General features: G+C 41.7%; 5 protein-coding genes and 1 pseudogene across 10 annotated transcripts in view; 4 read left to right on the top strand and 2 right to left on the bottom strand.

Moving 5' to 3' along the window:
* LOC143890684 (protein DETOXIFICATION 49-like) overlaps positions 1-2,710 on the top strand; it is a 2,968-nt gene extending 258 nt beyond the window's left edge. The window contains exons 1-3 of the mRNA XM_077395366.1: positions 1-328; positions 523-1,516; positions 1,889-2,710. The exon at positions 1-328 is cut by the window's left edge and continues 258 nt beyond it. Coding sequence (XP_077251481.1) covers positions 200-328; positions 523-1,516; positions 1,889-2,064 — 1,299 coding nt within the window. The 5' untranslated portion in view covers positions 1-199 and the 3' untranslated portion in view covers positions 2,065-2,710. The remainder of the gene's footprint in view (positions 329-522; positions 1,517-1,888) is intronic.
* Positions 2,711-6,531: 3,821 nt separating this feature from the next.
* LOC143889493 (initiation factor 4A-like protein) lies at positions 6,532-14,103 on the bottom strand. Of its 4 annotated transcripts, none has more exons than XM_077393728.1 (8): positions 13,758-14,101; positions 13,626-13,674; positions 13,386-13,523; positions 12,268-12,501; positions 7,356-7,395; positions 7,179-7,276; positions 7,051-7,107; positions 6,532-6,963 (listed from the first exon to the last, which is right to left on the bottom strand). In XM_077393728.1, exons 1-7 carry the CDS (start codon positions 13,802-13,804, stop codon positions 7,090-7,092), a joined length of 624 nt encoding a protein of 207 aa, XP_077249843.1. In that variant the 5' UTR covers positions 13,805-14,101; the 3' UTR covers positions 6,532-6,963; positions 7,051-7,089. The 4 variants fall into 4 exon arrangements, with proteins under 4 accessions (XP_077249843.1, XP_077249842.1, XP_077249844.1 ...); XM_077393727.1 differs by having other exon boundaries at positions 7,061-7,107; positions 13,758-14,100; XM_077393729.1 differs by having other exon boundaries at positions 6,532-7,107; positions 13,626-13,641; positions 13,758-14,103.
* Positions 14,104-18,753: 4,650 nt separating this feature from the next.
* On the top strand, positions 18,754-21,073 carry LOC143890683 (pentatricopeptide repeat-containing protein At5g66520 pseudogene; annotated as a pseudogene).
* A 2,374-nt stretch (positions 21,074-23,447) lies between these two features.
* Positions 23,448-33,114, top strand: LOC143889491 (protein NEN1-like). Of its 2 annotated transcripts, none has more exons than XM_077393724.1 (6): positions 23,448-23,944; positions 25,034-25,191; positions 25,293-25,339; positions 30,392-30,455; positions 31,487-32,271; positions 32,735-33,114. In XM_077393724.1, exons 1-6 carry the CDS (start codon positions 23,677-23,679, stop codon positions 32,967-32,969), a joined length of 1,557 nt encoding a protein of 518 aa, XP_077249839.1. In that variant the 5' UTR covers positions 23,448-23,676; the 3' UTR covers positions 32,970-33,114. The 2 variants fall into 2 exon arrangements, with proteins under 2 accessions (XP_077249839.1, XP_077249838.1); XM_077393723.1 differs by having other exon boundaries at positions 30,392-30,467.
* Positions 33,115-34,512: 1,398 nt separating this feature from the next.
* NDHT (Chaperone DnaJ-domain superfamily protein) lies at positions 34,513-45,765 on the top strand. The gene is made up of 2 exons (XM_077393725.1): positions 34,513-34,935; positions 45,317-45,765. Exons 1-2 carry the CDS (start codon positions 34,556-34,558, stop codon positions 45,735-45,737), a joined length of 801 nt encoding a protein of 266 aa, XP_077249840.1. The 5' UTR covers positions 34,513-34,555; the 3' UTR covers positions 45,738-45,765.
* Positions 45,766-48,406: 2,641 nt separating this feature from the next.
* Positions 48,407-65,929, bottom strand: LOC143889489 (beta-cubebene synthase-like). Of its 2 annotated transcripts, none has more exons than XM_077393719.1 (7): positions 65,636-65,929; positions 62,864-63,134; positions 62,355-62,727; positions 50,217-50,435; positions 49,523-49,658; positions 48,970-49,218; positions 48,407-48,885 (listed from the first exon to the last, which is right to left on the bottom strand). In XM_077393719.1, exons 1-7 carry the CDS (start codon positions 65,774-65,776, stop codon positions 48,592-48,594), a joined length of 1,683 nt encoding a protein of 560 aa, XP_077249834.1. In that variant the 5' UTR covers positions 65,777-65,929; the 3' UTR covers positions 48,407-48,591. The 2 variants fall into 2 exon arrangements, with proteins under 2 accessions (XP_077249834.1, XP_077249835.1); XM_077393720.1 differs by lacking the exon at positions 65,636-65,929 and adding an exon at positions 65,147-65,459.
* Between the last annotated feature and the right edge of the window lie 4,594 nt (positions 65,930-70,523).

Here is a 70,523-nt window from a genome sequence, read left to right as displayed (position 1 = left end):
TGTGGTGGGGACAAACACAACAACCCACACACACACACAAACTAAAAAAAACCCTATACGTCTTTTGTGGCCTCTCGCACCCGTGAAACTTATAAAAGGTCTGTGTGATTTGATGTGAGTCATATCAAGAAACAGAGTGAGAGAAAGAGGGAAAAAACCCCACATACCATATCATTGCTCAAAAGAGAAGTGAGAAAAGATGGAAGACTCTTCTCCCCAACCAGCTTCTTCTGCCCCTCTGATGATCTTTGCCATCTTGCCCATCTCAGACCAAGATCATCACAATCATCATCACCCCAAAAGGTGTCCTTGGCCTACTCTATCAGAGGTCAGTCTTATTTTCTCTGTTTATGCATTTTTTTAAAGTTTCTCTAGGATTGAACCTGAACTCGAGGTTCAAGAAAAAAGCCTTAGACCAGCTAGAGGCTAAATCCTAAGCGTACCTCACAATAGTAATTCAACATAGGACACATTCTTTCTTTTCTTATAAGTTATAACAAACATCATCTTTTTTTTTTCCAGGTGGTAGAAGAAATCCAACAACTCTACAATATTGCCTTTCCTATGATCATCACAGGCCTGTTATTATATGGAAAATCTATGGTCTCAATGCTCTTCATGGGTCGATTAGGGAAACAAGTTCTCGCGGGCGGGTCTCTCGCCGTCGGCTTCGCAAACATAACCGGATATTCGGTCCTCTCTGGTCTCGCCATGGGAATGGAACCCATTTCTTCGCAGGCCTATGGCGCGAAACAATGGGACCTGATTGGAAAATCTCTCCGACGAACCATCGGAATTCTCTTAATCTCCTCCATCCCCATCTCCCTCTTATGGCTCGCCGTCGAACCCATCCTCCTCCACTGCCGCCAAGATCCTTCAATCTCAGCTGTCGCTTCGACCTACCTCGCCTTCTCCCTCCCAGACCTAATTTTCCAATCCCTTCTCAATCCTCTCAAAATCTATCTAAGAACCCAAAACATAACAATGCCTATCACCATAAGTTCAGCTCTAGCTCTCTTCTTCCATGCCCCAATCAACTACTTTCTAGTCCATGTCCTCTCTCTAGGCGTTCGCGGAGTAGCCCTATCCGCCGTGATCGCTGATTTCAATCTTCTCGTCGGAATTTTAATCTACTTAAGCTTTTGTGAATCTCATAAGAAATCATGGCAAGGGTTTTCGTGGTCTGAGTTTTTCAGTGACTGGAAGCCACTGCTGAAATTAGCGATTCCGAGTTGCGTTTCTGTGTGCTTAGAGTGGTGGTGGTATGAGCTGATGATCATATTTTCTGGCCTACTTGTTAATGCCACCGATGCCGTGGCCGCCATGGGAATTCTCATCCAAACAACCTCTTTAGTCTATATCTTCCCGTCGGCATTGAGTCTCGCAGTGTCCACGAGGGTTGGAAACGAGCTCGGAGCTAATCGGCCAGAGAAAGCGAAGCTCTCAACCCAAGTTGCTATCTCTGTGGCCATCTTTACAGGTTTCACAGCCATGGTGTTCACAACCACGATGAGAGGTATGGTTGGAAATTTAAGCATAACGTAGAAAGACTTACATTTTCCACACATAATAACTATCCTAGAATACCACAATGCCTTTTTCGTAAAACAATAAATATCGATTTTGATCGCAAATCTAACCAAAACATACCATGACTCTTACATTTTCAACACATAATAACTATCCTATAATATCATCTTTTCGCAAAACAACAAACATTGATTTTGATTGGAAATCTAACCAAAACATATAGGGGGCTCTTACATTTTCAACACATAATAACTATCCTAGAATACCACACTGCCTTTTCAGAGAACAATAAACATTGATTTTGATTTACTAATTTCCGCGCAATAAGCATTGATTTTGATTTAAAATTTCCCGACAGGTCTATGGGGTCGTGCATTTACGAATGACGGAGCGATTATATCATTGACTGCGATGGCGATGCCGATCATGGGGCTCTGCGAGATTGGAAATTGCCCACAAACTACAGGTTGCGGGGTTTTGAGAGGGAGCGCTCGGCCGTCGTTGGGTGCCAATATCAATTTGGGGTCCTTTTAAGGCGTCGGAATGCCTATAGCTATGGTGATGGGTTTTGTTTTTAATTTAGGGATGATGGGTCTTTGGTTTGGGCTTCTTGCAGCACAAGGGACATGTGCTTTGGTTATGATCTTTCTGTTGGTTAGAACTGATTGGGTTTTACAGGCAAAGAGAGCAAGAGAGTTGACGGGTGTTGGAGAGAGAGGATATGAAGGGAATAATATAGAAGAAGATGGTGCCAATATCAATTCTCTCTCTTATACATTAGTAGAAAGCCATGAAGTTGAAGGGCTTATATCAATCAAGGTGGTGGAGCAGAACTGCTGAAACAAAACCTCTCTCTGATTTGTTTTAGTTATTACAAAAGGTCATTCTTTTAATCTGTACAGGGAGGGATGTGGGGCCCACTTGAAAGATGATCTTTTCCCAATTAGGGCAAACACGTATGCACAGTTCCCATTTATGGTAAGTATCTTCGTCTCTTTGTTCATGCAGTGGGATGTGCTGTAACTGCTGTTTAAAAAACTTCTGAAATACCAGCAAGATTGATTCAATATTGAGTAAAGCTTGTCACTGTCTGATAGAGATTGTATGTTGATGGAAAGTGGGCCTATTTGCATGTGGGGCTCATCATACGTATTATCTAAGTTATGTATGATTATTATTATTTTGAATGATGGTCACATCACATAAGAACTCACAATTTGTGACGACGTGTTTCATTTATGCCTTGGAAGTTGAAATGGGTGTTCTTGTGTAAAGAATTGAGTAAATTTTCCAAACCAGGTGATGCCATCAATCTCTCACCAAAATACCTATGATGATGATGGATTGTTTATGACCAATAAAAAGACCAAAATGTCCTTAAATGTAAAAGACCAAAATACCCATGATGCATAATATGTTCTGATAGGGTGGGGGTCACACCAAATCAACTCAAACCTAGACTTGGCAAGTGGGCCGGCTGGCCGGTTTTGACCCGGCCCGTATGGGTCCGGGTCAAAATGACCCGGAAAATTTTACAGGTCACTAAGCTTGGACCCGGACCAGGGCCGGGTCGAACCGTGGGTCACCCGGATACTTGACATATTTTTTAAGATTTTTTTTTATGGGCAGTGATAAATCGACTCCCCATGTGTCTATCTCTCTCCTCTTTCTCTCTCTAACCTAGAGGAGAGAGAAAGACACATGGGGAGTCGATTTATCACTCCCCTTTTTTTATTTGTAGAGGGATTTGCTAGCCACCTTCGCCAACCATTTATGTTGACTGTTTGAGAGATTTGTCTTATTGTCGCGTGGTTCAAACTGCAAAGATTTGGCAGAAGTACGATTTGTGAAAAGGTGGATAGCAATAAATAATAATCATGGGTACTGAGTTTTAAATGAGAAATTACCGAAAAATGGAACCAAAGTAGAAAAATTAAGGGAAAAAAACCAAAAAGATGTTCTAAAATATGACAATTACGGAAAAAATTACATAGAAAAACGAAAAGTTATGACAATGATGGAAAAAATACATAGAAAAAGCAAAAGTTATGACAATTACGGAAAAAAAAGTTCCAAAATAAAACCTTTTGCACTTCTCTAAGGGCGCCCGCAGGTCCACCTGGCCCGGCCCAGTTTTGACGGGCCGGGTGGACCCTCGGGTCCGGGTCACTTTTTGCCAGGTCTACTCAAACACATACATCGAGTGGGGCCCACCATTTTGCCTCATGTTTTGATGGTATAGGCACCACGATATAGGGTGGGGTCCACCATTTTACACCTCATGTCTTGATGGGGTGGGCCCATTTTTATTTTACACCCATACATAGCATGGACCAAGAAAGCTAGTATATTTATAAAAATGTTATTCCCACACCCTTCGAACTCTCAGGCGAGGCTATCTGTTTTAGATTTTAAGGATCTATTTTATGCCCAGAATCAATTCTTGAAAAAAAAATAAAAAATCGCTCAAGAATTGTGTTCACAGTCCAAGAATCAATTCTGGAATCTAAGTCGATTCTCCAACTCAAAAAAATACACAGTCGACTGTGATTCCGGATGGTTGAAACTGATTCTAGAATCAATCTTTCCTTGTTAGCTTCTATTTCCAAATCCCACCCTTCCCTTTTTACCTATGCTAGTTTCTTTGGATCCAGTGGCTATCAAAATCTAATTTTGTATTCTAGTTATTTCAGTGGTTGAATAATCAGTTAGGAATAAATCAAATGTTAGATTGTATATAGATTATGTTGAGAGAGTGTGAGAGAAAAAATGAATAAGTTGAAGAGATCTTCCCCTTACTCATATTTATATTAGACCATAAATATGTACAAAGTCCGTTATGCCCTTAGATTTATTACATATTCCAACACTCCCCCCTCAAGCCGGAATGTAGATATCATACATTCCCAGCTTGTTACATATATCACTCAATTTGGCCCTGTGAAAGGACTTTGTAAACATATCGGCTGCTAACTGGTCCACTGACCGAGTAAACATGGTGCAAATCTCTCCCTTCTTGATTCTCTGATGAAAAAAATGGCAATCCACTTTAATGTGCTTGGTGCGCTCATGGAAGACTGGATTGATAGCAATGCATATTGCAGCTTTATTATCACAGTACAGCTGCGATAGAGAGGATGAACCAAAACCATCTCAGATAGAAGTGAGCGCAGCCAAATGAGCTCGGTGCTTGTTTGTACCATTGCCCTGTATTCTGCCTCTGCACCGGACTTAGCTATAACATCTTGCTTCTTGCTTCTCCATGAGACTAGATTACCTCCTACAAATGTACAGTACCCTGTGGTGGATCGCCTATCTGTTGGGGATCCAACCCAATCTGCATCAGAGAAGCCTTCAATTTTCATATGGCTATGTCTTTTGAACAACAATCCCTTTCCTGGAGCTCCCTTCAAATATTTAAGAATTTGGACTCCTGCGGTCCAGTGAGAAGTACGTGGAGAGCTTATATACTGACTGACTACTCCCATGACATATGAAATATCTAGTCGAGTAACTGTGAGATATATCAGTTTACCAACTAACCTTCGCTATCTGCCAGGATCTCCTAACAAATCACCTTCTTCTGGAACTAGCTTCACATTAGGGTCCATGGGTGCAGATGCCGGTTTGACCCCAAGAATGCCTGTCTCTTCTAACAAATCCAAAACAAATTTTCTCTACGACAAAGACAAGCCTCTGGAAGAACGAGCTACCTCTATCCCTAGAAAGTACCTGAAATGACCCAAATCTTTGGTGTAGAATTCTTTTTTCAGGAAAATTTTTAACTGATGTATGCCTCGTGAATACCTGTGATGATGGGGACATCAACATATACTATCAACAGAATGCACCCAGATGAAGAGTGATGACTGAAGGAGTGATCCACTCCACATTGTTTCATTCCAAAGCGCATGACTGCCTCACTAAACCTTCCAAAACACGCTCGTGAAGATTGCTTGAGACTATAAAGTGACTTGCACAGGGGACACACATAGGACATATAGCCCAAGCGAGAGGGGGGGAAGGGGATGGGGGCGTCGAGAGGTCCAAAAGAGGGGGAAAGGGGAGCAGTTCACACGGGTGGAGGAGGAGGGGGGTTTGCAGATGGGTTAAGGTTAGGGTTAGATTAGGGAGAAAAGGAGAAAAGAAAAAAAGAAAAAAAAAAGGAGAAAAGATTAGGAAGAAATTAGGGCATGGAGATGAATGACGGCGGCACGGAGAAGAAGAAGACAAAGGGTCTTCAATGGAGGTCCCTAAGGCACGCGAACCCTAGGGCTCTGATACCATGTTGAGAGAAAGAGTGTGAGAGAAAAAATGAATAAGTTGGAGAGATCTCCCCCTTACTCATATATTTATATTAGACCATAAATATGTACAAAGTACGTTATGCCCTTAGGTTTATTACATATTCCAACAGATTAAATATAGATCTAATATTAGATTATTAGATAAATTAATTAACTTAGATTGCTAGATAGAACAAATCGATGAACAAGGAAAAATTGAAATGAATTCTTACATTGACCATGCTATGCAAGGTGAACAGGCCAATTGATCTAATGGATCACCATCCAACTAATTATCATTGGTCTTATCATGATTAGATGATCCTAGTCATTCGATCAAGGGTGATAACAATTGATTGTTTGGAGTCCTGGGTCTTAGAAACGAGATCTCCCCTACTTCCTATTTGTCAAAAATGCTCTTTTGCCAAAAGTTCATCTATTTCTTCTCTAAATCTCTAAAGTAATTTTCTTCAAAGGCCAAGGATAAATTTCAAAAGTCATGATTACCCCCCAAGCAACAAATTTTGTCAATGTTCATCTCCTTGATGACGAAATTCCACCAAGCAATAGATTTTCACCAATAAGGATCATGGATTTGAAAGAGCAAATACAGTTAACATTGCTTGGACAGCACAAAGGTTCATCACATTAGTCAGCAGAAAGCAAAAATTGATTTTTTTTGAAACACTGAAAGCAAAAATTGATGTCAGAGACAATAGGATAATGACTGGAGATATTTTTCACTGAAGAAAAAAATTGGCCAACATAGTTTACATGATAGATTGATCATAAAAAGTAGCAAAAACGCAAACAACCAGTAGAAGACAACCAGTAATTCTAGAAAAGAAGTGGGGGAATATTGTGTATGTTCTCTTTTCTTCATTAGTTTACCTTTCATGTTTTGCTGCAAATTGATTTGCATCAGTGGATCAGCTAAATTATGTCTTTGAACAGAACCAGGAACTTAATAAGTGCATAGAATTGTTTGGGAGGATCAAATCAATAAAGGGACCTTCCCAAATCAGTAGGTCCCATGGCCATTCCAGCAAGCAGGTGCATGTTCAATGTGATCCAACGGAAGCCACACAACTTATCTTTACCAGATGTTGACGAAGACCAATTGATATCTTCATAAGATCTCAGAAATCTGCATAACAACCACAGGTCAGCTTCTTCAATGGCCATTCCAGCAAGCAGGTGCATGTTCAATGTGATCCAACGTAAGCCACGCAACTTATCTTTACCAGATGTTGAAGAAGACCAATTGATATCTTCATAAGATCTCAGAAATCTACATTACAACCACAGGTCAGTTTCTTCAACTCCATAGCTGAGCTAGCACGAAGCAACGAATGAACTTACATTTATGGGCATCTCTGCAATAACAAGGCCACTGCTTTCCTCTATGCTTTTTAGGGTTACCACTTCACCTCCAACAACCATGTTGATCACAATCCCATCTGCACATATTTATAAAATTCACCAATATGTTCATGGTCGTTAATATTGAATAAATTGTTAATGTGATTCAGAGGAAACCTGCAGCCAAACAAGTTGAAATGCGCCTCAAATATGTTTCCTGCAAGCACCAGCTGGATTAAAATAAGAAATTTGATGCTTATACCTTCGTTTGGAAAATAAAGATGAAGGTGGAATTGACTGACGATTTGGTCAATTCCACAGTTTTTTTTTTCCCGTTTTGTGGGGATACAGGCCCACTTGGCTTTTGCGGATGTGTCCCAATATGGGATTTCGTTTTTATCTTCCAAACAAAATCCCGTTTTGCTAGCAAACCCTCATTATATATAAAACACATCCTAATCAAAACATAAGCTGCAAACACATTAACCGTCCTAATGGGATCTATGTTACATGGATTCTTTGCCTCCGCATCCCCACCCCCCCATATGCCGAATCCCTGTTGACATGTCACCACATGCGAATCAGACATGGATTCACATGGGACACACCCGGATTCTTGTCGTAGCCGTATCCCGCACGAATCTTGTTTTTTTTCGGGCGAATCTGATTCATCGTTGTCTCTTTTAAAATGCTAATCATGTATTTTTTCCTTTAAACGTGTTTTCTTAACTTTTTCATATGAAAGCACAACTTGTACTCTTTTAATAAAAATCCTAGCACCTCGACCCTAGAACATTGACCCCCTTCCTCGTTCGACTCTCTTAATATAAAACTCGCCTCAACACTCCACGCTCAAAATTTTCATGAATATATACATATGCATATACATACATACATACACACGTACACATTTATATACATATTTAAATTTTTAATTTTGAAAATTTTATTTTATTTAAAAATTACCGAATCCTACTTTTGGGGGTTTGCCGAATCTATGTCGGATCCCGACACGCGAATCCAAATCCATGCAACACAGTTTGGGATCAAGCGTTCTGGGCATAAGTTACTCTAGATCTTGTTCCACCATTTTTCAGTGGACAGCTTATGGTACAGATCTGATTTGAACTTAAGTGATGTGATTGATATTTTGTCCACCTTCTGAAAATGGAGTGATTTTTTATTTCAAGAACAAGATTACTTTGGCCATTATGAGAGGGAGGAAAGTCCAGACATTCATTTGGACGCTAAGAACTGCAGGCCAAGGGAACATACAATATATTTATGGAAAATACATGGGGAGATATCATCTGTTTGCTATACATATTGATTATACACAAATAATATACATATAAAATTTAAAAACAAGAAAAATAAAAAGGTTTCTTTAATTCTCATGTCAACAGTCAACACACATCTAACGTTGTCACGATTTAATAGATGAAAAAAAGATTACTTTAATTCTTATATCAACAGTCAACACACATCTAACGTTGTCATGATTTAATATATGAACTTTGATTGCATGTCAGCCAACATTTATGCATGTGTAGTCAAGACAAGATTTTTCTCCTGAAAACTAGACTACAATCTCGAGCCATGGTAACATTTTTGAAAATTTATAAGGTTTTTAATCATTGGAAAGATAAATGGTAAAAGACACCTAATGCCGGAATAATGGGACAATCAACTATAATGTGTGTGATTTTATAGCTATTCAGAATCAAAGCAATTCGAATAGCACTCACTGTACTGATACGGAGAATTGATGATGATAGACATGCTATTGTAGAAAAGAACAACAAAAATAGACCCATTATATTTGCTTTTCCATTATATTAAGACGGCATATTGCTTCTTGTTTTTCCATGTATATATCACCAAGGATCATACAAATAATATATGTTCAGCAACCATTATGGATAGAACCAGCTTGCCAAGCATCTATTGAATATTGAGAAGAAAAACTCATGGGCCAATCTTGATGGAATAAGTTTTGTAGAAATCTTCTACCCACGGTGTCACTCCAGCTGCTGAAAAGAATAGATGATTTGGGTCATAAAAGGAGCTCTAGTTTCTATATTTTATTGCCACTCCCACTCTCAGTCCCACTTCTCTGATTCTAGCAACGCGTAACAAGCCAAGAGGAGAGGAAAATTAGTTATCACAAGTGAAAGGAATGAAGAAAGCATATCAAGAACAAGACCAGATCCAATGGAAGAAGAAACAAATCCAAAACCAACATGGGTGATGAGGAGAAGCCATAAGAACCAAAGTAAGAAAAAGAGAAGAATCCTGAAGCAAAAAAAATATGATGTATATCACCCTTGTCAACTACCCCAGAAGCTTTGGAGTTTGGACAATGTGGAGAGTGAAGATGATATAAGACCGGGAAGAGAAATCCAGTCCTACATCAGTAGATCACCCATCTGCAAACAAAGGTTGATGGAAGCCTAGAACTACAATTATTAATTGGCATTGAAGGCAATGTTAAGACTCGGCTGCGGTATGATTGTGCTTCCCATAAATCTAGCAGCTAATAGTGACCTCCAGCGTGATATGGAGGAAAAATGCCTGGAGCACGAGGATAGAACTGCAGAGCACAATCGTGACGAGCTTGGTTAGAAAGTAAGCCCCTCTGGTGTGAAACCTTCTTAAGATACAATAAAACCACTGAACGGGACACCCCCCCCCCCTTCCTTTTTTTTTGGTTGATAAAAGTGACTTTATTAAATGAAAATTGCTTTACAAAAGGATGAAGAGGGCAAGGTGTTCGCCCATCACTAAAATAATGTGCTATTTAAAATCTGAAATACATACAATAAAATTCTAAAACCCAGACAACAATGCCTGTGCAGCGCTAGACCAAAATTGTTCCATACAATGAGTATACACCCTGGCATTAGAAAGCTGGTCGGCTTTGTATGAATCTTAAAATATGTGAGAAACTCGATCGAATGACCTTGCAACAGTCCCGAATTTCCGAAATGATGGTAGATAGTTTCCAATGACCAGAAGCTTCTCCACTTGCCCAAGCGATGACATCAGAGGAATCTCCCTCCACTATCAAGGGGCTGAATTTAACTCCTAAGGCTCTCAAAGATAACCCGTGAACTTCAGGGTTTGCATCAATTCCATTCTATAGCATTCAAAAAAAGTTTCATGAGGGTATATATATATATAAGAAAGTAAAGAGAACTAGAAAGTTTTAAAACCCTAAACAAAAACCTAATACTTTTGGTTTGGACTAAAATACCCTCTAATGACTTACAAGAAAATAAAGAGAAATAGAAAGTTCTAAAACGGTAAAACCCCAAACAAAAACCTAATACTTGGGACTAAAATACCTTCTAATGACTTAATGACTTAAAATTTTCGTAATACATATGTGGAACCTATTTAGAATGCTCATAACTCAAAGAACATAAGTGATTTTGATGGGAAATAACCGTCATACCTCTCCTATAACTTAAGGAGCATATACAATACCTAAAAGACACTTAAAAATTAGAAGATAAGCCCTAGGATGGTTCCCATCACTTACCCTCCTTGTTGCATGCAAGGAATTAGCACTTTGAAGAAGTTCGGTGAGTTGCTTTTGTCCCCACAATTTGAACTGGATCACTGAATTTCTATCCTATCCATATACCTCTATTGAATTTAGCATCTTATCATCAATAAAATCATCTCTGTTACGGAAGTTGTTATTAAATTCTCTAGCTACATCAGTGTTCTAGCCAATTGTCATACGATTTTTCTCTAATTCCAATGCAAATGTAACGAGGAAGTTCTGGATCCATAGCTGACTGGGAAATAACTCAGATATGAGGAAATTTATAAGCCTGAGCAACCAGATCTGAGGATTCAAGGTTCCAATAAGAATGGAAAAACATCATCCGAGTCATGAGGATCGATTTCACTAGCTAGGATCCGAAGCAGCCTGAACAGATCGAAAGCCTTCCTCTCTACAAAGATCTGGAATTGATGGAAGGGGATTTAACCATAGACTCACAGCCAGTTGACAGAAATAAACATTGAAGGAGGTCTAAGCCATTCCCATCAACATCATAAACAGCTACTTAGAGCTTGTTAAAAGGCCCAACCGAGATGCCTGGGGGACTCAAATGAAGAAAAAGAGAGAGAATACAGTCTTGTTATTGTTTGTAAGAAGGTATGAGTCAATACGTGAAAGCATATTGAAATGGTATCTCTCTTCTTCTTTTTTTGAAATGGTAGGTATCTCATGTTTTGTAAGCACAAGTTGTTATGGCCGAGAGTTTAAATTCTTTAAATTGAGGAAACAAATTACAATTTGGAACCAGTTTGAAGGAAGGCCAAAATTAAAATTCAGTTCCCTAAATCCTTAGCCCAGCACCTTTGCTTCAGCTTGGGTAGTAGAGAATCGTTCAGGGAGCAGACAGAGCTAGGCTCAATAGTGGTCCAGTATGGTGAAGCTGTGAAACAACATTGGTCCTTTGTGAGTGAAATTCAGAACCACCATGTATAGCACTACATCAGAGACTTGCTCAACGTGGTCAGATTAGTGACAAAGGGGGATGCATTTCCTTGGCGATTTGCAGATGCCATCAAGGAGATTAGGGGCACATGCTAATGCATAAATCAGAAAGGTGTGGAGATCGGCAAACTCGGAGGTAGATGTGCTTGCTCAGGAGGGGTCAGCAGAGAGAGATTCCAGTCATTTCAATTCCACCTTGAAGGGTTTTCATGTGAGGTTGTTTTTTTTTTTGAGAGAGAGATGTGGGGTGGGGGTGGGGGGTGGGGGGGTATGAGTTGTATATTTTAGTATAGCATTTTGCATCACTCAGGTTTGATTGTACTTTTTAACTTTTTCCATGACCATCTCAGTCATCAAGCTATTTATTAATATAGTAATCATTAAAAAAAGAAAAAAAAACATCTATACAGGAAGTTTACAAAAGATACAAATTACGTGATACAAAAATGCAATCCACATAAATGTGGCCATACTCATCAGAGAAAATACAAAATAAAAATAACAAGAGCTCCGGATATCATCATGTATTTGAGAAAGGAAGTCACAAATCAGTTTTCCTAAACTTGATGGTACCTTTTTTGTTGGTAGCTCATAATTTATCAAAACACGGCCAGAAATAGGAGTCTCTCCTGATGCAAGAAGGGGCAGGCATGCATCTGTTATAACTATGACATGCGACTTATGTGCTTCATTTCTAATTTCACTGTCATTCCCTAGATCAACACTGATACTTTGATTCCAATTGGTGGTTGCTTGACGGAACTTCTCAATTATCAATGCCCGTTCAACATCCGCCAAGTCACTGTACTGCAACAATGGAAAAATGAATAATACCTTAAATTCTAGAGAACATACAGACGATAGACATTAGATATATATACATGTCAAAAATCAGCATAGAAAGCGTAAATTTTAATGATATCATAATAATTTTTATCTTTTGGATACCGCATACGCGGAATTTTACTTCCGTCAAGACTATTAAAATGGACAAGATACAAATCTAAAAGAAGTATGATCATTCATGGATGCCTCTAGATGTATCTACCTGGATATGACAGAAATTGCATCATGCTTGTTCGGAAAAAAAACATGGCAGTTTTGGTTTAGGTCACCAATGAAATGGAAACAATTCGGTTTCGACACAAAATTTGGCTGAAATCTTCTTTAATTATAAATACATTTGGTATGAAATCACGGCCAAAATCAACATAAGATTCTTCGCCACTGGTTTTTCTTTTTCTTGTTTTTTTTTTTTTAAATATCTTGAAGGAGTCCTGTTGTTCTTATCTTTTTTGTGAGTGGAGTTGGTTTTTGTCAGAGAGTTTCTGTCGAAAACTATGCTTTTTTTAAAATAAAAAGTTAAGTTCCATGTTTTGCATATTTCAACCGAAACATTAACAAAAACCCAAATTTCAGGCGAAACCTTGTAATTTATCGAACCCAAGTAGATTTCATTTCGTTAGTAGCCAAAATTAAAACATTTCAGCTATTTCGGTCGAAATTTAAAACCATGCTTCAGAGTTCATACACACATCCAAACGGCTATTTGGGTCTTTTTCAGATGGTAATTTACTCATAAACAGCTATTTAAGAAGACCCAAATTGTTATTTAGGCGAGCATCCAAAGAAAATCCTAAAACTATACATTGAAATAATGAATAATGAGGGATTCAAATGGTGATAAGTACCAGACAAGCCAAAGAAATGAATGTGAGATTGGAGACCGCGGAACAGACGGTGTCGAGCTCGTCACGAGAGCTGACGCACAGTACGATTGGCAGAGACGGGCGTTGGCCTGCAACGCGTAGAAGATCGATCAACACCTCCTACAAGATATAGAATTTGGAAAACAGAAAAGAAAGAATGAGGGTTTGCACAAAAATCTGAAAATAATGAAATGGGCATCTTATAGAGAAAGAAAGACATACCATTTTGAATTGGAGTCTGTCCACAGCAATGTAATAGTGGCGGGAGGAACTGCAAAAAGTTGAAAATGAACAAAACAAAGAAAAATGGTTTGGAAAAGAAAGATAGAATCTTTGTATAAGAAGAAGAAAAACCTAAACTGAGAAGAAGGAGATGGGGCGTCCACGTCATCAATCACCATCTCTCTCTCTCTCTCTCTCTCTCTCTCTCTCTCTGTAAATCAAGTTAGGGTTCTTGATAGCACACAGGTGTTGTGATGGGAGGGAAGGGGAAAGTCCGCCATCAAGATGTAATACTCGTAGAGCTGTACGATCCGACGATCCTGACCGTCCATATGTGGGGACTTATTTTTGGTTGGACCATGGTGCAAAATTCGAGTTTATTCGATGGATAATGCGCCCCAATTTAACACACCGAGGCAGTCGGCTCTTCGGCATAAAGTCACGGGTATGCTCCCTGTTGACACGAGTGTTCGAATCCCACCTCCGACTTACCTGATACACGTGGTGTGTGTGTCATTGCGTGTATCCGTAGAGACTAGTCCTACTCCCGAAGGGGGTGGGGACATCCTACGTCATCAAAAAAATAAAATAATGCACCCCAATTTAACGTGAATTGTCGGCAGAGTTTAACGCTTTTTGCCCACAATTCACGTTAGAAGCGGGGCGCATTATCCTGGGCTAAAAAATCACGCCCACCCCCGTATTCCTAAGAAGCCATCTCCATATCATAATCCTAACCATCCGACCTATAGGAGCCTAATTTCTAGTCATCCATTTTAAACCTCCGCAAATCATAACTAGAACAATCCCATAACCTTAATCATAACTATAATCCTAATCCTAACTATAACCTATAGAATGAATGGGCTGGATGAGTCAAACAACTATAGGAGAATGAGGTATTTAGAGGGCTGTTTAGGTTGGTACTATTTATTTATTTTTGAATGGTTTGCCGGGAAACATGTCTTACTACATTGATATTTTTTATCAGTCAGTGATGCGGTGTTGTAGCTCATTTTATTTTTAAATTGTTCTCAGCCATGCGATTCTTTTCTCAAGATCATCTTTCTACAACCCATAGTGGCAGGTTAAGAAAAAAGTACTGTTCTTTCTGTTTGTGAAATGTCATTTTTTTCATCTATTTGTAAAATGGGATTTGCTAGGGACCATCGCTGAGGGCATTTTGTGGGCTGGCTGTTGCATCAAAGTGCATGAGGTGGCTGCACTCTCATGCAACAGCCAGACCGTGAAATGCCTTCTGCGATGGCCCCTAGCAAATCCGTTGTAAAATTGTTACTTCTTATACAAAAGCAAAAAAAGAAAGCATTGAAATTGGATAACTGTATTCAGGTTGATATGGTTCAGAGTAGGCCATTCATGTAGAAAGAACCAGGACTTTTATAGTTCTCGGCTCTTAGGTGGTCTGCCTGAGAATTTTTGCTGTTCTGGTTTCTTGTTCCTTCTACCCCTTACTTCTAGTTATCCCCCTGGAAGTCATGATGTGTTTGTCCCCTACTCGTATTCAGGTCTCGCCATAGTTATACTGGCATTGCTATGGAGGACCTTTGATTTGGTTATCTTGTATTATTACGAAGGGGATGAAGGATAAAAACATTTGATAGTTTCTGTGCATATGTTTCTATTTTTCCTCCGTGGTTGTTACTGGATGGGCTTTCTGATGCTCTCATCTGTCAGTTTTCTACCTTGAAGCTACAGGCTGTCTTTTTATCTGTTCTTTTTCCTAATCGTTCGTAGATTGATGATAATCACTTCCATTATGTATTCTAATTTCTGATTTTCCATACAACATATGTTCTATTTTATTTGTTAATTTTATGATTTTTCCCATCTTCCAATTGCAGGCCACTGTCATCGATCATGCTGACATTTACTCACTGAAATCTGCACTTTGATGAGCACAATGTCGTTGAATTTGCTAGTTATTTTCTGGTATTTTCTTTGATATGATTTTCAAGGTGCTCCTGCTAATAGATTGTTTTTCCTGCAGGTATCCCTTTTTTTATGAGTCCCACTAATCCATACCTCCGCTGTGTTGACATTGAGACCTTCGCCACAGGAAGGGAGCACTGGTCTGCGCTGATGGCACTCTTGCTACCACTGCCAACCAGAAGGCCTTAGCTCTTGGTGCAGATATTGTTCTGCATTCTGCGGCCAAATACATCGCAGGCCACAATGATGTAAGTTAAAGCAAGCACGGATGGCTTAATTGTCAAATTAAGAGTAAAATGCTTTCAATATGTGAAACATCAAAATCTAAAATTGCGTTTCTATTCCAGGTTATTGAAGGTTGCACTAGTGGTTCAGAAAAAGTTGTTTCTACAGTGCGTGGTCTGCATCACATTTTGGGTGGGGTTCTTAATCCGGTAAGATTATTATATTTTGAAATCAATTTTACACAGTTTTTTTTTCTTCTATTGTTGAACTTGTCTTCCAATTGTCAGTTTACTAGCTAAAAAGAACTTCTAATTTCTTTTGAGCTTATTCATACATAAACCTGTGATTTAAGCAGTGCAGTGTTTTTTGAATGTTTACTAGCTTCGAAGAGCTTTTATTTTTAATTTTTATTTTATTTTCAGACATTGAATATATGATAGAGTGATGTAGTTTTGTTTAAATCCTAATATCATTTTGAACTTGTTTTCTAATTTGATTTTAAACCATGGTGATGCAGGACAATACCTAATTTAGAGAAAATCCTACACTCCTAATGGGATTAAGGCTTTAGGACAATTTAGGGCTCACGCGGAAAATTAAAAGAACACTTAACAACTTACCTAGGGCCGAATTAACTCCTAATTAATCTATGGGCAGCAGCAATAATGAGACTTAAATAGCATAAATAATTGTAAAGATTGTAATTAAGCATAAACTAAACCTTATACAAATCAATCAAAGAGATAAAGATTCGTTAGATGAATTGATAATAGAAAGATTAGTCTGAAACTAGGCCTACGCATCCAACCAATTAAAAGAATTAAAAAACTAATGCAAGCACTAATGAAATAGATGTCACAAAAGCATGAAAATAATAATATCCAATGAAGAAAAACAAAGAAAATGTCCAGCAGCAGTAAAAAGCTCAAAATTGTCCAATTTTAGGTTGTAGGGGTATTTTGGTAATTTGGCAGATCTAGAATTTTGGTTTAATATTGCTCCAAATCTTAGGTTAAGGTTTAGAAGATAAAAGAAAGGTTAATCTAGGGTTTAGGCTCTGATTTGGTGGTAGGTTAAGCTATGGATTTTTAAAAATGGTTTTTGGACTTGAAAATGGTGCAAAAAGAAAATTTGATTTACTAACCTTCTTTGTGCTGATTTGATTGAAGAAATAGAAGATAATAGAGGAGAGGAGATGTGAGAAGATGGTTCCAAACCACCAAGAGGAGAAGAGAAGAAGAAGTCCAAGCCACAATAGCTCTCACAAAAGAAAATCTCAATTCTATTCAAGTCTCTTACATTGCCTTCATAAGATGTATTTATAAGAAAAAAAAATCCTAGAAGATAACCTAAAGTTAAGAATTAATCTCAACCATTCATCTAATCTAAAGCAAAGCTAAATAAAGATAAAAACTTACAAAAAATAGTAATCCTGTAATTGACCTATACCCCTTCCTAAAAACACTCAAAACACATCCAAATCATGTGATCTTGGGCTCATGAGATAGGTAATTGAAAAACCTTTCTAATAATACAAAAAACACACCAAACGGGTGAGATTTGATGCCTAAAAAGTAGGCTACAAATAAAATGATGAAAATAGAAAGTAAATAATAAAAAACGGTGGCTCATGCTAGAGTCTACGCTATCATTCTCGTCAACGTCTGGGCTTGTAAACTTTGAATCCACGCCCGTTGTTGATGTCCCCATCACATGGGAAGATAAATCTCTGCCCTTTGTGTAGATATTATGTTTCTGTATCTTTTTGGTTTTCTGTTCAATAAAATCTCTGGTATTTCAAATAAGAACATTTCATTGCTCCTGAGAAACTTCAAAAGTTGACAAAAAACTGGTTTGTGATGTTAAAAGGAATTCTACAAGCAGTCCTAAGGTCCATGTGCATATTCAAATGGGCTAAACTCTAACTGGTCATATTTTTTCTAGGTGACATGCCTTTTTGAATATGTGCGGCCTTGCGACTAGGCCTGTAGCATTCTTGCAGGAGACGTGAATTATTTGACTTACAGTTTCATACTTTAGAACTGTTCTTAATTTTTGAAAAAAAAATGAAAATAAATAAAAAAATCATACAGTTTATTATCTAATGCTATCAATTCAATATCTGTTTATGGTTTAACGATTTTTCATGATGATTATGTACTTCAATGTGGTCTATTTACAGCTCTATTTTGGTAGTATTTTAGATCTTTGCAAGCTGATGCCACCGTAGCATCAACCCTAAATTAGAAGTTTATGTCAGTAACACTGATCTTCATGTACTTGCCAACAGGGACCTTATAGTCCATTGGAGAGAGAGAGAGAGAGAGAGAGAGAGAGAGAGAGAGAGAGAGAGAGAGAGAGGTTTGTATCAAGCATAACTTGGTTCGGTTTAGCTTCAGAGTTGAAGACGTGAAATCGGGGGACATTCTTCAAGCTCTGGAGACTATCTAGTGTGTGTGTGTGTGCAGGTGCGTGTGTGTTATCTTATCATGAGATACTTTACCAGTTGTTTTAGGGTCTAAATAATGATATTTCCAAGTAGAGTAAAGGGTTTCTGCGCTCGAGCGCATATAAGTTTATCTGCGCTAGAGTGCAAAAACAGGGGTGGGCCCACATTGTTGGAGGGATCCAAAGTATTCATTTGGAAGGACCTTTCATGGATAGGGTGTCCACCAAAAATCAACTCCATTGGATCATCTCAGGATGTCCATTTGTGAGGTGAAAAAATGGGCAGATAAGTGGACAAACAGAATCTGTCCATTTTCATCCCCACAAATGGACATCCTATGATGATTCAATGAAGCTGATTTGGTACACACCCCATCCATGATGAGGCCTTTCAAATGAATGCTTAGGATCACCCCAACAATGTGGCCCCACCCTTGTTTCCTGCACTCCAGCACATATAAGCGTTGGAACCCTTTTCTCTTCAAGTAATGATTTTATTGCTATATATGTAAAGGAAATTTGTAGATCACTTGGAAAACAAAATATTAAAGGTCTTATAAGTGGATATTTTTCTATTAGCTGTGTTCATGAAATCATTACTATAAGGAGGGTAAGGAATCCTCCTTATAAGAGGGGAATATTTCCATCTGAATCAGAGCAAAATGCTCGTTCAATGATGAGAAGAGAGAAAGAAAGTCAAAAGTCATCTGATCATGTTTTTCACCCAAGAGAGACCGACCCACCAACCCAATTTCAGAGCTCTGCAACAACATATATTTTATCTGTTGCAGAGCTGCAAATCCATGAAGAATTTGGTCCAAATCCATGCACATATGATAATAAATGGACTGTCCCAGAAAAATTTCATCCTCTCTAAGCTCTTATCCTTCTGCATTGCCTCTAGAAACCTTCTCCATGCCCACCAAACTTTCAAACAAATCGAGTCCCCAAACACAGTCATTTTTAACCATATGATCAGAGGATTTGCGCAGAGCACCACACCTGAGAAATCAATTCTGCTTTACAATCAAATGAAAGGAGCAGATATCGAACCCGACAGTTTCACCTACTTATTCCTTCTAACTGCTTGTTCTAAATCATACTTGTCGAGAGAAGGCGAACAATTACATGGGAGAATTACGTCAAACGGGTTCTCCTCAAACATCTTTATTCACACAAATCTCATTAACATGTATTCAGAGCTCGGTGGGGATGACATATTGGTGAAAGCCCGGCAACTGTTTGATGAAATGCCTCAACGAAATGTGGTGACTTGGAATTCAATGCTTTCCTGCTATTTGAGGTTTGGTGATTCAGAAGTTGCACGTAGAATGTTTGACAACATGCCGGAGAGGAACGTAGTCTCGTGGACAACCATGATTGCTGGCTGTGCTCAGACCGGCAAGTGTAAGGAAGCGTTGTCTCTATTTTGGAAAATGCGTTGCGCCCATGTTAATGCAGACCAGGTAGCCATGGTAGCTGCACTATCAGCATGTGCTGAATTGGGAGATTTGGAATTGGGGAGGTGGATCCATGCCTACATCAAAGAGGCATTCCCACTACCACAAGAGAGACTTATATCTCTTAACAATGCTCTTATACATATGTATTCAAAATGTGGAATAGTAAAAGAAGCTTATAGGATCTTTGAAGAGATGCCTAGGCGAAGTGTTGTCTCTTGGACGACAATGATCACTGGTTTTGCACTTAATGGTCTTGGAGAGGAGGCACTCAATGTCTTCCAACGAATGCAGAGTGAGGAAGCAATAAGACCCGACGAGATCACGTTCATAGGGGTGCTTTGTGCTTGTAGCCACAGTGGTATGGTTGATAAGGGTCGCCACTATTTTGAATACATGACTCGAGTTTGGGAGATTACGCCTAGAATTGAGCATTATGGGTGCATGGTTGATCTGTTGAGCCGTGCAGGCCTGCTCGAGGAAGCACAAGAGCTTATCGAGACCATGCCCATGGAACCAAATGATGCTGTTTGGGGTGCCCTCCTTGGTGGTTGTAGGATTCACAAGGATGTAGAGCTTGCAAGCCGGGTTGGGAGGCAGTTGACTGAGCTTGAACCGGACCGAGCTGCGGGATATCTGGTGCTCTTGTCAAATGTTTATGCAAGTGCGAAAAGGTGGGATGATGTGGGGGGAGTGAGAGAGAGGATGGTTGAGATGGGTGTGAGGAAACCGGCGGGAAATAGTAGGATTCAAGTAAATGGTGTGATCCACGACTTTGTGGCTGGGGACCAAACTCACCGGCGTAGTGTTGCCATTCATAAGATGGCCAGCGAGATTGTGAGGCGAGCCAAATCAGAAGGCCATGTGCCCGACGCGTCACAAGTTATGTTGGACGTGGAGGTGGAGGAGAGGGAGGGCTTTCTCAATCTTCACAGTGAGAAATTGGCGATTGCTTTTGGGTTGATCAGCATTTCTGATGCGAGAATGCCAATCCGGATTGTGAAGAACCTTCGAATTTGTTTAGACTGTCATTCCATCTCCAAGTTTGTTTCCAAGAGTTTTGACAGGGAAATCAGCATCAGGGATCGGAATCGTTTTCACCATTTCATGGGCGGAACATGTTCTTGTAAGGAATATTGGTAAAGAGTGACATGGCTAGTTATCCAATTCCCTTCACTTATTGGTGCCACCTCTCAGCATCCTCTCTCATGGCCCTCACAATCCAAAATGCAGCCATCCTGGCTTTCAATTCAAATAGTCTACAATGGAAAGAAAAGAAATGCAGCCATACTAGTAGATCATTGCTTACTATACATGTACGAATTATTATACATCACTGAATATAAATGATGTTTCATTTTCCTTTTTCCAAGTAACAAGCATTGAAATAGAAGAATTCCTTTTCCAAAAAATTTCTCCATTTCATATTTGTTCAACCAAACATTTATAGCATTTTGAAAGGAAAGTAATAGAAAGGAGAAGGCTTTATGAGGAAAGTCCTTCCTGTGTAAAAAGGCCTTTCCTTCAAACCTAATAGGTCTTAAAGGAACATTTGTACCCCTTTATTTAGGCTAGTTTAATTCTAGGCTTTATGAGGAAAGTCCTTCCGGTGTTCTAGGCCTTTCCCACTAGCAGTCTATCTCATCTTTGTATTTTTTTTTTGTTGATCCAACGTATTTAATAGCTAAGGGAAAGTCTACTTTTTCAAGGTTTTAAATGGCATTGGGACTACCCAAGTATTATGGAAGATTTATACAACATTTTTTTGGTAGGTAAGCTCGGATTGAACCATTAGCGTTGAAGAATATTTTCTTTACCAACTGAGCTAGAGTCTCAACCCCAAGAACCTATTCAATAGTATTTAAGTATGAATGATTAAATAACACTAACTCTAACCACTTAAGCTTCTTGATTAATGGGTTATTTTTACTTGGTATTAGAGCTATTGCCTCACAACAGGGTTCTAAATCGAACAACTCCTTATATATTAAAAATCCGAATAACTCAAAAGAGGAGCCACATGTGCTAGTATTAGACCTGGCAAACGGGTGGGCCGGGTCAAAATGACCCCGAAAATTCTACAAGTCACTAAGGTTGGACCTGGACCCGGCCCGCATGTGCTGGTCGATCCCTAGGGTCATCCGGATTTTTGACATGTTTTTTAAGATTTTTTTTATTTGTATAGGGATTTGCTAGCCACCTTCGCCAACCATTTATGTTGACTGTATGGGAGATTTGTCTTATTGTCGCGTGGTGCAAACTGCAAAGATTGGCATAAGTACGAGTTGTGAAAAAGGTGGTTAACAATAAATAATAATCATGGGGTACTAAGTTTTAAATGAGAAATTATGGGAAAATGGAACCAAAGTAGAAAAATTAAGGGAAAAAAACCGGAAGAATGTTAAGGAAAAAAGTACATAGAAAAAGTAAAAGTTATGACAATTATGAAAAAAAGTACATAGAAAAACCAAAAGTTATGACAACGAAAAAGTAAAAGTTATGACAAATACTGAAAAAAAGGTGCCAAAATAAAACCTTCGCATTTCTCTACGGGCGCCCGCAGGTCCACCGGCCCGGCCCAGTTTTGACGGGCCAGGTGGACCCGCGAGTCAATTTCAAATGGGTCACGGATTGGTGACCCGGGCCCGTAATTTACGGGCCGACCCACGGGTCCGGGTCACTTTTTGCCAGGTCTAGCCAGTATACGGCCAAACCCATAAAAAGAGGGGTCGGGGGTAGTGTTGAAAGTACAAATGACTAAATAACACCAACTCTAACCACTTTAGCTTTTGGAATAATTGGTTGATACATAGGAGAAATCAACGTGTAGAAGGTTTTAAATGACCTTGGGGCACCCAAGTCTTCCTATTAAAAGATGTAAGGTATAAAAGGTACGGTGACGATAAATTTGCACCCCTGACGCTGTTTGATTTCAATTCGCGTGAAAGGGTTGCGGATCATCCTACTAGGGGTGCGAATTTATCAACTCTCAAAAGGCATTGATTAATTTATGAGAGTTCTGAGGATGATGAATGGTTAGGAGACGCCCCAAACTCAATTGTCGATGATTGGTCAGAGTTAGATGTTGCAAAAAGTGTCCCGGATCCGCGGGTTCACCCAGCCGGCCCGTAATTTACAGGTCTGGGTCACTAAAATAGCGACCCATTGAAATTGACCCTGCCCGTATGGGTCCCATCAAAACTGCCCGGACTGGGTCAACCCTCGGGTGCCCGTAAAACCCAAATAATCGAGATTTTATATGGTGTAAAGTGTAAACCATTATAGCCCCGTATTTTTCAGAAAGTACTGTACGGACCACATGATAGGATGATCTAAACCGTCCATGTGATGGAACACAACGTAAATAGATTGTGCCCCAAAAAACATTTCCATAGGATGATCCTACCCCTCCGATCTATAGAGGTTTCCATAAATAAAATGCAATTCCTCCTTAGATCAGAGGCTAGGATCATCCTATGGAAATGATTACAATCTATTTACGTTATGGCCCATTACATGGACGGTTTGGATCATCCTATTATATATAGTGTGGGAATTTAAAAAAAAAAAAAAAAACTGGTTGACCTGACCTTAGGGTCCACCCGGCCCATACGGGTGTGGTCTGGGTTCACATAATATTGACCTGGAAAATTACGGGTTGGGTGAAGCCCGGCCCGGCCCGGCCCGCATAGGCAGAGTGAGTTGGGTAAGGCATCACATTGTTAATTTGTTATGGGAGTAGAGAGGGGCAAGGAACAAGTTCCATGAGTGGCGTGTTAGTTCTATCTCAATTTACAATCCAACCTTGCTCTCTCCTCAAGTAAAGTACTTCCCTCTCCCCCTTTACTTCAGTAGATATACATACGCGTATTCTTTCAGGAGGAGCGAGAGAAGAAGAGATAGGTGTTTGTTTCTAAGCATTTTTTCGACTCAAGAAGGAAAAAAAGAAGAAGGGTTTCTTTGCATTGATGGAATCTTCTTCGATCGCATTCTTTGATGTGGAAACAACAGTACCGTCAAGGACCGGGCAAGGGTTTACTATGTTAGAGTTCGGGGCCATATTGGTTTGCCCTCGTAAGCTAGAGGAATTGGAAAGCTATTCCACTCTCATCAAACCACCTCATCTTTTATCTGTTTCCCCTGCTTCCGTTAAATGTAACGGAATCACCAGAGAGGCTGTCTCTGTTGCCCCCACCTTCCAACAAGTAGCTGATAAGATATATGAAATCCTCCATGGTTTGCTTCTTTCTTTACTCATGAATTTCCATTCAACATTCTTTTTTTTTTTTTTTTTTTGAAATTTGATACTGCTATTACATATCATTAGTAAAAATGAGGATTACAAGTGGGTTTTAGAAGGGAATGAGTGAATACCCCTCAAAGAAAGAGTTACTAGAAGCACCCAATTTGGCTAGGCAATGGAATAAGAATAAAAGAGCATATCTTTAATCTCCCTCCCTTTTTATTTTTTGGAATAAAGATGACTATAGTCAAAGAAAATATGAGATTATTGATTCACATTAATGGGGAAAGTACCATTAAAATAATAATAATAATAATAATGGGGAGAGTAAACTTAAGTAAAATGAGTCCCTCAATGCCCCAGATTTAGCTAGATGATCTGCTAGATCATTGGCAATCCTAGGAATATGAACAAAAGAAATGAAACTACTGTTAATCATAGAGCCAGTGTTTAAAAACGCGGATTTGACGCGGAACGCGGCCAGGAAAAATCCTTTGCGACTCAACGCGGACGCGGCCAAGAACGCGGTTGACGCGGTCATAACTTGGGAGAGTCGAAGGAGTTTAATGACTATGTAGGGCAAAACGTGGAATGCGGATGTGGTGCAATGCGGAACGCGGCCAAGGCAAAAAGGAGTCGACTCGGGGGAGTTCCTTGTCGAGTCAAGGAGTTTTTAAACACTGCATAGAGCTAATCTCCATGGACCAATGCTCGTGCCTTGAACCCAAGAAATCACATTTGAAGAATCCCATTCTACTTCAATTGTGGCTTCCATTTGATCTCTAAATAAGATCATGCCGAAGTGAAGGCACCAAACTCCACTTCGGTAGAGTCTTTTATTCCAACCGGCCTAGAAATAACGTAGATGATGGTGCCATTACTATCTCTAAAACCCCCTTCAATTCCTGCTTTGCCAGTGTTGCCAAGGGAGCAACCATTGATGTTGAGCTTGAAAACATTTGGTGGATGGGGTTTCCGAGTTGCTAACATCTTTTCCTTTGGAATAGAACCCATCATGATCGTCTTCCAATTCCTGAAAATGAATAGCTCCTAAATTTACTATTATTATTTTTATTTTATAGGACGAATCTGGGCGGGTCACAACATTGTGAGGTTTGATTGCGCGAGAATCCGCGAGGCATTTGCAGAGATCGGTCGTCCTCCCCCTGAGCCAAAGGGCACCATCGATTCTTTGTCTTTGCTTACTCAGAGATTCGGAAGGAGAGCTGGAGACATGAAGGTCAAACACACGAAAATGGATCATAACCTTCCATTATTCTTTGTAAATTATCTTTTATTCCAGTACTGGCCTAAACATTGATATTCTTCGTCTCCTTTCAGCTGGCCACTCTGGCAACTTATTTCCGTCTTGGACAGCAGAAGCACAGGTATTACATTGCCTTGTTTTATAACTTTTTCCTCTTCCTCATAAACTCTTATTCTTATTTATATATTTGTGACATAATGTTTCCCATCCCTTATTTCTCGTTTTGGAATTTGTGGTTTTCCTGGTTCTCTGTAATATTAAAGTTGTAATCATCCTCCATGCGTACCATTTTCTTAATATCTTATCTGATGACTGTAATGTGATGGAATAATCTACATTCTAACATTTCTTCTTATCAATAAAGCTGCTAGGTGTATGCCAAACATAGTTTCCAAACTCCCCCATGTCATCATGGACTCGCCCGAATCAACTCCTTTTAACCTTGGCCACGTTCTTGGCCGAGTCCACATTTTTCCCTACAAAGCCACATTTTCCCCTTCAACTCCTTTGCCTCTCTGGAGTACTCGACTGCATCAACCAAGTACTCAGCCATATTAACCGATTACTTGGCCATGCCGCACCAAGTCAACTAGGATTTGCTTTGGCCGCTTTTTGACCTGCGTCCACATTTTGAAATGCTGATGCTAAACCCCTGTTTACCTACGAAAAAAGGGAATGGCCACATTCACAATCTTGTGTATTAGAGATCACAAGTCTCTTGCTTGCCAGTTTCCTCAAAAAAGAGTCCCACATGTTCCCGTAAAATCATTAGTGCATAACATGGAATGGCAATCTTCTTGCAGGCAATGACACCGTGTTTCCACCCATATGTCCTTTATCTTTCCACATCGAACAACCCAATGGATTGTATACAATTTTGCAAATGGACCAAAGCCATCATCCTTCGTTCATGTTCCTTCATTGCCGATGTTAGGAATCTCCATAGCACCTTTTTCTCTTGCTCTTTTTTATTACAATGTCTGGTGTGGGGCATGTTTACGCACAAATATATATACTTCTCGATTGATTTTGAAATACCGGACAGAAGAACGCTGTCTACATTTTCAAATACGTGGAATTTATAGCTTCTAGTTTACAGAATCCATAATGTGAGTCATTTTTCTCAAGTGCTTAACAATTAACATGAGCTCTTTGGTCACCCCAACAAATACTGCGCACAAGTCGGGGTTTTATTACACGTCATGGCTAATTCATGCTTCTTTTTTAGGACTCCTTTCATATATATATATATATATATATATATATATATATATATATATATGAGAAAACGGTTTCTACACACAAGTGTAGATAAGTTATCTACACACTAGCTTAAAATACAGTGGAGGCCCACATTGTTTGGGTGATCCAAACCATTCATTTGATTGGCCCTCACATAGATAGGGTGTCCACAAAAAATCAGCTCCATAGGATCATCGTAACCCTTCGAGCCGTGGAGGCAAAAAATTGACAGATTTGTGAAGGTTTATACACTTTCATTTTACCTCCACAAATCATAGGGTTACGATGATCCTATGGAGCTGATTTTTTGTGGACACCCTATCTATGTGAGGGCCAATCAAATGAATGGTTTGGATCACCCAAACATTATGCCCTCCACTGTATTTTAAGCTAGTGTGTAGATAACTTATCTACACTTGTGTGTAGTAACCGTTCTCTCTCTCTCTCTCTCTCTCTCTCTATATATATATATATATATATATATATATATATATATATATATATATATATATATATATATATGATCAAAGGGTGAACTTTTGTTTTCATGGGAAACCTTTTTCGAAGAAAATGACATTATTTACCTCCTTGGGAAAATGCCCATTTTTGAGAATATCCATGGCTTATTTACCTGGTAGTTTGTTGGCATGCTCTATTTGGATTGGGTTTCACAGTCCAGTAGATGTTGGAATGATCCTTGTTTGTTAGGACACAACTGGTTTCTTCATTCTCTGATGCTTTGTTTTAGTAATTTTGGTCAACGTTGGAATGGTGCTTGCAGATTTGCATGTGACACCATTGATCATTTCTAGTTGTTAATTGTTATGCATGTAAAGTCACTGAAGCATAAAGGTAAAGTGTAAAAGGAGGAAGGGATACTTCTGACGAAAACTAAACTAACAAATTTGGTGATTTTACAAGATTTTTATTAAAATTGACAATCAAAACTAACGTGTTTCCATTTCCGTTGCGACCGACATACATACTACATACTCAAGCTGACATTTAAAACCTTGATCCTCGCTCCCTTGTTTTGTTAATGGCGAGTGATATTTCTCAAGAAGCTACCATGGCTAAGCTCGTTCTGCCAAACGCTGACTTGCAACACTCTTTGGTTTGCCCGGTCAACGTTGCAAGCTGTCTCCATCCCACCTTCTGTGCCCATTCTCAAACAAAGATTTGTTCCTCGATTTAATACCCTTAAATCATTTCATAGGTACCCCTTCTCTCCCAAAAAGAGGGGCTGTAGAATGGGTTTTGAACTATGTTGCATAAGGATGGATACGGGTGTCGGAATTCAACACGGGTATCGAGATTCATATTTGGCTAACCTCAAACAAAGAATTCGAGGATTCAACTAATTTTAATTCTTTTACCAGATAATATGGTTAAATTTTGTTAGGTTAGGTTAAGTATAATGAAAAAAAGTTGATACTAGGATAGATAAAACTCAAAACATAGGATAATTGTACATTTTTTTGAATGGTATGATAATTGTACATTTGTTTTAGTATTTGGGAAAATAATAGATTAAAGGGATTTAGTAAAGAGATTTTTTGAATTATATGATAACTGAATAGTGTTTGGACTTCAGATAGCCCACCTCTGGCTCTCGAGGCAATAAAAATAGTCGGAAGTGTGTGTTCATCTTTGGATAGCCCCTCTATTGTTATTGCTTGTGGGGCAATAACAATAGCCCCTGGCTTGCATCAGTATGGCTATGAGTGTCGAAATCCAACGCGGATATCGAGTGCCAGATTTGACAAACCTTAGAAAGAAAGATTTGTGGATTTGCCAACATATATTAATCAATTATTCAATTCTATTTTTTTTACAAATTAATATGGTTATAACAATTATTATATAGAAAATTTAAATAGCTTAAGTAAATATAATGTTTTATTTCCATATAAAAACCCATTATTAGGATAAAAAAACTTAAAATAAGCGGTAATCATGGTTATCAATTTCCCCGAAATTTCCCTGAAACGACTGAAATGTTTCCATTTCCATCCTCACCAAAACAAATCTACACAATTTCCTTTCACGTCATTATTTCCCCAAAATTTTGATCGAAATTCGACCGAAATTCTCAAAATTCGTTAATGTAGAGAATGGTATTTGGTGGGCAACATCATTGTAATACACAATAAAGTAACCGTATCTTATGCATGCGATGTCATATCGACATGGGACCAATAATACCTCGTAACTCCATATGGTATTGAGATAGAGTTGGTATTGACATAGAGCTGGGGTCCTTAGAGGGAAGACTGGTTATTGTACTTTCTTATACTTCATTACATTGTACTTCTTTATTGACTTTACTATTCTAGATATGCGCAACAACGCATGTCACTAGGTGTTTGATGTGATTAAGCCATTATGAATGGTTTTGTTACTCATATGATGGTTTTTATGTATTTATTTGTTCTTATCCTAGCATTTCTCAAAGTTTCATCTTAAAATTTCATCATTTGTATATGTTTTTTAAAAAGATTAAAAAATTCATCATTTAAATATGTTTTCATACGTTTCTGTGATTTTATAAGATTCCCACCAAAACCGAAATGTTTCCATTTCCGTGCATACTGAAACCGAAATTTAAAACCTTGGCCATAATTATAAAGTTATGGTAATAGCATTCAGAAAAAACAGATAAAGGAGATCTAGAAGTTTCATAGGGAATCCTAATGTTTTAGAATCCGGCACTTGGCGTTTGTAAGAGATTAATTGCCTAAATTAATTATTTATTATGGATAAAAGGGAAGTGTGGATAGAAATAATGATTGTCTAAGGGAAGGAAAGTTTAGGAGGTAGAGTTTGGGCGGATTATGTCCCTGATTTAAGAGGTGGTACTCTCTATCTCTCGAAATCTCATGAAAATTATAGGACTCAAAAAGGACACACACCTCTGCAACCGCCGAGTCTATGATACCAGTGGGAGTTGCATAGTCCAACTCTCTCCCTTCATGCCTGTAATGACTCCATCTATACTGAATGTCCTGGATTACCTATTAAGCTGACATTGAAATCAAATGTAAAGCTTCTAGTGGATGTGTTGACATTCTTTGCTGAGGACATCATGCGATTTTTACCACAAATAAAAGCTTGTCATTCTCTTGCAAATTCATCTAAATATAACACCTTCAAACTCTTTGGCCCCTTGAACCCAAAAGATGATGTTCTGATGCAACTTTCCTTTCCATATAGAAAGAAATGTTGGGCAACATCCTGAGATGTGGGGTCCATTAGTTGTTGGTAATTAATAAATATCTTGATACAATATATTTTGGCCAACTGAACTTTTACTGCTTGACCCTCCGTCTCAGCCCCACTACATCATTGTGTAACATACATGTGATGCGGGGGTCGATTTTTTGTTTGTTTTGAAGATGACTTTATTTATAGCTTGGGCTGCACCACTTCCCCAAGCTATAACATTGGAAGAGTCATGAACCACTTAAGACCATGCAATAGGGCTTTTGCTTCTGCCTCATTGGACTCGCTTATCCCAGCTGAAGCTGAATATGAGAATAAGATGTTGCCCTCTGCGTCTCGGATGGTCCCTCCAATACCTGCCGGGCCCGGTTTCCCTTTCACACTTCCATCAAAATTAAGCTTGAGGCTAGGGGGGCGGCTTCCAAGAGGGGAATGGGCAAGGCTTGGATCTCTTCTCCCTAATTATCACCTGCTAGTTTCTCAAAATATCAAGGGGGTCGTTATTTTTTAGCCATTATGCCCTGTATGTAGGCCCTACCATTGTCACATTCCATTTAACGATAGTTCTCAATTATCTACTAGGTTGAGTAGACGAGTTAGCCTATGTGAATATGGTCTGATTGGACTTCTGAGCTAAATATTTACTCATATCTACTTGTGATAAGAGCCTAGCATGTCAGCTTGACTGAATTTCTCTCTTATTATGCAGGAGCTTGGATGATGTGCGGATGAATCTTGAAGTTCTCAAATCCTGTGCAACAGTGTTGTTCTTGGTAAGTATTCTGGTAAGTAAAAGAAACACTAGGTCATATAAAGCTTTGTGTTGCTGTGCTCAGGGAATGAAAGCAGTAAAGAAGCAATATAGTTAGGATTATTCACAATTAATGAACTAAACTTGTGTGACTAGTATGATTTTGCAACAAAATGTTTTCTGAAATTAGATCTCTTCGCTGCATATAATGAATTATTACAATCATAGAAAGTGTCCTAAGCAGCTGGAATTTCCTACTCAGTACCCCACCTGCTCTGAATCTCACTCCTGATTGCTCTTACAAACTTCATCTTGCTCTTATTTTGCTGCTACTGTCATTCTACAAAAAAGAATACCATCTGACGCTGTCCTGATATCTGTTTTATGGCCATTGGGCCAATATTATCTGTTCAAAATGAGCAAAATCCAGCTCATAAGAACCATTCAAAAAAAAAGAAGCCAGCTCATAATTTTCTGCTCATTTTGTATGTGCAGCCATTTCAAGCATTATTGGTTTATACTTTGCACTCAGTAAAAGCCATTTTAATCTATTACTATAGGGCCCACAGATTATAGTTGCATGAATCTTCAATCCCAGATTAAGCTGCAAATTATTTCCCAATTAATTCTTGAAACTTATGAAATGGTCATAAGTTTTAACTTTTTAAAAGTATTTCCCTAAATACTACATCAAGCTTTTTTTTTTATGAAATGTCCTTCAACCGTATCTATTATCATGTTTTTTTCCTACAAAAAATTTATCCCTTGCAATTCTTATATTAAAACCTATTGCAGTTTTACAAGGATACAAAATTAAAAAAAAAAAGAAAGTTTGGACAAAAAGTCATGCTTTTATCGTTACTCGAAAATATTTAGTATCTATTTATGTTAAGTAGCATATAAGGACTTACTGAAAATATTTTTAAAATTAATAACTTTTTGGCTAGATTATGATTTTTGGTGACTAATAGGCATATATTTTGCAGATTAAGGAATGCGTTATTGCATATTGTTAACCGTATATCGCATTTAAACAAAATTCTCAAACTGCAGGAGTCGAGCCTCCCGGATATATTGACAGCAAATAGTTGGATATCTCCAAATGCCACTACAAGAAGTCGCAGTAATGGGAAAACTTCCCTAGAAGGAACAAGCAGAGACCCAAATTCCCCATCTGCTCTCCTCAGGTTTGCGGATCATCAAATGACATCTCTTGCAAATGGTGAAACTGGTGAAGAGGTTCTTACTGCAGCTGAATCTAATTCAACAGTCCCAAATACTGACCCTGTTGACTTGACAAATCTCATTGATCAAATGAAAATAGATCCTGTACAACCAGATGCTATGGGACCGGTCCTACCACTTGGGCATCGGTCTGGGATTGGTCAAAATGAGGTGTCTACAGATGCCACCATGGTTGTAAGTCCTATGCCGGAATTACCCCATATGTCCTCTGGTGGCCCGCTGGCCTCTGAGGCTTGCAGTAGTTATAGTGGGTTCTTAGACCCCGATGAGGTTGTAATGCATTCTATCAGTGCGTCTCTTATCCCAGCTTATCGAGGGGTTTCAAAGATACGCCTATTGCACAAAGACGTTCTCTTGCAGCTTTGCTGTATGAAACTGGAAGTCCGTTTCGGTGTAAGTTCAAAGTTTTCAGACTATGCTGGACGACCACGATTGAGTATTGTAGTGGACTCACCTCCAAGCCTATGTCAGATTCTTGACACATGCGACCATCTTGCTCAAAAGCTGTCATTGGACTCTGGCAGCAGCTCTGAATGGCGGCCTGTTGTGATAAGGAAAAATGGCTTTTCAAACTCTTCTGCCATTCGACTACAGTAAGTTTTGATATTGGATTTTGCACCATCGTTTGCTTGCTTTTTTGGAATGGGGTGTGTTGGATTATGTGAGATCTCACCATTGGATTGTCTTGGTGGTAGATTATGCAAGTAGATTAGAAGAGGTAACCCCTAGAGTGATTAGGAAAGTGGGTTAGATTAGAAAGAATCTATCTTTATTTCTTTCTACAATTTCTCCTATCTTACTATCTTAATCTTTTGAGTGTATTATATAAACACATTAGGTATCGGTTTCATTCAGTTGCAACCTTCAGACAATGACTGGGAAAGCAGTAGTGAAATTAGACTTTTTTTTTACTTGCACCCAACATGCTGACATCTCTATATTATTTGATATTAATGTATGTGGATATAGCAAGATTTTGCCCCAGTAACATTTGATTTAGTATTACATTGGTCTTTGTTAAGTCTCTAATCTATATATATTTTTGTTTTCTTACAGCATACCCACAGTAGGAAATGGCAACATGGCGATCTACTCTACAGAAATATACCAGAAAGAAGCTTCGGGCAACACCCAGAAGCTTGATTTCAGTAGGATTGATGCTGCAGAGCTGAATTCATTATTCATTCCAGGAACCTTTGTTGATGTCTATTTCTCGTTGGACGTATATGATTATCAGCAGAATGCGGGCATCCGATTGGTGGCGAAAAGATTGATTATTCATTCCAAGTAGGAAGAGGACCAAGTTCGCCAATTTGAATGAAAAAAACCTTGTATCAATTTACAGCAAGAAATCATGTTTAAGAGTACCAAGTCCGCCAATTTGAATGAAAAAAACTTGTATCAATTTGCAGCAAGAAATCATGTTTAAGAGTTTAGTAATGGAAGTGGAAATAAATTCATTGGAATAGGAATCCCTGGTGATGGTATTTTGTTCCGTTACGTTCTGATACGTTCTGACAAGTCACACTCCTCTTCCTTTTAACCACATCTTTCGCTCAGTAGTGATAGGTTTTCGTGGATGATATGTAAGTAATCGAAAAATGCTAACCCCCTTTCCTTGAGCTTTGGGCCAAGCAGGTACCCCATTATGAAATCGGCCTTGGTCAGGAACTCTTACACCTTTTGATGGCATGGACGCAAGCAAGCAGTTCGGCATGGCATTCTTGAGGGGCTAAGGCCATAAGGCACAAAAGGACAACATTCCAAACAATAGGACATATATCTTAGGGTTTTCAATGATTAAAACTATTTGGGATGCATGTCTTAGCTCGGATCACGATTTTTGGTCTCCAAGATGGTCTCTTCATTCTCTCCCACACGAAAACGTTCCTCTAGGGCTGGAAACACAATTAGGGTTTGCTTATTCTTCACACGACTCACAAACAAGGTTTTAAATTTCGACCGATATTCTGAAATTTCAGATTTCGGTCGATACCAAAATCAAAATCGATATTACCCGAAACCTTATGGTCCGTTTGGATACCTCATATTTTGTATTTGGATTTGGAATTGAGTTTTGAATACAAAATGAATAGATCCACCGGCTCATGTTGAGGGAGACAAAGAGGAAGGGGTTACTTCCTACTAGAGGGGTGAAGGAAACTGAAACTGTCAGATCCGTGGATTTCCATTTACTTATTTCCATAGCATATTTGGAAATCTGATTTTTTCCACCGTCAGTCGCTGATTTGGAAATCCAAGGATTTGATCCGGATCAAAATTACAATGCAAAAAGGGCTGCAAATGTGAGAAATCCAAATCAAAATCCTCTCGGCATCCAAACGGGTTATATTATTTTGATCGAAATTTCGGTCCGAAATATAAGGGACTTGACCAAAAAATCTGGAATTTATTCATTATTTAATATTTTCCTGAAATTTTGGCTTTGGTAATTTCGGCCGAAATATTGTACGATGTAAAATAATACTTTATTTGATTTCGTTGGATTTCATCCGAAATTTCGGACCGAAATGCCAAATTCGAAAATATGCTCACAAAAGGGGATATTTATACACCTCTCACAAAGAGAGGAGGGGCGAAATATTTTGGGATATTTCATTCTTCCCCCTTATATTTCAGATTGGAATGAGATTAAAACCATACAAGTTACCTTGTGATGATCTCCAAGATCAAAGGTGTTGATTATACCTATATGTCCCTCAGTTTGGACCCATAAACTTATGATCCTTCAACTTACTGCCTCCTAGTAAGACATTTTACATAATCTGACACAAAATGGAAAGTACCCCTGCCCGAAAGCACTTCTAAAAAAGTGGACACAACATCGTAAGGAAGTCGACTCCTATAGAGCCCTCTATGCATGTTTTCAACCACCCATTGTTTCCTTCCAAAAATTATCCTCTACTTCTCTCAACCTCTAATAAACCAAACTTTCCTCATTCGTCTGTCATGGCTTCAACAGCAGCTCCTCCTTTTTCTCTACTCCTCCGGTGTAGGAAACGTGTAAACTCCATTAGTGCCAAGAGAAGGTTTCAATTGTGTGTTCTTGGGTCCGAGGATTCAGGAGGCCAGAAGAAGGGAGTAGATACTAGAATTCACTGGGAAAATCCGGACGAGGGATGGCTCGGAGTGAAATCAAGGCCAAAACCAGAAGAAGAAGCAGATAAGAAGAAGCAAGACAATTTGGGAGAGAAGTTTGCTGATTTGCTTAAAAATTCAACTGATTCTCACTATCAGTAAGTTTTGTTTTACACTCTTCCCACATTTATTTACAATCATAAATCCTTGTTTTTTTGGTGGGTAAGCTGGGGTTAGGCAGGACCCCGACCAGATATATTAATAAACCAGATATGATTATAAGAAGGATATAATCATATATCCTTATTATTACTCGGTAGCAAATGCTAAGACCCTGCTCGTTTAAGATTCTGGCAACCGATTTTGACTCTATTACTGAGGATTGGACTCAAAATTGTTTTTAATTTTGAGTTCAGTAACCCAGAGGCACAATCGGTTGTAAGAATTTTAAACGAATAGAGCCTGAGACTGCCAATGAAAATGATATCTACACTACCTCGTCCTGAAAATGGCACTCCATACTTCAATATACAGTTGTTTTTTGGGAGAAATTATATGGTGCCCGACCGTCAAGGTGGTACCTCAAAAGTACCACCCTTGATATTTGATCCAACAGCAGCCTCTTAAAAAGTGGGCTGCTGTTGGAACAAATATCAAGGGCGGTAGCTTTTTGATGCTACTTGACGGTCAGGCATCATATAAAAACTCATTTTTTGGTTATAGTAAACTGCATTATGAGAAGAGAAAAGTGTTCCTGCGCTGCAGCGGCAGGAACGTTATCTGCGCTTTGTTAAATTTTAAAGTATATTTTTTGGGTAGCTTTATTTTATTTTTATTTTGAGTGTTGTAGTGAGGGCAAATATGTACTTTTGTGTCCATGGGCATGTTGGTCTTTTTGCCTAGCTTGCACATGTGTGAGCCACACATGTTTGCTCCATCTTTTCCCACTACATACCTATTTCAAATTCAAACCTTTACTTGGAACTCCAAACCCACTACTTCCCTAAGCATTTAAGACACCACTTTCACATATCCACTACCACTTACCCAAGCTTTATTCTCTTTACTTTCCTTGACCAAGCCTAATTCTCATTACTTCACTTTTGTAGAAATTCTCCACTACCTAGACCTCCATTGAAGCTTCATTGAAGCTCTCTTGTGTGCAAGCTTTCCTCTTGAAGCTTTTTTTTTATATTATTGTTCTTTATCTTGTAGTGTTGTTCTTTCTATCATATATTGAAGTACATCTTTTTGGGCATTGTTTTTCTTCTACTTTGGTTGTTGATTTCGGGCTAGTGTAAACTAACTTTGGTTTCACTATTTGATGAGAGGATTTTCCGGTGGTGAGAAATCCGTCTTTCTCTATATGGTATTAAAGCCACAAGGGTGGTAGTTGGTGCTTGTCAAGATATCCTTGGTGAAGAAGTTCAATCGGTGATTTGAAGATGGATATGAGTGGAAGGGTTAGTAGACTCGGCATTGAGTTGCTAAATCAATCAAACTACAAGATATGGAGAACATGTATGGAGTCTTATCTTGTGGGAGAAGATTTATGGGAGGTTGTTTCTGGCAATGCCGTTGTAGCTCCGGAAGATACACAAGAAAATGCCGATGTATTGAAGGCGTAGAGGATAAAGAATGCTAAGGCCGAATTTCTTTTGAAGCGGTCTATTTCGCATGACTTGTTTGAGCACATCATTGGGTGTAAATCGGCAAGTGAGATTTGGACTACTTTTGATAGATTGCTCAACAAGAAGAATATGGCTCGTTTGCAAATGTTGGAAAATGAGTTGGCAAATGCTACACAAAGTGGTCTCTCTATTTCTCAATTATTTTTTAAGATCAAGAATCTTTGTTCGGAGATTTCTTTATTGGATTCGGAAGAGCCTATTTCGGAGGTACGAATGAAGCGGCATATTTTTCGTGGGTTGAAAAGAGAGTATATTCTTTATGTTACGTCGATTCAAGGGTGGGATCGACAACCTTCTTTGGTAGAATTTGAAAATCTTCTTGCTTCACAAGAGTCTTTAGCTAGACAAATGGCGGGTTGTTCAATATCCGGGAGTGAAGGAGAAGCATTATTTTCAAGCAACAAGAAGCCTTCCAACAAATATAAAGAGAAGAAAAATATTCCAAGTAAAGGTGGAGAGGAAGGTGGATCATCCGTTATAAGTAATGGAAATCGAAAGGGTATCAAGTGTTACCGATGTGGTAAACTTAGCCATATACAAAAGAATTGCCGTGTGAAATTGAAGGATGATAATGTAGCCGAAGATGTTGATGACTGAAAAAATGAGGAAGATTGGGGTAGATGTTTCGTGGCGGAAATTACTACAGTGGGCGTTTTGGCATCCATCAATTTTAAGGATGATTGGATTGTCGATTCCGGTTGTGGGCATCATCTTACCGGCAACGAATCCAAATTCTCAAAGTTCAGAAAATATGAAGGCAACGATGCTATTATTACGGCGGATAACACTATACATCCGGTAGAGAAAGAATGGGTCATTACCATTGGTGGTGCAAATGAGGATCCTATTACACTTAAGAGTGTGTTTCATGTTCCCGGTATGAAGAAAAATCTTTTCTCGGTCGCAAATGCGGTTGATGCGGGAAATTACGTTTTGTTCGGGCCTAAGGAGGTGAAATTTCTTCGGAATATTTCAAGCTTGAAGGAGGATGTTGTCTACATCGGTAAGAGAGTTAAAGATTTGTTTGTTTTATCGGCTTCAACCTTATATGTTGATAAAATGAGTACAAATGATGGCGCTTCAATTTGGCATGCTAGATTGTGTCATATTAGCATGGATAAATTGAAGGTCATGGTGATTAAGAATCTAGTGAATGGGCTATCAAATTTGAATTCTTTTGGTGGTGGAAAGGTGTGTGAGGGTTGTCAATATGGTAAGGCACATCGTCTTCCATTTGACAAGTCTCTTTCAAGGTGCAAGGTTCCCTTGGAGCTTATCCATAGTGATGTAATGGGACCTTCTAGGACACCTTCACTTTCCGGCTTCCGCTATATGTTGTTATTTGTTGATATTTTACTAGATTCACTTGGGTGTATTTTATAAGGGAGAAATCCGATGCATTATCTAAGTTTGCTGAGTTCAAGAAGACCGTTGAAGGTGTACTTCACAAGAAGATCAAACGGTTGAGAGCCGATAATGGTGGGGAGTTTACTTCCGATGAATTTTTTGCCTTTTGTCGTGAGCATGGTATCCAAAGGGATCTCACTTGTGCCTATACGCCTCAACAAAATGGAGTGGCAGAGAGAAATATTAGGCATCTTGTGGAAACTTGTAAAAGTTGGTTGTACGCAAAGAACTTACCCAAGGCCTTATGGGCTGAAGGTATGGCATGTGCAACTTATGTGATTAATCGGGTGCCTCTTAGTCCGATTAATATGAAGTCTCCTCATGAGTTGATGTTTGGGGTGAAGCCTAGTGTCAAGCATTTCAAGGTTTTTGGTTCAATTTGCTATGTGCATGTGCCGGATGAAAAGAGAACCAAGTTGGATGCTAAGGCGAAGAAGTGTATTTTCATTGGGTATGAAGAAAGGAAGAAAGGTTGGAAGTGCATGGATCCTACAACTCACAAGTCCATTGTTTTAAGAGATGTTGTGTTTGATGAAGTCTCTTCTTATTATGGTTTGGATGGTGGTTCCACTAATGGTGTGGGTGTAGGTGAGCACATCCTTGTTGAGTTTGAGCCTCAAGCAACAATGAACTTGCTGGTGACACCAAATGTTCCAATGGAATTTGGGTCTTCCTCTTCTTTGCCGATGGGGGAGCAAGGTGATAGGGGGAGTGATGTTGCATGTCATGTTCAAGAAGATGAGCAAAATGAAGAAACTAATGAAGATGAGTGTAGTGCATCACATCTTAGAAGATAAAAAAGAAAGATTGTCAAGCCGGCACGGTATCGGGATGAAAACATGGTGAGCACTTATTCTTGTTTTCTTTTCGGTCCATTTGATGATAATGAACCTTCTTGCTTTGATGAAGTAAAAGCGGTGAGAGAATGGAAGGATGCCATGGATGAAGAGATGAAGGCACTTGTGAAAAATGAGACTTGGGATCTTGTTCCTAAGCCTAATGATGTGAACCCGGTTACATGTAAATGGGTGTACAAATTGAAGCGGAAAGCGAATGGGAGTGTGGATAGATTCAAAGCAAGGTTGGTGGCTAGAGGGTTCTCTCAAAAGTATGGAGAGGATTATGAGGAGACCTTTAGTCCCGTTGCTAAGATGACTTCCGTTCGAGTTGTAATTTCATTGGCCACTTGTCATGGTTGGAAATTGTTTCAAATTGATGTGAAAAATGCATTTTTGTATGGTGAGATTGACAAAGATATGTATATGGAGCAACCGCCGGGCTACAATTCAAGTGATCATCCGACTCATGTTTGCAAGCTCAAGAAAGCTCTTTATGGGTTGAAGCAAGCTCCCAGGGCATGGTATGCTAAGATTGCCGAATACTTGTAATTTTGCGGTTATTTTGCTTCTAACTCCGATTCTAGTTTATTTGTGAAGAAAGACAAAGGCTTGCTTGTCATTGTGCTTCTTTACGTCGACGACATGATAGTTACCGGCAACAATGATGTTGAGGTTGCAAAGCTAAGGGAGGAGCTTTCTATTCGTTTTGAGATGAAGGACTTGGGAGAGCTAAGTCACTTTCTTCGCTTGGATGTGAAAATTTTGAAAGATGGAGTGCTAGTTTCTCAAAAAGGCTATGCGGAGAAATTAGTCGGAAGATTTGGGATGAATCAAAGTAAAAGATCCTCTACTCCTCTTGATCCTAACATAAAGATAAGGCGGGGAGAAGGCAAGCTTCTTCCGGATCCACGGCTATATCGTGCTCTTGTGAGTAGTCTCATCTACTTGACTATCACAAGACCTGATATTTCTTTTTCCGTTGGGCTTGTTAGTCGTTATATGCAAGCGCCACGGAAACCACACTTGGAGGCGGCAAAGAGAATTTTGAAGTATGTGAATTCTACCCTTGACTTTGGGTTGCTTTACAAGAAAGGAGTTGATTTTGTGTTGAATGGATTTACTGATGCCGACTATGGAGGGGACTTGGATGATCGGAGATCTACTTCCGGTTATGTGTTTTTGTGTGGATCGGCGGGTGTTTCTTGGTGTAGTAAGAAACAAGACTCGGTGTCTCTTTCAACAACGGAAGCGGAATATAAGGCCGCCGCTCTTGAGTCTCAAGAATGTGTTTGGTTGCGGCGGTTGATTGAAGATGTCCATTTACCTATCCACAAGGCGACGACTATTCTTGGTGACAACCAAAGTGCGCTCAAACTTGCCACAAATCCGGTTTTTCATGCAAGAACAAAGGATATTGAGATCGAGCATCATTTGATTCGTGAAAAGGTGATAAATGGTACAATTGGTGTAGCGGAAGTGAGGAGCAAAGATAACATTGCCGACATCTTTAATAAGTCACTTTCCAGAGGACCATTTGAGCTACTTCGAGATAAGCTTGGAGTAGTTTCCAAAAAATCACTTTAAGGGGGAGTGTTAAATTTTAAAGTGTATTTTTTGGGTAGCGTCCATGGGCATGTTGGTCTTTTTGCCTAGCTTGCACATGTGTGAGCCACACATGTTTGCTCCATCTTTTCCCACTACTTACCTATTTCAAATTCAAACCTTTACTTGGAACTCCGAACCCACTACTTCCCTAAGCATTTAAGACACCAGTTTCCCATACCCACTACCACTTACCTAAGCTATCTTCTCTTTACTTTCCTTGACCAAGCCTAATTCTCATTACTTCACTTTTGTAGAGATTCTCCACTACCTAGACCTCCATTGAAGCTTCATTGAAGCTCTCTTGGGTGCAAGCTTTCCTCTTGAAGCTTTCCTTTTTTTTTATTGTTCTTTATCTTGTAGTGTTGTTCTTTCTATCATATATTGAAGCACATCTTTTTGAGCATTGTTCTACTTTGGTTGTTGATTTTGGGCTAGTGTAAACTAACTTTGGTTTCACTATTTGAGGAGAGGATTTTTCGGTGGTGAGAATTCCGTCTTTCTCTATACGCTTAAGTGGTTTATACCACCTCCCATTGGTTCTTTTAGCGGGTCCACCTTTGCAGGCTCAGAAAAAGCTACCAATGGGAGGCGTTATAAACCGCTACAGCGCAGGTAACGTCCCTGCACTGCAACGCAGAAACACTTTCCTCTTATGAGAATAATAACCAATCTTTTCGGGCCAGCTAATCAGAGAAAGTGTTGATAAACCTCTGTTAAGTAAACCGAGTCAACTCGCCTGTTTGCCAACTTGCTGTCCTAGTCCCAGATTTACGTTTCTTTGTCGAAATTTATTGGTCTAACCAGAGTTAATGAGCAGTCATTGACTCAATCCAGTGTACTCCCACTGTAGCTCTGAGTATTGCTGCTCAAATCCGGCACAAGTCGATCAAAGGGTCCTCTTTGGGTCTAGGGGAAGTATTTGGCAAGGAAGTCAGTACGGATTTTTGTCCAAGTTAAGGGCTCAGTGCTACTCTCACTCATACGTTCCACCCCTTTCCACCAATGAACGACAGTGTTCTTGAGCATGTACGCGGCATACCGTATCTTCTCTCAATTTGAAGTGCAGTCCATGGCTCTGAATGCTTTCTCAAATTCTTCTAACCATGGCTGCATCCTTAGCCCTGCGGGAACCCTTGAAGCCCTATGGTGCAAACTGTTGTGGATTTACGGAATAATACGGCTTATCAGATTCTTGTTGAGGAACAGAAAAAACAAACAAACAGTGTTAGTAAAGCCTTTTCCAATGCGGCGAGATGAGGCACGGACTATGTCGCTCTCTTTAAGGTGAATTTGCGCCTCTGCGGAAACTAATTTCAATGCAGCAGATTACTAGCCGCAATCACCCCAGGATACAACAACCCGACGCACCGTTGATCTCAAAGAACTGCACAATCAAGGAGATTCGAACCACCCAAACACTCCAATAGCCCAATAAAATACGTAAAATAAAAAGAGAAATGATGAAAACTTCGTTTACAGAAAGATAATGAAAAGCAAGAAGAAACAGTAAACTTCTGTAAGGGTTTTTTTACTTTTGTTATGTTTTTTTTTTTTTTTTTGAAGAAAACACAGAGAACTTCCTCTTTTATAAACCAAAACATGTCCGTTCAGCACATCCTTTAATGTAGTAAATACACCCTTTACGAAAAGAGCCGTTCAAAAGACATTACGGATGCTAAAGGTCGCATCTCAACAGCCATAACGTTCAGGAACGATGAAGGTATTCGTGAAATAACGGCGGCGTTATTTACCCAGTTATTCGACGTTCCAGTAAGCCGCCTTACTTAGATACGCTGGCTTACCTAATAATAAAGGCGAAGGTAAAGGGAAGTTAAACGGATAGAAATAAAAATTAAAATACAAGGGAAGGAAAAACCTTGACTCACATGCGCGGTCGGCCGAACGGTGCAGGGCCGGGCGGTGCACGTGGTATAGCCAAAAGCCCACCGGGTCCATTTGGTAGCTCATGCGCGTACGCTCCCTTTCTCCTCTTCTCATTCACAAAGCTAAAGAAGTGAAAAGCTATAAAAAATATGAAGGTTTTATCCACTTTCCAATACGGGATTATTCACTTTTGTGAAGGAAGTGAGGAAACTCATTTTCTAAAACCAAAGTGGTTTTTTTTTGTAAACAAAACAACTTTGTAAAATACCAACAAGGGGCACTTTTGTATTAAAATATTAACACAAACCTCATAAACTCTGCTACGCCAAGACTCTGATGAGGGGGCTCAACCAGCTGAAGACACTGATTTGTGGGCTGCCACAAATCAGGTCTTGCATCTCGATCTGCACGCTCTCCCATGATGTCACCCTTTGGCGCCTCTGGTTGTTGGGTGGTGGGCGGAGCAGAGACTGTCTGAGGGACTGCTGGTGGTAGTGTCTGAGTCTCCTATTGAGTGTTAAGGGCCATATTATATGCCTGGTTTCCTTGACCTTGTGGTTCTCCTTCAATTGGGTCGGTAGGGACTCTGCTCTAATTGTTGTCATGTATTTGGCTGAGAGCTCGAGTGCACGTGACACCATTCTAGCAGTTAATAGGAACATCTAATTTAGGATAATTACATAAATAATATAAGAATCAAACTATTAAAAATCTATTCCCTGGAGCTCATATCTAATCCGATCATTTCTTTTCCCCCATCCCAAACTCTCATGCTTCCCAGGCGTCCTCGGGTGCACACGAAGAATCAAGTTCTATTTTTTGACAAAAAATCCACTTTTACTTTGATGAAGAATCAGGTTCATCAAGGGAAGGCCAAGCACATTGAGATTCCTCGCCATTTCATTAAAGAAATCATGGCCAAATAAGAAGATCTGAAGCATTGCAATGTTGAAGAATAAGAGACGGATATTTTCACAAAAATATTGCGAAGACAAGTTCAAGAAATTTCATTACAAGATGGGAGTAATGCGAGTCTCACAGTTTGAATTAAGGGGCATGTTAGAATTATTAATTCATGCTAGTGGGGCCCACCTAAGTATTGTGAAGATAGAGTTTAATTAGAAGTGTGACAGTAGAAAACGTGTGACTTTTGTGTGGTTGTTAAACGTACAGCAAGTTTATTTAAAGGGCTTGTTTTAGTTATTTTAATGACAGTGAATTGAGAAATAAAATTCAAGAATTTGTGTTCTTCCTCCTATTCCTCTATTTTGATGTTGTTTCAGTCATAATTCTTGAAAATATCAGTTCATCCAGATAAAGTGCTTTTGCATCCTTCTCTTGCTTCTTCAATTCATTCTTTTGTGCCGCAGACAATTTTCTTGTTCTGCATAATCATCATATACATTCTCTACCAATTCCCATAAGACATAAACAAGGTTTTCATCTTGACAGACGCAAACTGATAATTATCTCCTTGAAACAAAAGAACGCTTTGTTGAAAATTCATTTTAGAATTAGTATATGCAAGCTCTACCGAAACCGTGCTTGCTTCCTTCTCTTGAAAACGTACAAGGCTATCTGCTCTGATACCAATTTGTAAATATTTACGAACAAAATACAAAATAGAAGAATACGAGGATGAACACAAATTCTTGAATTTTATTTCTCAATTCATTGTCATCAAAATAACTAAAACAAGTCTTTTAAATAGACTTCTTGTGCATGCTTTCTATTTTCATACTTCTAATTAAAATCTTATATTTCCGTGACTCTGGATAAGAACAATAAATAAAGATAAGAATAAAGATGCGACATGACTCTTTTATGTTTTCTTAGACTTGGCTTAGGTGGGCCTCACTAGTTTGAATTGATAATTCTATCGCTAATCACTGGCTATCTGCCGAGTAGGTGGAACAAAACATGAGTGCGTCATGGATGCCGTTTCACCAACTGGTTAGTCTTAATTCCCTGATCAATGTTCAGATTATTTTCAAGAGAATTTCTTCTTGGCATTGTTTGGTAGAAACCTACTTGTCTGATAAAAAATATTTCCTATGAAGTTTTATGATATTATATGCTTTCAAATCAGCTATAACCATCCTCACAGTTGATTCTCTTTCCTTGACTTAGCTGAAACTGATACAGTTAAATCTTATTAATGGGACGTCATGAGGTATTGAAGGTTCTTCTAAACAATACATCAAAGGTGGTTCAAGTTATTTTTTTCACCGGTGCTTAAACAATTGAAAAACAGGAAGTTTTGGAAAAACTTTTCCTTTAGGTAGAAAATTTCCTTTACAAACTTCTTCAGAAAATTCCCTTTACAAACTTCTTCAGAAAATTCGTGCAAAAATAGTGCTTGTTTGGTAACAATTCTCTAGAGTGATTTTCTGATTCTTTTGTTGGAAATAATGAAAAGCAAAGAAAAATATTGTTTGGTGTAAAAGAATGTGAAATGTGGTTTCGCTCCAAAAGCACATTTTAAGTGGAGCTTTTCAGAGTGCTAAAGATTTGTTTCCATGATTTCAATCGTTTTGAATGATAATTGAGATTTCATGGCCTAGAATCAGAAATCAGGCAAATGCATAGACCCTGTTTGTTTTGGATTTTGAGAATCAATTTTCAGTCTATAACTGATTACTGTATTCAAAATTATGTTTAAAGATCTGGTTGTTCTGTAATTTGCGAACCCATTGTGAATCCATAACTGATTCCAATCCAAAATTGATTCTCAATATCCTAAACAACCATGGCATTACCAAACACGGCCAACTTTTTTGTGAAATATTTTACGCTACGATCCTGGTTGGATTGCAAGAATTTTCTGGAAAAGTTTGGAATGGAAAATATTTCTAAAATTTCCTACTTTTTTACACACAAAAAAGGTAAATTGAACCACCATAGTAAATTTATACTGAGAATGGCCGTCAATTTATGATAAAATCCATCTAAATTAACCACAATCATATAATTTCTCTATACATTGAAGATAGAAAATTTTTTCCCGTAAAAATGTTTTTCTTAGAATCCAAACAGGGCCATGCAGACATCCTCAGTTAGTAAGTTGTATAATATATGATGATGACAATGATGATGATGATGTTGATGATTAGGTTCCTAGGAGTACCCGCAGAAGCGGACTTGGAAGAGATCAAAGCAGCTTATAGAAGGCTATCTAAAGAGTACCATCCGGACACAACATCCCTACCTCTGAAGGTAGCTTCAGATAAGTTCATGCAGCTGAGAGAGATCTATGACATTTTGAGCAACGAAGAAAGACGCCGATTTTATGACTGGACCTTGGCTCAGGAGTCTGTTAGTCGCCAAGCCGAGCGCATGAAGATTAAGTTAGAGGACCCTTATGAACAAGACCTCAAGAACTTCGAGTCGGTACCGGACATGGTCGACCGACTCGGCGGGAAGAACATGGACTTGAGTGATCAAGCAATGACAGCTCTCACCATCGATGCTGTGATTATAGTTTTTGCCATTTGCTGTATCATCTATGTAGTTTTCTTTAAGGAACCATATTGAATGAAATCAATTATGATCACATGAAAGTGTAGGGTTACATGCCTCCTTGTATTCCTGTTATATAAAATGTATAGCCTTTTATTACCAGCTCCTGTGGATGTTATTTTTAACAAACCATATTCATAAAGAATTAACCCTCATTTGATCATTATCTGGAGTCGTTATATGATCAAATGCCAACATATGGCACAGGTCTCGAAGCCGAAATTGACTTAGAGCTTTTGATTTTAGAATTTGACTGGAACTGTAAGCAAAGCTTAGAATCCAAGAGGTTTTAAAAAAAATTCTGCATCAGTTTGCTTCAACCAATAAGAAATCTCTCCTTTTGAATCTCACTGTTTTAGGTGTTTTGTTCTACCTCTTCTTTCAAAATTAAGGAAAACTCCAAAACAAAAGAAAAATATCATGATTTCTGTGCGGATAAAAAAAGAAGAGAAAAAGAAGTTTAAAAAATTAGCATGCAATCAAGAAAGAATAAATCAAAACAAACTTCTTAGTCTGGGTGAAAAAAATAAAATAAACGGAATTGAGAATCAAATTAACAAACGGATATTTCTTTTAGTTGCAGGTGTACATTCCCCGACAACCGTATTCGAAAAGGTGGCCGTGGACTTCGATAAGGATTGTCCCTTGATACCATTTCACATGGTATGTGCGTTTGGGGCTAGCCAATGAAGCTTTCTGTGATGCCCATTTAGTTTGATAAAAAGGAAGAATAATGAAAGATTAGAGAAAGAAGGAATGTTGGAAATTGTAAATCAAAATCAATGTGTATTGTTATGTGGAAAGTCTTTGTAGTCTTCTAGGATATTTATTATGAATGGAAAATGTAAGAGTCTTTTGTGTTTTCTAGAGTTCTTACTGTCTAGCTAGATTATTAAAGACTCAATTGGTGAGTTCCTATGTTGTTTCTTAGGATATGACTCAGTGGAACTACAACTATGTGTTTAATATTTACTATTTTTGGTATGTCTGGAGTCTATAAGTATGAGTCATTGTTGCAGAAATTGTAAGCTTAAAGAACTTAAAAGGGAAAGCTTAGAGAGATGCTTCAAGGGTAAAGGTTCAAGGGAGAACAAGTGGAGAGATTTCTTGTAAGTGTGTTTCGATATATAAAAGTTCTTTATATTTTGGTGTTATACTTGTGTTTTGGTGGAGCTTTACACGGGCCTTTCACCGTGTATCTCCCAAGTAGGGCTGCAAATGAACTGAGCCGGATCACGAACATGTTTGGGTTCGACTCATTAAAAGCTCGGCTCGGGCTCGTTCGTTTACTAAACGAGCCGAACCCGAGCCCAAAAATTAGACTCGTCAAATAAACGAGCCGAACTCGAGCTTTGTATAGTTCGGCTTGGACAAGCTCGTAAACTTTTTAGGCTCGGTTCATAAAGCGAAGCCGAGCATTAAAGCTCGGATTATGTTCGTTATATATATATATATATATATATATATATATATATATTACTTAATGGTATTTATTTAATGTGTTTACTAAACGAGTTGAACCCAAACCCAACCAAGCTCGAGCATGGCTCGGCTCTGCTCATTAAAAGCTCGGCTTAGGCTCGTTCGTTTACTAAACGAGCCGAGCCGAGCTGAGCTCGAGCTTTGTTGAATTTTGGCGAGCCGAACACGAGCCAAAAAAATAAAAAAAAAAGCTCGTCATGAGCCAAGCCGAGCCTCAAACTAAGCAACCCGAGCACGAACAACCCAATGTTCAGCTCTGCTCGGCTCGTCTGCAACCCTACTTCCAAGCTCCCTTACCTTGCTCTACTGATCACAACACGGCATTATTGATCCATTCAAAGTGGGCCAACAAGGAAAAAGATAATGAAGCTCAACAAGGAAAAAGATAATGAAGCTTGCCTTATTGTGGTTTCAATGCGTGAGCGCTGACATCACTAATTGTCCGGCAAAACAATTTAACTCCATCCGAATGGACACCAATGTATTTGGGCCTTTGGGGCATTTGGGCCAACGGACCAAGATGACGATATAAACCTCGGTCATGAGTGATCATATGATTGGTTTGGTGCCTATTTGAAATTGGCCGAACACATTGATTCACGACTAGTTATATGGCATTCACTCGCATGCAACAAAACCAATTTCTCTCCGCATGGCATAGGGAGGAGTTGTTTCATCATTTTCAGAAAAGAAGCAAATAATAAACTAAATTAAAGCCTAGTAATTGTCAAGGTGTTAAAGAGTCTTATTACTGATTCCATGCTAGGTATCCATATCATTTTTTAGCAAAAAAAAAAAACATAAACCAGAAAAATTTAAACATTTCTCACAATCACAATCTTAAATACTTTAATTTCACAAACAATTGCCACATTGCTCATAACATCTTCAAATCATAAACCCTATTTAATATAAGACAAAAGACGATTTGGACTGTTTGAAACTTCATAGAAGTCTCAATTATTGTTGACAGTCTCTCTTATCGAGAATTTATATGATGGGTGACCGTGAAAACACGTGAAGTCTGAAAAAAGTAGGTACGGCCCACTTTTTTTGATGATCCAAACCGTTCATATGTTTGGGCACAACGTAAATAGGGTGTGTCCTAAAAATCATTTCCATAGGATCAACGTAAATAGGGTGTGTCCCAAAAATCATTTCCATAGGATCCTATAGAAATGATTTTTGGGACACACCCTATTTACGTTGTGCCCAAACAGATGAACGGTTTGGATCATAAAAAAAAGTGGGCCGTACCTACTTTTTTAGACTTCACGTGTTTTCACGGCCACCCATCGTATAAATTCTCCTCTTTTATCTTCCCTTTAGGTAAAGCAGATAATAATACGAAATATATATCCTCTCACTCAAACCATCTTCTCTACTTTTAAATGGGAATTGGATCGACCAACACTAATGTAATACGTTCTTTGGTCTCGTGCTTTGAATCAGTGTATCCATCTCGGTATTGGTATAAAACTTCAATCACACGCACAAGATTAACGATCCGGATAATGAGAGGCCTTGGAATTATAGTTGGTTTAATGCATTCTTGGTTAAGGTCCTTCCAAGCAACATAAACCATTTCTCGCAACTTCTCACACGCCTCTAGCTCAGTGCATATGTGCTCCTTCATGTAACACTCCACACTCGAAGGAATGTGCCCTCTTTCTTGTTCAAGCTACACATTAGAAACACAAGAATTAATGGTAATGTGGCAACACAAGTGAAAGCATGAATTTCATTATCTTCGAATTCACCATACCTTGTGTGATTGGATATCATCAACGAGTCTACAAATTAAAGAAGCTGACCTAATGAGATTAGGTTCTGTTTTAACCCAATCAAAGGCCTCTTTCTTCACAATTTCACCCATGCCAACAAAAGAAACTACAGTAAGTGCTGGATAAGCACAACTGATTAGTGCCACGTTCATATACTCCTCCATTGTTGGATGATGCCCTGAATGTAACCATTTGGCCTCAGCCAAGTAGGCTCTATTCAAACATTCAAACTGGGAAAACCAACAGAAGATAAATACAACTTGGTAAATACATGTATTAGAATACGTAAGAGATAAAGAGGAATGATCATTTTTATAAGCTGTGCACAAAACTCAATAGCATAAACCATCTCTGCTGTCACTATAATGAAAATATTTTTTTTCGTAGGTAAGTTGAGATTGAACCTGAAACCTCAAGGTTGAGATGCAAAGCCTCAACTCCTCAAGGGAAGTTCATCAATTTTTGTTTTGATGAGGATTAAACTATAAGGAAAGATGCTTTCAGGAAATTTCAAAAATAGCTATGCATACGTACGGCTTCTTTCAAGTAAGGTGCACGGTATTTTTCATCTGGCATTAATCCCTCCTCAATTTCATTGATAGTATTGAAGAGTGCAAGAAAAAACACTTTCATGTACTCTGGTAGTTGATCCGTGGCCTCAATATCCCACCTGAAAATTAAATCGCATTAGATTTACATTTTTAGGACTAAGAAAATCCCAACTCTGTTTGGTTGCAGAACTCGTAGTGTAGTGGTGTAAGTAGTCAACAGGGAGGAGACAAGCATTGGATTTACTGGAACTTACCTCGTAGAATAGTGGTAAATGGTGATTGGTTGTCAACCTTGTATGATAGTGATAGGAAGTGTCATTACCAATACAGAGAGAGAGAGAGAGAGAGAGAGAGAGAGAGAGAGAGAGAGAGATAATCTTTTTTGTGGTTTTTGGCTAGGATTTTATTGGGAAGAGACTAGGATGACACATCAACAGCCAAACAATGATTAACCAAGAGACGTCCTTGGTACTCTCCAAATATTTCAATTCAATATTGGCAACCTAACAAGTGGTTTTGCTGACGTGGCACCCAAATCCCAAGTAAAACCCCTAAGCCATCCCAGCTTTTGTACAACCAAACAGGCCATAAGAATGAAATTTTACATGCAAAATCCACAAGTCAGATCTTAACTTTAGAAGAATATCAGAAAGCACATTAAAAAGAAAATCCCAAACCTTTCGATTGTATGGGTCAATAGCTGGAGTTCCTCCAATGTACCATATACGTCGTAGATGTCATCCATCACAGATATAAATGAAATTATTTTGGTCATAATCATTCTACCTCCCGAATATTCTGGTTCAAAATATACTCCCAATATCCAGAAGTACAACTCCACAATTCTATCTCTAACGAATGGTAACTTTGTTGAAAGGTTAATGTTCTTCCACCACCTAAAAAAGGGAATAAACATAAAATATGTTAAGATTGTAATAGAATCCACCAGTATAAAAGAGGAAGGTCCTGATGTGAACCCCAATCTAGACTCTACAACTGGCACTAAAGAAGGGGAAGTGGCTGATGTGGACCTCACTCTTGGTTCTACAATTGACATTGCAGCACAAGTACAGGAAAAGATTATGCAAGGGTTAGAGCATCCAAAAATTCTAAGGCGGTTAGAAAGTGTTATGCCCAAAATCGGTTAACAGATATGGCAGTGACGTAAGAGCCGAGCTGGGGGGGAAGTAGAGTCCGGATGAGCTGTGTGCTGCACAGGAGCAAACGAGGTCAGAATGACCGACCCGGAGTGTACTCCGGACAGGCCCTTCGACACTCAAGTCAGTATGAGCCGGAGTGAAGAGGGTGTTTTTAAGAGTGGTGGGTGAGAATTTCAATACCCGATTTATGAGCTTTGGAAGCCTTTTTATAAGGAAGGTTTGGGGTAGGTAGGGAGTTAATGCCTCCAACGCAGGTGTCGACCAGCTATAGGTTCGGGTTCACCTACCCCGAGGGAATTACCAAACTACCCCTGCTGGCGAGGGTCCTGCGGTGGGCCCTCCTCTAGCCACGTGTTGGAAGCTAACAGGCTGCTGCGTTGTCGCACCCCATCAGTTGCCCCCCAGTTCTCCAAGTTATTATGGTGACTTGGGGAAATATGGTGGGGTACGCTTCCGATTGAGAGTGGTCGAGGCTTGTCCTGTGGCAGTCCTGAATCTGGAGCAGTCCGGATTTTGGAGCAGCCCGGAATCTGGGGGCAGTCCGAATTCAGGAGCAGTCCGGAAGTTGGGGCAGTCCGGGTTCCGGAGCAGTCCGGAAATTGGGGCAGTCCGGAAATCGGAGGCAGTCCGTAATCTGGAGGCAGTCCGGAAATTGGGGCAGTCCGGAATCTGGAGGCAGTCCGGAATCTGAAGCAGTCCGGAAATCGGAGGCAGTCCGGATTTTGGAGGCAGTCCGGAATCTGGTGGCAGTCCGGAATCTGGAGGCAGTCCGGAAAATGGAGGCAGTCCGGAGTTTGAATCAGTCCGGAAATTGGGGCAGTCCGGAATCTGGAGGCAGTCCGGAATCTGAAGCAGTCTGGAAATCGGAGGCAGTCCGGATTTTGGAGGCAGTCCGGAATCTGGTGGCAGTCCGGAATCTGGAGGCAGTCCGGAAAATGGAGGCAGTCCGGAGTCTGAATCAGCCCGGAAATTGGGGCAGCCCGGACTAATCTTTGTCGTTTAGCGACCCAGTCCGGCTTGGGCCGGACTGATTTTTGTCGTTTTGCGAAACGCGTCGTATCCAGTCCGGCTCGGGCCGGACTGCCTTTTGTCGTTTAGCGACACAGTCCGGCTTGGGCCGGACTGATTTTTGTCGTTTTGCGAAACGCGTCATATCCAGTCCGGCTTGGGCCGGACTGCTTTTTGTCGTTTTGCGAAACGCGTCATATCCAGTCCGGCTTGGGCCGGACTGTCTTTTGTCGTTTAGCGACCCAGTCCGGCTTGGGCCGGACTGATTTTTGTCCTTTTGCGAAACGCGTCATATCCAGTCCGGCTTGGGCCGGACTGCCTTTTGTCATTTAGCGACCCAGTCCGGCTTGGGCCGGACTGATTTTTGTCCTTTTGCGAAACGCGTCATATCCAGTCCGGCTTGGGCCGGACTGATTTTTGTCGTTTAGCGAAACGCGTCATATCCAGTCCGGCTTGGGCCGGACTGCCTTTTGTCGTTTAGCGAAACGCGTCATATCCAGTCCGGCTTGGGCCGGACTGCCTTTTGTCGTTTAGCGAAACGCGTCATATCCAGTCCGGCTTGGGCCGGACTGCTTGGAACTTGTCTTGAAGTTTGTGCCCGCCATTAATACAAGACACGTGGCACCCCTCGGGCGTCCTCGAGACGTGCGCCCTTCATTTAATGCACACCGCCTCAGAGAAATCTATATAAGAGTGGGTTTTGCCTTCTCACTTTCACTTTTTACTTCTCCTCCTTCTCCCCTCTTTTTCCTCTGTCGGTTCGGCGAAGCCCAGTTCGGCGAAGGTCAGTTCGGGCCGTGTAGTTTTTGTGAACGGCGGTGGATTCGGGAGCATTCAGTGTGATCCGGTAATTTTTCTTGAGCGCGTCTCATTCATTTCTTTTCCTGCTTTCATGTCTAGTAGCTCTAGTTCTGAGTCCGGTTCGGGGGAGTCGTCTTCTAGTAGTTCAGGGTCTAGATCGTTGATTAGGATCGAGGATAGGCCTACTTGGTCACCGGCCCCGAAAATGGCGAGTGTGACTGTTATAGGTAGTGATGAGGAGGGGGAGGACGAGGCAATATTAGACCTGAACACCGCTCCGCTTCTAACGGATAGTTACGTCCCACAAGGGGGGAGTGTTGGTAGTGACGCCGGCGAGGCGTCCACAACGTTTCAACCAGGCCGGGCCGTTGAGGTCGTAGCACGGGCCCGTATGGATGCCAACCCTACCTACAACATACAGGCTCTCAATGAGGAGAACTACCTGGATGAGTCCGCCATGGCAGTGATTAGGGATAAGTACTGCATCCCATCCAGGTTTGGACTGAGGGAGGCGACGGAGGGAGATAGAGCCTGTAACGAGAGCTCCGACATTCGCATATATGACGAGTCACTGAGGGCCGGACTCCGATTTCCTCTACACCCCTTCTTCGCTTCGGTGCTTCAGCATTACGGGCTAGCTCCGGCCCAAGTGGCGCCGAACTCGTGGAGGCTGCTCACGGGGTTTGTATACCTCATTCGGGGCCGGCTTCGGAGGGACTTGTCAGTACCGTTGTTCCGCGCGTGTGCGCAATTGAAGAAGCACAAGGGTGGGGGTTGGATTTACATTAGCCAGCGTCCGGAGATAAAAATGATCACTGGCATTCCCACCTCCATACACCTGTGGAGGAACAGGTTCTTTTATGTCGAGGACACGGAGTCCAGCGAGCCTTGGCCGGTCCCTTTGAAATGGGGAACCCCGGATACAGTCGCGATGAGTCGCAAACCGTTTCTCGAGGGTGAAGATGCGAGAACCCTCGCTCTACTTCGGGAGGTGCTGGACCATGAGGGGCCTGTTGATTGTTCAGAGTTTTGGTTGGGTTGGGCCTTAGTACTGCGACCCGGGCACGTACGTAGATAGCCTCCTTTGAAATTCGTCTCTTCACCCCTTTTTTTTTTTTTTTTTTAATTTCTTTTGTCTCTGACTGGTTTCGTTTTCGTCTATCTTTCAGAGATGCAGCAGCAGTCGTTAGTGGATAAGATGAGGAAGGGGGCCTTCGGGACGGTCCGTCAGGGCCAGAAAAGGAAGGCCCCAGAGACGGCGAGTCCGGCTCCGACTCAGGACGCACCGCCCCAGCCCAAGCCCAAGAGTTCGGTGAAACTGGTGAGTTCATCCGGCCGGGGCGCAGGGTCCTCGAAGACCGTGGCGACGTCTGCTGGCACCCTTCCGCCCCTGACGAGGCACGGTGATAACGTTTTTCGGCCGAACTGGGCCGTCCAAAAGACTGATTCCGGCCTTGGAGAGAGCCGGGTGTCTGTAGAGATTCAAACTAAATGTATTCTTGACAAAGACAAGCAACAGGTTCTCCACGAGCCGCCAGCTACGGCCGAAGAGGCCGTATTCTCTTCTCTTTATCAGGTAAGATGGCTGACGAGTACGCTTACTCTTTGCTCGCCTTCTGCTTTGTTTGCTTGTGTTAACACTTGCTCCTCTGTATTTTTACAGATCGGAGTGTACTTCAATGATCTGCGGGGGAAGAGTAAGAAATTCTCTGATGCTATAACTAAGTCTGAGGAGGAGAATGGGAAGTTGAAAAAGGAGGCGAAGGAGCTGAAGAAGTCCGTAGAAAAATCTGCCGAAGAGATCAGGCGGCTGAGAGAAGAGTTTGCCGCTCAGCTGGCCGCGCAGAAGGAGGAGGCGACGGAAGCCCTCAACGCTCAGAGGGAGAGAGCCCTATCGAGGCAGGCGACTGCCGTTCAGGAGAAGGAGGACGAACTCCTTCTTCTATCTAGTGAGGCCTACAAGATAGGGTTCTTTGACTGCCTTGGGCAGGTCAAGGATTCCAATCCGGGCGTTGACCTATCGAGGATGGTTATACCTGATCCACCGACGCTCACTGGCGAGGAGCCGGCCGCAGCTGACGCACTCTTGCCCCCGGGGGCAGATCCAGCGCGGGATGGGGGCGATGAGGCGCCCTGAGTTCTTTTCCTCCCCTTTTTTGGCGATTTCTTGATTCCTTTTTGTAATGGCCCCTTGGAGGCCCAACTCCCTTTTGTAATGGTCCTCTGAGGCCCCAACATATGAATGGAAAGAACTTTTGTTTGTCTAACTCTTCAATGCTTGTTCGTCTCTAGTTTATACTGCTTTTTTGTATGATGCGTAACTATCGCTCCAGGTAGGAGTCATGGACTTAGGAGTGGGCTCCCGGTCTTTGCGGAGACGAGCCGTGGCGAACCAAACGTTGAGTACCCTAGTTTTAGTGAACTGGGTTTCGAAGGAGCTTTGGTTTTTGCATCCGGGCTGGTTCCGGACCAGGAGTGGGCTCCCGGTCTTTGCGGAGACGAGCCGTGGCGAACCAAACGTTGAGTACCCTAGTTTTAGTGAACTGGGTTTCGAAGGAGCTTTGGTTTTTGCATCCGGGCTGGTTCCGGACCAGGAGTGGGCTCCCTGTCTTTGCGGAGACGAGCCGTGGCGAACCAAACGTTGAGTACCCTAGTTTTAGTGAACTGGGTTTCGAAATCTGACGGACACGAAGGAATTTGCAAAAAGAAAAGGTTCTTTCATTCACATTTAGGAGATATTTACAAAGTTTTTTTTTTGTGTGTGTCGGCTACTTTGCTACTGATGATATTTGCGAAGGTTCTTCGAGTTCTAGGCATGTGGTAATAGTTGTTCCTCGAGTGTTTCCAGTCTATAACTTCCCGGGCGAATCACCTCTTTTACCCGGTAAGGCCCTTCCCAGGTTGGGGAAAGCTTTCCGGCCTTCTTGGGTTGGGAGATAGCAGCTTTCCTTAAGACAAGATCTCTAACTCGAAACTCTCTAGGGCGTATCTTCGAGTCATGGTAGCGAGATACTTTCTGCTTGTAGGCGGCGACTCTTATTCGGGATTCTTCTCTGGCCTCCTCTAATAAGTCAAGATTCGCGCGGAGCCCGTCATCGTTGAGCTGTTCGTTGAAGTTGGAAATTCTAGCGGACGGGGTGCCTACATCGACAGGTATTACCGCCTCTGTTCCGAAGGACAGGTTGAATGGGGACTCACCCGTTGGTGTGCGCGGGGTGGTGCGATAGGCCCATAGGACGTGATACAGCTCATCTGCCCATCGACCAACTTTTTCGTCCAGTCTTTTCTTGATCCCTTGCAGCAGGATTCGGTTTGTGACTTCTGTCTGCCCGTTGGTCTGTGGGTGTGCTACGGAGGTGAACCTCTGCTCAATTTTCAGGTCGGAGCAAAACTTCCGAAAGTTTCGGCAGTCGAACTGTTTGCCGTTGTCTGTTATCAGGGCGCGAGGAATCCCGAATCTACAGACTACTGATTTCCAGAAGAAGTTCTGCACATTCTGTTCGGTGATCTGGGCTAGAGGTTCAGCCTCCACCCATTTGGTAAAGTAATCAATAGCCACCACTACGAAGGTGCGCCTTCCGGAGGCCGGTGGGAAGGGGCCCAAGATATCCATTCCCCAAATAGCGAAGGGTAGCGGGCTGACAATTGGGGCCATAGATACGGCGGGCTGATGAATGGTGGGGGAGAACTTTTGGCATTTCTCGCATCTCTTTACCAGGGTCAGCGCGTCTTGTCTCAACGTTGGCCAGTACAGACCTCTAAGGAGGACTTTGATCGCCAGGGCTTTGCCCCCCAAGTGCTCCCCGCAAATACCTTCGTGTGTCTCCTGCAGGGCATACGTGGCGTCGCTGGGCCGGAGACACTTTAAGTATGGGAGAGTATAGGATCTTTTGAACAAGTTCTCGCCATCAAGTGAAAAACGGGCTGCTCTTTGGATCACCTTGCGCGCTTCTCTCTTGGCCTCAGGCAGTTTCCCACTACGCAGGTAGTCGACGATCTCATCCATCCAGCAGGGCTCGTGTTCCACCTGCATTATCTCAGCAGCCTTTCTTTCGATACTGGAGGCCTGTAGGAACCACATGCATATATTCCCGAGAGTCGTGTATCCGGATGCGGCCAGCTTGGACAGTACATATGCCTTTGTGTTGTCCGTTCTGGGGATTCTGACAACCTCAAAACTTCTGAACTTGGAGGATAGTTGCCGGACCTGGGAGAGGTATTTAATCATTCGCTCGTCGCGGGCTTCGTATATACCTTGGATTTGGTTGGCGACCAACTGGGAGTCACAGTAAGCTTTCAATCTCTGGGCTCCGGTCTGGACTGCAAGATTCATTCCGGCGAGGAGTGCTTCATACTCAGCCTCATTGTTGGAAGCGCGAAAGCCGAACCTCAAGGCGTAGTCTAGTGTGAAACTGTCCGGTCCGGTTAAAACCAGACCGGCTCCGCAACCAGCCTTGTTTGAGGATCCGTCCACGTGCACTTCCCAAAGTGCTTCGGCGATTGAAGGATCATGCTCAACTGGTGGCATGGGGATGGTTCCTGCTCTGGCTCCATCTTCTGCTGGTTCTCCGGCTGTAGTAGCACCTTTCGCTGCTGGGGCTTGGGCGATTTCAGGTTCGGCGATCTGCTGGGGGATGGAGCACTCAGCTACGAAATCTGCCAATACTTAAGCCTTGATCGCGGGCCTGGGCATGTACCGGATGTCAAATTCACTCAATTCCATGGCCCATTTAACCAATCGTCCTGAAGTATCTGGCTTGTGGAGGACTTGTCTAAGCGGCTGGTCAGTTAGGACCTTTATCGTGTGAGCTTGGAAATACGGTCTCAACTTCCTGGCCGCCATTACCAGCGCGTAAGCCAATTTCTCGACCCGCTGGTACCTTATTTCGGCGTCGTGCAAGGCTTTGCTAACGTAGTAGACCGGTTTTTGTTGGCTGCGCTCTTCACGAACTAGGACCGCAGCCAGAGCCAGGGGGCTTATAGATAGATACAAGATTAGCTCCTCACCGGGCTCCGGTTTTGTCAATAGCGGTGGAGAGGACAAATATTGCTTCAGCTCCTCGAAGGAGGTTTGGCATTCCTCTGTCCAGGGCGAGGTTTTGAGGCCTTTGACTGCGTTGAAAAAAGGGAGACACCTCTCTGCAGATTTTGAGACGAAGCGCCCCAGCGCGGCTATCATCCCTGTCAGTCGTTGCACTTCTCTGATGGTTTTCGGCGGAGCGAGCTCCACCACGGCCTTGATTTTTTCTGGATTGGCCTCTATCCCTCTCTGGCTGACCATAAACCCCAGAAACTTCCCCGAGCTGACCCCAAAAGTGCACTTGGTGGGATTGAGTTTCATCTTATTGTCTCTCAGGACTTGAAACGTTTCTTCTAGATCGGAGACATGATCTTGCGAGCTTAGGCTTTTCACCAGCATGTCGTCGACGTATACTTCCATGTTGCGGCCAATCTGATTCCGGAAGAGTTTGTTTACAAGCCTCTGATACGTGGCCCCAGCATTCTTCAGGCCAAAGGGCATGACACGGTAGCAGTAAGTCCCCTGATCCGTTATGAAGGAGGTCTTCGGGATATCTGACTCATACATTCTGATCTGGTTATATCCAGAGAAGGCGTCCATGAAACTGAGCACTTCGTGACCTGCGGTGGCATCGATGAGCTGATCGATTTTTGGGAGCGGGTAGCTGTCCTTTGGACAGGCTTTATTCAAATCCGTGAAGTCGACGCAGGTTCTCCATTTCCCATTGGCCTTTTTCACCAGGACTACGTTTGCCAGCCAGTCCAGGTACTGGATTTCTCGGATGAAGTCAGCTCTTAGGAGTCTCTCCACCTCTTCTCTGATCGCCATCTGCCTTTCGAGGGAGAAGTGTCTCTTCTTCTGCTTCACCGGCCTGCAGGTCGGGTCGACACCTAGTCTGTGCGAACTGACCTCCGGGTTGATGCCGGGCATGTCCGTGGGGGCCCATGCGAAGACATCCGCATTGTCCTGGAGGAACCGGGTGAGGTTGTGCCGGACGCCGTCGTCAAGAGAGGAGCCGATCTGGACTACCTTTTCGTCATCTTTCTCGCACAGGGGGACGGGGACAAGGTCTTCGGCGGGCTGAGTTCCCTGAGCTTCGTCCCTCAAGTCCAGTAGCTCGATTGGCAACGACTCCGTCGCATTTCTGCCCTTAAGCGCCATTGCATAACATTCCCGAGATTGCGGCTGGTCTCCTCGAACTTCTCCCACGCCATTGGGCGTTATGAACTTCATCTTCTGGTGATAAGCGGACGCGATGGCGCGGATCAGGTTCTGGCCAGGCCGTCCTAAAATAGCGTTATAGACCGAGGTGGCCCTCACTACTAGGAAGTTGACCATGGCGAAGGCCTGGCAGGGCGGTTCTCCGACGAGGACAGGGAGCTCGATTTGTCCCTCAACCTTGACTACTTCTCCTGAAAAGCCGAAAAGATCTGAGTTTGCGGGCTTTAAGCGGTCATCACCTATCATCATTCTTTCGAAGGCGTGATAGTACAGAATGTCGGCTGAGCTCCCGTTGTCTACCAGGATTTTCCTCAGCTCCCAGTTTGCGACGAGCATAGTCAGGACTAGGGCGTCGTCATGTGGTAATATCAGGCCGTCAAGGTCCGCGTCCGAGAAGGAGATCTCATTCTCCGTCTTCGCTTTCTTGCTGCATGTATGCACGGCATTGACCCGGCGCGCATATGCTTTCCGAGCAGCGGAGGAGGTGCCTCCAGCCGCCGGGCCGCCCATGATTGTGCCAATGACTCCTCTTGGTTGGGAGCCGTGTGCTTCTGGCGGTGGACTGGACGGCGATGGAGACTGTCTTCAGACTGGGGGGGTTGAGACCGCCGAGGGCTTCGGCCCTGGGGACCCTTCTCCTTGGGGTCACTCCCGCGGGTGTCACTCCGGACATATTTTTTCAAGTAGCCTCTGCTGATTAACTGCTCGATCTCCTCCTTCAGCTGTCGGCAATCGTCTGTATCGTGTCCGTGGTCCCTGTGGAACCGGCAGTACTTCGATTTGTCTCTCCTGTTTCCCTTGGAGATCATTGGAGTTGGCCATTTTATGAACTCTTCTCCGCTGATGGCCACCAGTATATGCCTCCGGGAGGTGTTGAGAGGGGTGAAGTTTTCTTCCCTCCTGTGTGGGGATTTGTCCCTTCTGACGACCTTGTCGTCCCTGCGCTGCTTAGCATGGGGCTTGTCTTGGTTCCTGTCATCAGAGGTTCTCCTCCGACTCGAATCCAGAGCTGCCAGTGTCTCTTCTACAGATATGTACTCCTCTGCCCCGGACATTAGGTCTGCCAGGGAGTGAGGATTCCGGCGGGCCACTGCTCGGCGGAAATCATTCGATCTAGCACCCGCGAGAAGCGCGTTCGTAGCGGCCGAGGGGTCCAAATCTGGCACTTGGAGTGCCTCCCTGTTGAAGCGGCTGACGAAGGCTTTGAGAGGTTCATTATCCTCCTGCCGCAAGGTCATCAGGGATGCTGCTGTTTTCCTTGGCCTGCGGCTGCTCATGAAGTGACGAACTAGGTCTTCTCCGAAGTCCTCGAAGTTATTGATGGAGTTCGGTCGGATCCTTGAGTACCAATCCCTAGCTGCACCTGTGAGGGTTGTCAGGAATGCTCTACAGAGGAAACCGTCTGACGCACCGTGGAGGAGCATCAATGTCCGGAACGTCTCCAAATGGTCGACGGGGTCAATGGTCCCATCATACTGCGGGATAGCTGGCATTTTAAACCCCATTGGTGCTGGGGCACTCATCACATCGTCGGTGAACGGCGTTCTGCTCGAGAACGCCCTAGACACAGGCCGGCCTTGATCCTTAGCCAGCTCTTCGATTCTGTGGCCCATCTCTTCTATCCTTCGCATCACCGGGTCGTCTTTATGTTCTGGTGACCTGTTTCTCCCCACGGATTGGCCTGCGGCAGAGCCGGAGTGGCTCTCCGGACTCCGACGACGGGACCCTGATTTCGCCTGTGGCGCGCGCTCTTCATGAGCTCGGCGCCTTTGCGCAGAGCGAGACCTAGACCTCCTACGGCGGTGCGGCTCTGTCTGCGCATGCCTGGCTATGGGGTGACGGACTTGTCCGGGGGAATGGTGAGTCCGGTCTTCACTACGACGCGACGACCCTCCCCTGTGGATTTCTGGCCTTTCGAGGACAGGTTGTGGAGCTTCCGGAGGAGGTTGGGGAGGCGCCTGGAGCAGCTGCTGATACTGACCAACGAGAGCGGTCATCTGTTGGAAGAGAGCTTGGACTTGCTCTGGAGTCGGCATGGAGTTAAGATTTACGGAGCGAGGCTGGTTTTGTTCAGCCGTGGCGGAGGCTGCCACTACCAGCGAGGCGAGTCGCTCACTCCGAGTCCTGCCGGGTAGCACGGCTCGGGTGGTCCGTGCGGTTGGCACCCGCGCACTCTTGCGTCCTGCCATTTTTGTGAAGTGGTTGGAACAGCCTTTAGTTCAGTGGTCCCACGGATGGCGCCAATCTGTTATGCCCAAAATCGGTTAACAGATATGGCAGTGACGTAAGAGCCGAGCTGGGGGGGAAGTAGAGTCCGGATGAGCTGTGTGCTGCACAGGAGCAAACGAGGTCAGAATGACCGACCCGGAGTGTACTCCGGACAGGCCCTTCGACACTCAAGTCAGTATGAGCCGGAGTGAAGAGGGTGTTTTTAAGAGTGGTGGGTGAGAATTTCAATACCCGATTTATGAGCTTTGGAAGCCTTTTTATAAGGAAGGTTTGGGGTAGGTAGGGAGTTAATGCCTCCAACGCAGGTGTCGACCAGCTATAGGTTCGGGTTCACCTACACCGAGGGAATTACCAAACTACCCCTGCTGGCGAGGGTCCTGCGGTGGGCCCTCCTCTAGCCACGTGTTGGAAGCTAACAGGCTGCTGCGTTGTCGCACCCCATCAGAAAGGTTGAAGGACAAGGCAGCCAAGAGAGGAAACAGAGTGATAAGTCTGTAGAGAAGGGACGCTTGTGTTTTTGTACATTTGTACGTAGGGGTGTTCATTATTCGGTTATAACCGAATAACCGAACCGAACCGAATTGGTTTGGGGTTCGGTTCGGTTTTTCTTCTCTCCGGTTCGGTTTCGGTTATTTTTGTTTTGGAAATTCGGTTATTCGGGTTCGGTTTCAGTTATCTCAAAAAAAAATCGGTTAGCCAAATAACCGAAATTATGGATAAAAACCATTATTTTTCCAAAAAAAGTGCTATATGGTCACCCCGTAGGATGATCAAAACCGTCCATTTGATTTATCACAACTTAATTATGTAGTGCTCAAAAAATCATTTCGATAGGATGATCCTAGCCCTCCGATCCGAATTGGTTTCAGGTGTGAATGTTGGAGGAGGAGCTCCTGTAGCAGAAGACTCTCTTCTTTCTCATCTTCTTCCCTGTTAGTTCAGGTGAAGACCTCTGCTACAGATCCATATACAGTTCTTCTCTTCTTGTCTCCTTTCAATTTTCTATTCTTCTAGTCTCCTTTCTTTCTTTACCAGTATTAGTTCATTTTCCTCTTCATAAAATCTCTATTAATCAATTAGTTTAGATTTGTTTGAGTTCCTTTTGGATCTAGAGCTACAGGAGGGTTATTCCATATTTTTTTTGAGTTAGGTCTTGCATCTAGCAAGAACTCTAACTAGATCCACATCAGGTCCAGAATTTGAGCTAGCTTTGTTATTTTCATTTCATTCTTTGCTACTTATGTTTTCGAACATCATATTTCTATCAAGTCCTCTAAACATTCATTTCTCAGAAAAACAAAAAATCCTTTAAACATTCATATTGATTGTCTTGGAGATGATAGAAAATAGAGTATCATGTAGTCCATGCAATTTACCTTGAGATGTCTCTTAACTCACTTTGGTGAATTGATTGTAATAAATTGAAATCCAACTTTGCGAGTTCTAGTAGTACTTCATCCCTTTCAGACTCTTCTTGGTAGAAAGAGATATATTCTCTTGCATTCAGCCTCTGTAGATTCTTGTGCAGAGGCAACTCCAAGGCTTTCTCTACATGTCTCGCAAGAGTAGAGCCTAGATGGGGTAACATGGACTTAAGATGCTTTACTGTGAATGCCAAAGCATCATCTAGGACATCTTCTCCTTGTGTCCTAAGATGTGCCGCTTCATATAAACTCAACACGCCTCGTGCATCACTGGTTAACATCGCATTGAAATTTCCTTCATCATCCTTAAATTTGCGAAAACCATCTGTTTTACAATTGTTTTTAAGACAGTCATCACGAAGTTGCAATGATGAAAATGGTGCCCACATGTAACATATATTATCTGTTAATTAAAGCACACAGGTAATTGAAACCATCAAAAAAATGACAAAGGTTCATACCAGAAGGGATATTATATCCTTGTTGCCTAAGTAGGCGGAATCGTAGAGAAACAACATGAAGATCATCATCATTGTCACCACAATTAGAATAAGAATCGTACATGCAGCTTAATGCCTCTTCGATTTGCATTTTGAATTGATAGGCTAGTCCGAGGCGCTGAAGCTCATTGATCATAATCATTTCTTGCAAAGGGTTACTGGGATTGCTTAGCTTCCACTTCACTTGTTCTTTTAGTTCCTCGATCCTTTGCCTTGCCGACTCATAAGGAACCTGCACGAATAGCTTACAAAACTAAAGCCATGACACTAGTTAAACAAACAATGGAATCACCATTCTTATTAATTGCTAAATACATTTAAAAAGTGTTGGCGCGGTTTGGTCTCCTTCAGTCTGGCTGTGTGAACTAGGGTGCGTATGTGTGATCGTGTGTGTATGTGCGGGCGTGCCAACCTCTCCCAAGGCACGAATCCAGAAACTCAATTCAAGGGGGTTCCACTGCCTTTACACAGACGGGAAGAACATTTTATGTGGGAAGCTCAGTGTTTAAAAAGGAGATAAAGAAAAGGGGGTGCCCACACGCTTGGGGAGTGGAGGCCACTCAAGGTCGAAAGACCGTCCAACTCAAACCAAACAATAACAACTACAACTACGGAAAAGTAAAGGGTACAGGTAGTGAAAAATAAAGATAAAATGCTAATACATGTTTGGATTTGGTTCTAGGACCCCTTCCTTGGAGACAGACGCCTCCTTATATAGTTTTATTCAGGCAACTGCTCCTCATTACTCCACGTTCTTCTTGGAGGGAAACTTTTTGGTAACTACCCATTATGAGCCACATTATTTTCATGTCCTCCATAGTCCAAGTGGATATCTTCCACCTTCCCACGACTGGCAACAAACATGCCTCGTCCTTGAGTCAGCCCAAACAGATAGTATCATTCTAATTCAATCCCATTTGACTGACAAATGTGCTCTAATGGGGTTTTCAACAACTGTTCATCCCTATTGTTTTGGTTTATGCACGTTCTCCTATATGTCAATTGAGTGCCACTGTGGCATGTAATTCCGTAGACTCAGACTACGTGGATGGTCACTTATTGATCCAGTGAACACTGCCCAAAATGGGTGTAAACAAAGAGATACCATTAAATGGCATTATGCTAGTTTTAGGTAATCAGAATCATGATGATGAGGAAGAAGATGAAGATTTTATACATCAACAAATGTCAAGATAAAATGGGAAGAAAGGAAAGGGGAAGGAACTTATTTTGGATGTTCAAAGTAAGCATGTAATCCCTTACAGACCATGAAAATCGATACCACAAAAATAGGTGTAGCAGGGATGAGGAATCAATTCATTGAGATGTTTCCTGTATCTGAGCTTGACCTCTATGTATAGAAGCCAGATAGAGGGATGGTTGTTGGGAGATCTCTAAGGTTTCACCTTGGAACAAAAACGCTTAACCTCTAACAGAAGAGACATTAAGGGGCTAGATCTTAAATGGTTTTTGCAATAAGAAACAATATATGGTCTTAAAACCAATTAAAAGTCGCTTCTTCGTAATGAAAAAAACCTCTGAAAGCTCTACAGCATGGTTACTACACGAATATATTCGCTAATAGTAAATATATTTATTTAAATTTGAAAAATAGTTCTCGAAGAGTGACCATTAATTAATGATGAATCCAATGAAACTACCGATGTACTGAGTTATTGTTTAAATATGAAGGAATCATTCCCAATTTGATACATACTTTAGTTTGTTTATTTGCTCAGCAATATCCTATATAGTTTTTTCTGAGATTGAATTCCAGTATTCTAATAGCAAAAGCTGTTAATTGTTTGCATGGTGGCTAAACAAGGAAAGCTAATCACAATCCACACTACTTCGTTATGATTTTAAGAATCGATCTTGAGTCCAAAACTGATTATTGGACACAATATTTAATTTTTGTAAATGTTACATTCGATCGCTTTCCTTTCCCGGGCCACCCCTTGTAGTGTAAAACGAGTAGTCATAAATACAATAGAGAGGTGGCCAAATGAAGAAAAGGAGGCCAATAGACTACTTTCCTTAATTTTGGTTCAAATAATCTGTTTTGGATCAATTCTCAAAATCCAAAAGTGTACGAACGAGTAACCAATGACGGTAAAATTCTAAATAAGTCCACACTGAACCATGGTTTGAAATTTCGGTCGAAATATTAAATTAATTTTTAAAAAACAGGTATTTTGGGTTAAATTTCGGAAAAAAAAAGAAATTTCGGCAGAAATAAAATACCGTTTCGGAAATTTCGGATTTCGGTGTCGTATCCACTGAAATCCGAAATTCGGTCGAAATTTAAAACCATGCACTGAACTTGCAACCCTATAATCTCTCTCTCTCTCTCTCTCTCTCTCTCTCTCTCTCTCTCTCTCTCTCTCTCTCTCTCTCTCTCGTGAAACTTTTGTGATTGGGTTGAATCGAGAATGAAGTTTTCATTCTGTACATGCCAGATCATGAATTAGTAACTGCATCCAATCTCCAAAAGTCTTCATTCACGTGGTGGACAGACCAGCCTCGAAATGCCTTGTGCGATGGACCCTAGCAAATAGTCCCCCCCCCCACCACCACACACACACACAAACATATATATATATATATATATATATATATATATATATATATATATATATATATATATATATATATATATATATATATATATATATATATATATATATATATATGTGTGTGTGTGTGTGTGTGTGTTCAGGTGATGGTAGTTACCATTTCATGTGAAGAGGATTCAAGGAAGAGATCACCCCAAATGGTCGGATGATAGTTTGCTGACTTACGAACAACCCCCTTTCCCTCGACGGATGAATGGTGTGTGAGTGAAGAATCTGAGGGGCAAGCGACATGAGCCATAACTAAGTAGGGGAAGAATGCTACAAAGATTCTGATTCAAGATAAACGCGATTTGGAGGTAAAGAAGCTTGAGAATTTAAAGGACTGGGTTAGAGTCGATCCACCATTGTCAATAAATAGAGGGAATGACATGCACACAGAGAGAAGATAACGAAAATCATAACACGTCTTTCACTTCATATCGAGAGAAGCATCTTTGAAATTGACTCATTAGCAATCATAACACGTTTTTCATTTTCTAATTATGGAGAGAGAAGCATCTTTGGGTTTTTATCATACTTCATTTTTCATTTGCAAATAAAAATGAGAAGTACCACCTCCCCCCCCCCCACACACACACACACAAATAAGATGCTTCTCATTTTCCAATAACTTCTTACTACTTACTCATTTTGTGTAATTGTGTTAGGTGGTGTTATAAGATGATGTCATCCACCTTTTACATGTTGTTTAGACTTACATGTACTTGTAATGCTCACAATATCAAAACAAGGTGGTGGAAAGGAAAACGGAACTTGGAAAGAGGAAAATGACATGATGAGATTGTGGGCCAGAATTGTTGGGGTCTAACAAAACTAGCGTAAATTCCATTTGGTTTCATTCTTAATTACCTCTATTTTGGTTGTCTGGTACCTTAATGGGCTCTCTTCATTTCACGAGAATGTGACATATAACCAAACAACTTCAATGATACGATGGGTCGAATTCGCAGTGACCTTGTTGGGGCCAAAACCGGTCACCTACCACAGTAACTACATATATACGGCGTGGGGACCTAGAACGCCCTTGGTCAAACAACCGCCACATAGACTTGCCTTCCGAACAGCAAGCTCAACCCACATGGTACGTTACAGCCACACAAAGTAAAGTAGTAAAGTGCGAACCGCAACCGCGTCCGATGAGCTCTCACCGACCATGCGACACATCAATGCTAATCATGGTACCTTCCTACGACGTCCCGTTGCCGGTCACACCATCATCATGAAATGCCTAAGCTCCCCTGCTACACCATCGTCATGAAATGTCCAATAAAGTAAACTGTGCACCGTTCTCACGTCCAATGAGCTCTCACCGACCATGCGACACATCACTGCTAATCATGGTACCTCCCTGCGACGTCCCGTCGCCGGTCACACCATCGTCATAAAATGCCTAAGCTCCCCTGCTACACCATCGTCATGAAATGTCCAATAAAGTAAACTGCACACCGTTCCCACGTCCAATGAGCTCTCACCGACCATGCGACACATCACTGCTAATCATGGTACCTCCCTGCGACGTCCCGTCGCCGGTCACACCATCGTCATGAAATGCCTAAGCTCCCCTGCTTCACCATCGTCATGAAATGTCCAATAAAGTAAAGTGCACACTGTTCCCACGTCCAATGAGCTCTCACCGACCATGCGACACATCACTGCTAATCATGGTACCTCCCTGCGACGTCCCGTCGCCTGTCACACCATCGTCATGAAATGCCTAAGCTCCCCTGCTACACCATCGTCATGAAATGTCCAATAAAGTAAAGTGCACACTGTTCCCACGTCCAATGAGCTCTCACCGACCATGCGACACATCACTGCTAATCATGGTACCTCCCTGCGACGTCCCGTCGCCTGTCACACCATCGTCATGAAATGCCTAAGCTCCCCTGCTATACCATCGTCATGAAATGTCCACTAAAGTAAACTGCACACCGTTCCCGTGTCCAATGAGCTCTCACCAACCATGCTATACCATCGTCATGAAATGTCCAATAAAGTAAACTGCACACCGTTCCCGTGTCCAAGGAGCTCTCACCAACCATGCGACACATCAATGCTAATCATGGTACCTCCCTGCGACGTCCCGTCGCCGGTCACACCATCGTCATGAAATGCCTAAGCTTCCCTGCTACACCATCGTCATGAAATGTCCAATAAAGTAAACTGTACACTGTTCCCACGTCCAATGAGCTCTCACCGACCATGCAACACATCACTGCTAATCATGGTACCTCCCTGCAACGTCCCGTCGCCAGTCACACCATCGTCGTGAAATGCCTAAGCTCCCTTGCTACACCATCGTCATGAAATGTCCAATAAAGTAAACTGCACACCGCTCCCACGTCCAATGAGCTCTCACCGACCATGCGACACATCATTGCTAATCATGGTACCTCCCTGCGACGTCCCGTCGCCTGTCACACCATCGTCATGAAATGCCTAAGCTCCCCTGCTATACCATCGTCATGAAATGTCTACTAAAGTAAACTGCACACCGTTCCCGTGTCCAATGAGCTCTCACCAACCATTCTATACCATCATCATGAAATGTCCAATAAAGTAAACTGCACACCATTCCCGTGTCTAATGAACTCTCACCAACCATGCGACACATCAATGCTAATCATGGTACCTCCCTGCGACGTCCCGTCGCCGGTCACACCATCGTCATGAAATGCCTAAGCTCCCCTGCTACACCATCGTCATGAAATGTCCAATAAAGTAAACTTCACACCGTTCCCACGTCCAATGTGCTCTCACCGACCATGTGACACATCACTGCTAATCATGGTACCTCCCTGCAACGTCCCGTCGCCTGTCACACCATCGTCATGCAATGCCTAAGCTTCCCTGCTATACCATAGTCATGAAATGTCCACTAAAGTAAACTGCACACCGTTCCCGTGTCCAATGAGCTCTCACCAACCATGCTATACCATCGTCATGAAATGTCCAATAAAGTAAACTGCACACCGTTCCCGTGTCCAATGAGCTCTCACCAACCATGCGACACATCAATGCTAATCATGGTACCTCCCTGCGACGTCCCGTCGCCTGTCACACCATCGTCATGAAATGGCTAAGCTCCCCTGCTACACCATCGTCATGAAATGTCCATTAAAGTAAATTGCGCACCGTTCCCGCGTCCAATGAGGTCTCACCGACCATGCGACACATCAATGCTAATCATGGTACCTCCCTGCGACATTTTCGCCAATGCCAATGGCCTCAGACCGAAGCTTGTGCCCTTGTGTCCTTCCATCGCCCCCTCCATCTCCACCCACCAACATCTCTCCTCGGATAAGCATGGGCCGACTAGCGTCCGGACCAGCGCACCCGTCTCGTCCCCAACCCATGTCCATCCGCTCGACCATTTAGTGTGACCAGTGACATGCGGGAGGATGACGACCTTAGGGGATAGATCTAAAGGCTTAACCAAACGGCGACCAGAATAATGGGTTAGAGTGTATGCCCTAAAAGCCAGTTCTTGTTGTACTGAAACTTTCATTTTAATAAGAATTCATTGTTTCATGACATTTATTTGGTACTTCTTGGAGTGTGTGATGTGCTTCTTGACACAGGTTTGCCTTCGATAGCATCGAAGGATGGGTCATGCACACATAGAGAATTTGTGGCGGGGAGATGTGACCTTTTGATTCTTTGCAAACCTAGAGTGTATGCCCTAAAAGCTAGTTCTTCTCATACCTGTATACAACCAGCATCAAACCTGCTTCCATACACACATAGGAGTGGCATATCTCAATCACGGGTAGGGGTGCAACTTGGGTCGGGCTCAACCCGAACCCGACGGGTTCAACCCGATTTTGGCTCGGGTTGGGTTGGCATTTTCTCGGGTTGGGTTGGGAAAATCCAACCCGATTTAATTTTAGGTTGGGTTAGGGTTGAGGCCTTGGCAACCCGACCCAACCTGAATCCGACCTCTATCCTCTAGTTTTCTCATGTTTTTTCTAGGATTATGCATTTTTCCTTGTATTTTTCTATTTGACCCGAGATGAACCCGACTCAACCCAAACCCAACCCGACCCGATTTGGAGCGGGGGTTGGGTTAGGGTTGACATCCTCAACCCGAGGCTCGGGTTGGGTTGGGCTAGGGTTGAGAGAATGCTATCTCGGGTTGGGTTAGGGTAGGCCTCAACCGGACCCAACCCGACCCGAGTTGCACCCCTAATCACGGGATAGTTGACTCTAAGCATGTGGAATGGGTCCGATGATTGGATCACGTACTGAACGGATCACTTTAAAGAATAACCTTTGGACAAGGATTTGGATAAGGTTATTCGGTTAGACAGGACTCCTGGATATGCCCATAGACCCGAGGGGTCGTTTGGTCTGTAAGTGAGCCTTATGGCTTTGGTCTATCTAACCGTACTCCTCAGTTACTAGGTCATCGGGCAAACTCATGGGATCAACAGTGATGCCCAACAAGGAATCCTCCAACTCTCTATAAGAGGGATTGCATTTACAGTTTCGATCTCAACTAAGTCCTTTGGTAAAGGGCTGGCCAACCGATTGATAAAAGTGTTAATCAAAAGTTTTTGGAAAACTTTGTTTTGAAAAGATACTTTACAAATGCATTTGCGGACTTAAAGTGATAGATCGAAAGGTATACCATTGAGCGGGCTCAGGGCGTAAGTTATGTCCACCTCCGGTAGGACCCAACTCGGTAAATGTCAGTCTAGGGTTCGTCAAGAGTTGGGGTTCCTTCTCGCAAGAGGGGATAAATCCGTTCGGGTAATGTTATCATTTTTTAAAAGAAATAAGGGTATTATTGGAAAAATGCATTACTCAGTGAACTTGAGAAGGACACCCCTTCTACATCATACCAGTGAAACACTGCTGTTGGGTGTCTCAAGTAATCCAAAGGGGCAGATATATCACTTCCCAAAATTTAGGCACTGTTCGTTTCGGATTATGGACAACAGATTGTGCATGACAACGGATTCTATAATTGGCTGCCCAAAAAA

This window comes from Tasmannia lanceolata, unplaced genomic scaffold (assembly GCF_043159265.1).
Source record: "Tasmannia lanceolata isolate RefF3 unplaced genomic scaffold, GAP_Taslan_0.1 ptg000013l, whole genome shotgun sequence".
In the NCBI taxonomy this organism is placed as follows: Eukaryota; Viridiplantae; Streptophyta; class Magnoliopsida; order Canellales; family Winteraceae; genus Tasmannia; species Tasmannia lanceolata.
The sequence above is the reverse complement of the archived record's forward strand: the minus strand, read 5'-3'. Positions and strand labels throughout refer to the sequence as shown.

Bases quoted from the DNA above. Each gene is read 5' to 3' on its own strand.
- LOC143889491 (XM_077393723.1), top strand. From the start codon at position 23,677: ATGGAATCTTCTTCGATCGCATTCTTTGATGTGGAAACAACAGTACCG. The intron at 25,192-25,292 runs GTCAAACACACG...GTCTCCTTTCAG, and splicing joins GGAGAGCTGGAGACATGAAG to CTGGCCACTCTGGCAACTTA. The intron at 25,340-30,391 runs GTATTACATTGC...CTTATTATGCAG, and splicing joins CTTGGACAGCAGAAGCACAG to GAGCTTGGATGATGTGCGGA.
- LOC143889489 (XM_077393719.1), bottom strand. From the start codon at position 65,776: ATGGCTCATGTCGCTTGCCCCTCAGATTCTTCACTCACACACCATTCA. The intron at 62,728-62,863 runs GTATGAACCTTT...ATTGTAAAACAG, and splicing joins AGGATATAATATCCCTTCTG to ATGGTTTTCGCAAATTTAAG. The intron at 49,659-50,216 runs GTTTGGGATTTT...TTTAATTTTCAG, and splicing joins TTGACCCATACAATCGAAAG to GTGGGATATTGAGGCCACGG.
- NDHT (XM_077393725.1), top strand. From the start codon at position 34,556: ATGCATGTTTTCAACCACCCATTGTTTCCTTCCAAAAATTATCCTCTA. The intron at 34,936-45,316 runs GTAAGTTTTGTT...GTTGATGATTAG, and splicing joins TCAACTGATTCTCACTATCA to GTTCCTAGGAGTACCCGCAG.
- LOC143889493 (XM_077393728.1), bottom strand. From the start codon at position 13,804: ATGGTGATTGATGACGTGGACGCCCCATCTCCTTCTTCTCAGTTTAG. The intron at 13,524-13,625 runs GTATGTCTTTCT...TATATCTTGTAG, and splicing joins ACAGACTCCAATTCAAAATG to GAGGTGTTGATCGATCTTCT. The intron at 7,277-7,355 runs GTTTCCTCTGAA...AAATATGTGCAG, and splicing joins TTCAACTTGTTTGGCTGCAG to ATGGGATTGTGATCAACATG.